This window comes from Pinus tabuliformis, chromosome 4_2 (genome assembly GCF_031772625.1).
Source record: "Pinus tabuliformis cultivar Carrire ecotype Pingquan chromosome 4_2, CPIR1, whole genome shotgun sequence".
NCBI classification, from domain to species: Eukaryota; Viridiplantae; Streptophyta; class Pinopsida; order Pinales; family Pinaceae; genus Pinus; species Pinus tabuliformis.
The window spans coordinates 1,113,342,496-1,113,414,584 of record NC_142304.1 but is presented as its reverse complement, the minus strand read 5'-3'; the positions used below and the strand labels follow the sequence as shown (position 1 = coordinate 1,113,414,584).

The 72,089-nt window shown below is 38.3% G+C and overlaps 3 pseudogenes across 1 annotated transcript; all 3 read right to left on the bottom strand.

Moving 5' to 3' along the window:
* Positions 1 to 33,682: 33,682 nt before the first annotated feature.
* LOC149173573 (putative histone chaperone ASF1A pseudogene) lies at positions 33,683 to 34,732 on the bottom strand (annotated as a pseudogene). The gene is made up of 2 exons (XR_016259298.1): positions 34,595 to 34,732; positions 33,683 to 34,495 (listed from the first exon to the last, which is right to left on the bottom strand). The product of XR_016259298.1 is annotated as a putative histone chaperone ASF1A pseudogene (transcript).
* A 700-nt stretch (positions 34,733 to 35,432) lies between these two features.
* Positions 35,433 to 36,162, bottom strand: LOC149173572 (putative histone chaperone ASF1A pseudogene; annotated as a pseudogene).
* Positions 36,163 to 36,442: 280 nt separating this feature from the next.
* LOC149173571 (histone chaperone ASF1B-like) lies at positions 36,443 to 37,659 on the bottom strand (annotated as a pseudogene).
* Between the last annotated feature and the right edge of the window lie 34,430 nt (positions 37,660 to 72,089).

Here is a 72,089-nt window from a genome sequence, read left to right as displayed (position 1 = left end):
GTTTCCATTTTGTTACCAGGAAATATAGTGTCTATTCAGAGTTGCTAGTCCCACTACGACAGGTAGCTATCTTAGAAACAAACAGATTAAAGTCACTTGTTTTTCCTTCACGAGAGAGAGATGGGAAAGAAGGAGAGAGTACCAACCTCAGTCTTCCATTTGGCTCCTTGCTTGTTTCCCTTCCCCTTTGATAGAATCTCACCACTGCTTCCTTACTTGTCCAGCTTCAAGAGCACCTATAGATTCACAGTAGCATAATACCATCAAATCATAGAGATCTTTCACTGTAAAAAATGTAGGATTAGATATATATTGACCATACAAATGCATATAACAAACACAGTATTCAGAGATACACAAGAATATGGAGGAAAACTCAAATAGATTTATTTGTAAAACTCATAGAAGAGAGGATTAGAACCACTTGGTCTGACCCAGCACCATCCTCCCAGCTTGAAATCCCTCTTCACCTCACATAAAGCAAGATCACCCAGCAATGTCTTCAAAGAGAAACCACCAACACCTCTTTGAAAATTACTCAATTCCAACCTTTGGATCTCTTGGATGAAGGATCCATTTATAGATATTTGCAGGGGGGTGAGTCAGCTTCTGGGATTTTGATTAGTGTCATCTCTCTGATAGTTCCTAGTTCCACATGGAGATTTTAGATCTCTTACTCATCCCTGGGTGAACTCAGAGAGGCAAATGTCAAATGAGCAGTTTCTAGAAGATTCTTTGGGTTTCCACCTAGCAAACTGCTTGTGCCATTTGTTTGCTCTCACTCATCGCACCCTATAGAAGGGCTTTCTTGTATGCATCACACTTTTTTCATTTGGCAGGTGAGATGCATCGCACCTTTAGCACTGGGCAGTCTGTATGGTCTTCCTTTGACTAGTTCTGAGTAGCTTTTCATGGAGAACTTCTGGGATATGATGTAATCAGCTGACCTTGCTCCTTTAGGGTATGAAGCAAAAAATTTAGGGACTTATAAGCCCTTGGTTTATGGACATATGTGATTGGGTTGCAGTGCCCAAATATGTCTATAAAAAGTAGGAAATTAAGACACGGAGTTGGAAATAAATTTGGGACGATTTGCTGCCAAGAATGCATTAATGACTCAGAAATGGGGGGAACGGTCAAATTCAAATTCACCAGATGCTATAAAACTAACAAGGTGAGCCACAAGAAAACACTTTTTTGTTTGGGATTTGAGCTGTTAAAAAGAGCCCACAGTGTTGAGTGCCGAGTGGTGTTAGAGCCTCCAAAGTCACGAAAAACTACAGACAGCTCAAACAAGATGACAACTACCAGGAGAGGTGTGGGTTTTGTCAAAAGTAACATTGAAGAAGCCGACCAGAGCCCTTTGCTACAGGTGGGACTGGAAATTCCAAAATCACGCTAGACGCCAAGTCTGAAGATAGATCCATATGTAGCGGGACCAGTCCGCATGTCCCTGTGGAATCCGAGGTTTGGTAAACTATCCAGGGAAGACAAGGGAAAAAATATTAATCTTGAGACAGATGACGAGGAGGAGGATCTCCAAGCATTCGTAGAAGAAATCGAGGTGGATGAAGAAATCGAGGAAGACATTTAGCCAGTATGCTCTACAGCAAAACTACCTAAGTATGTCCCGATGTGGAAAGGGAGAGTGAAAGTGCCCAAAGACTTGGATGCCGTTAAGAGTGCACTCCAAACCCCATTTCTCTCAGATGGAATTATGTTTGAAGGATTGGTTCTAGGCCACATTCCCATGATGAAATTTGAAGATTGGGACCTCGTGGACAGTGAAATGTTCCCACAATTGGAAACCATCCAATTCATGAAACAGAGCAAGGAGGGGTTAGTTACAGTGCTAAAACCACAGAAATGGTTGTGTGGTGTGGAGGAGGTTGAGCTACTCCACCTACTATGGATTCCACACAATCATTGAGCACCAGTCATGATATTCATCATCAAGAAACTGCTTTTCCTAGTGCATGATGGATACTTGTGCCTATAGGAGTCAATTCCCATCATGACGAAGCTTATTCATAGGATTTTGCGGCTTCCCTGTAAGGGAAAGGACCTCGCGAAAATAGCCGAAAAAAGCGGAGACTTGGCACTCACAGAGGCCACAAAGAAAAAATACAAGTTGGAGAAGAAGCAAAGGGGTTGTCATTACTAGCATTCAAGAAAAAGGGGCGTGCGTATCCACCCAGCTACTGGCAAGAAACGTGATGAGAAAATGTCATAGTAACGAGGTACCAGCAACGGTCATCCCACTAGCCGAGTAATGCGCTGCGGGGGTACAGTTCAACTGCGCGTAGTTCCTCTACAAGGAGTTCTTGATGAACTGCAAGGAGGCCCAGGAGTAGGGTAAGACCTTCCACTATGCATGATTTCTCTTATCCATCCTGTTGGTCACAAGGGAATTGCCGGAGGATAGTCAGTTTCCTCCTCTTGATCAAGACTTGCCACAGGCAGCGAAGTACACATTGCTATGGGCAACAAGGGACGGCACACGGATCCACGAGATCAAGGTCTTCTGGATTCTCATGGAGGTGAGCGTACGGATGTGGATCAAAAAATGACCACACCTATCCCTCATAGTATACAACAATTTGTGGAGTTTTTTTTACTTTAAGGAAAATATTCACCATGTGTATATCAGGGCGCAGAAGGATTCGGAGTAGAAATGGACCAAACTCCTCTTCATCATGACCGATGGCGTTGTGTTCGCGGTGCACGACTCATGGCCACCCGATTGGCATACCCCAGATCTGGCAGTGTGCGATGAGGCAGCGATATAAAGGAGGAAGGATGTCGCCAAGGTACTTGCACAATAGAAGTGGAACGAGCAATTCACTGAGGAGGTAAGGGCTTCCTGCAAGGCAGCGAAGGCTGTTGCGGAGTAGACCAAGGTTGTAGACAAAGTAGCAACAACACCAACAAATGGGGCAACCACGATCCTAGAGGGAAGAGACCCGAATCTGACCATAGGATAGGGGATAGATGACACGGCAGAAGGCACGAACCCGAGCATGACCTCAATACAATTGAAACGGTCGTGCAGTATAGAACGAATAGGGCCATGGAAGAAGACGAAGGCATCTAAACTGGATGGGGAGCATATAACACTGATAGAGGGTGATCTATATGACATTAGTGACATAGTTCACAAGGTCACTAGGGAATCGCTCCAGGAAGTAATGGTGAAGTAGCAGCTTCTGTTGGGGGCCCTCCGGGCACAACTCCAGGGACTTTAGGTGCGGTAGTCACCTACAATGCCATGGGAACATCAGCAACAAAGCAGTTATTGCAGACCAAAATGACTAACACCATTGCACTGCCAGAAGGAGCACTGACAGTAGACAACATGGAGGATAGAGCTGCGGTAGGAAATATCAAGGGACTCAGCCTAAACTTGGATGCCCTTCCATAGGATATTTTATACTAGCTACAAGATGGAGCAATGACATAACTCCACACTATGGTGGGACGCGCAGTCCAAATGATAAGTGAACAACAAATCAACATCGAACAGCTTAGCATACAATACGATGAAGCAGTAGCGCAGAACCAACAGTTGGATGAGATCATAGAAGAAGCATGTCATCGGGTCTGAGAACTGGAATTGCAACATATTTACCAATAGGAATGCAGATCCACAAATTGGCCAGTGGATACTGTGAGGAAAAGGAGAAAGCCACGAGGATCCAACTGGACCTCAACCTAAAAATTGCTAAACTATGATTAAAGGCGCAGCCCTCCATGCCCCCGGATGTTCGAGAATAGCATGTCGTCACTATCCGAAAAGGTTTGGGAGAAACTGAACAAGTAGTGCACTGTACCACTTTTTTGAAAGAATATTTTGGGGTCCTCAAAACCTTACAGGAGGATCCCACCATACAGTGGTTGGAAATAGAGGTGCAGTAGATTCGAATGTAATATGATAGTCTGTGTGGGATGGCGTAGATAGTATTCCTAACTTAGTGGCTCATGAGGCTACAACATGCAAAGGCATTGAAGGAGCAAGTGGGCACAACACACCAAAAAGAGGTAGTACTTAAAGCATGCTTCTAGCCTTGGATTGATGAGGCCTTGCTCATCACAACCAACATCAAAGGAAAACTCGCACAAATGAAAGAGATGCATGACTTGAGACAGGGATTTGACCCTAGCAATGAGCATTTAGCCGAGCGAACAGAGTGGATCCAGCGAATGGTAGAGTAGTGCGCTACGTATCTTTGTGTAACACAGGCACAGTTGGATGGACTTGGTGCAAATATCATTGCACCAGTAGAGTGACTCAAGACGAGTCATGATGATTGTGTTGGGGGCCTATTGGGCAGCAGATCCCCCCATAGCGGGTTTTTGGGGGTGGAAGCCCAGATTTTGTTCAAGTGTAATGTAAATACCCCGCAAAATGTGGGCAAGTCTAGGTTTGTTAGCCCTAAGATAATGTAATTTAATGTAGAGTGTGTCAGCCTACCCATGCGCCATGGACCATGGGATTGTTTAAATAGAGCGAGGCTCTAAGTGTAAAGGAAGTCTAAGTTTTTGGATGATGGATTAGCTCTGAGTCTATAAGTCCGAGTCTTGGGTTGTAATAGTAGGAAGAGGCTCTGCAGCTGAGTGTGCAGAGGCCTCATGGAGTTTGCAGTTGTGTGCGTGGACCCCTGCAGCTAAGTGCATAGGGTGGAGTTGGGATTGTATTTGGACAGAAAATTAATAAAAGATAAGTTCATTATAAAATATTTTGTGTCTATGCTTCTGTTATATTGATGCATCTCTTTATAGTTTTATGATTGCACACACTTGTTATGAATGTTGAATGATGAATGAGAATATTGGGCCCTAACAATTAAGTTAAGATCTATAATAATAGCATAGTAAGGATAAAGGATTTAGACAACACCTCTTCACGCTCTTTACAGAGATGCGCGGAAGCAGTTGCACAAGGGGCAAAGGACAGATGGCTACGCAGAGAAGTGCAAGCACGTAGGTTGGGTTCGCGAACTTCCTAGACTTCATCAAGACATCCCTAGGGTTCAGAAATCTAGTTCTAACACCCTCCCATACTACCTCCAGTGAGACCTCAGTCCATGCACTACGGAATGTTGCTGAAAGGGCCGATAGTTTCGGGATTTGTTTGGCTAAATGAATTTTGAACCTGGGTTAGGCCTCAACAAGCCAACAATCTTCTTTATTGATATTTTTTTCATCTTACAAACTCAAAACTTCTTTGTGCACTCAACTACAGGGGTCCGCTTACTCAGTTGCAGACTCTACTCTAAGCCTCTGCGCACACGACTATAGAGCCTTCCTTCTACTCTAAGACTTCTATGCTCTACTTTCTACTGACCCATTACATTCATCTCCATCTTCTTCAGTATATCCTCAAAAAGACGACTTGACATACATAGCAAAGGGTAAACCCCTTTATGATTCTTTAACTATCTACGTGCTCCATGACCAGAATTTGCAGAGACTTTACATCTTTATACAACAAAACTTGGGCTTTTGACCCAAAATTGACCCTAGGGGTCCCCATCCCAACAAATAAGCATCACACCAGGGATATTAGTAACAAAGTGGCCTCCTGACAACAAAATGGACCTTGTCTTCCGGAACCAGGTAAATCCTCTCGGCTTTCAAATCTTTCTAGAAACCCTAGCAAGGAATTCCTTATTAGTCTGGGAAAATATAACAGTTAAACTAATACAAATGAAACACAACATCATGCAAAATGTCAGATACTCTACTCATATGCATAATTTGATATTTTGGGGTAGAACATTACAAGATAATCGGCCCTTGAAGGATTATCATATCCTATCAAGATCCTCCATAATCATCAACCTAAGAGGTGTTGCAGCCTCAAGTAAAATAAATAATGCAGGATGAGGATATGGAAGTAGTACTCCGAAAAGCATAGAATCAAAACAGAATAACCTAAATGGAGGACTCTCCTTCAAGAACATCCTACAAAGAAAAAATGCAGATTCAGAACCAACAAAACAAGTAGGTACTTCCCCTAGCCCATACATAGTGGAGCAACTAAACTCCACTCCAGAACTAAATATAGACAACCCAGAAACAGATGAGAATTGTGCTACATTTGAATCACAAGCCATTATTTTTCATTTCAACTGTTTCTAGCCAAAACGAGTAGAGCTATTCCATTTGATTTTGACCAATTGGACATTACATTTTGAAATACACCTCTGCTCCAAAGGGTTCTTGTTAGGTCCTATTGTGCTATACAACAACCCTCCCCATTTCAAATTTTCTTATATAAAACATAAATAAGAAATGGGTCCCCTTTAGAATATAAATAGAATCAATAAAATGTTTGAAAATAATTTTTTATAAGAGTTCATATAAAATTTTTATTTTAGGGTAGGTTAGATCGCAATCACAATTTGAAAAACTTTTGCATCCATGAAAGCCCTTTTAAGAAAATCCGATCCAATTTGAGTCATAATAAAAAATTATCATAAAAAAAGCTTTATTAAAGGAAATAATTATAAAAATCGAATTGTCACATCATGCACAACCTTTATCTCAAACGGTGGACTTAAAGCGTTCCATTGAGATCCACTAATGCGATAACTCTATCAGAAATCACATATCGCTACTCTTTAAGAAACCGTCCTAGGTGTTCCATGGAAAACCTTCGATGCGATAAAGCCGATCACAATTGCGCATTGCTAAAATCATAAGACACATCCCAAAATCTCCTTTGAAATCTTCTGATGTGATTTCATTATCGTATATCACGCTTTCAATAAAGGTAAAATATGAAGTATTATGAACATGTGCGGTTTAAAGTTATAAGTTAATTATAAGGAAAATTTAAATGATATAACAATTTTAAAGCATGTCACCTTGTCATGCCATCTCACCATTGATCACAATCACAACCATGTAGAGGAACCATTTAAGCATGGCACTTGTAACTCTCAATCTCCAATACATGATTATCGCTAATCGCCAATCGAGAAGTCACGATACCCATTCTAAAAAGGATCGTTAATTAATTTGTGATGCGACATACCATCACAGCATCAAAGTTTCACGTTGAAACTTATGGGGAAATCATTAAAAAGCAATTTTGGTTGAATCCTTCAAGGATTTCATCCATGGTGGCTTAATATATCATAGATTTGTAGCATCTATTACGCTTAATAGTTGTTAGTCTTGTGCATTGTGTATTAGCTTTTAACAAGTTTTTCCACTATTACATCCTTCTGTTTCATTTTTTAGAGGAAATCTGAAATCGTCACTCCAACAAAAATGTCTAAGAGATCTTGGAATGTAAAGGTCCCTGTCATAGCGAAAGATGAACCAACAAAGTTGGTACTGATAGTTGATACTACATGTTCAAGCCTTGGCAAGACTTCATGGGAGGTGTTGAGCCTAAAAAATTACTCTTTCCCTAGCAACTCTTCTCATTCCTTTTCTTAGTTATTCCATGAGAAAGATGCATTCTCATCACAATGATTGGTATATATTGTCTTAAGGAGGAAATTTAGTGATTTACATGTTATTCTTTTATGTTTTGTTGTTTGAATAATTTTTTGTATATTAGCTACATAACGCTGCCTATTCTACAGCTAATCTGTTGTTCCACAACTACCTTCATGCTGTAACAGGTTCCAGGTGTTAGAAGGAGAAATTAGCTACATGGGCAACTTGGAAATCATCATGACATGGACCCTATCCTATTCACTTAGCCCTGGTCGACAAAGAAGAAGGCATAAGACTACAGTCAATGGATAAGTCAAACACAGAGACCAAAGGTAACAGGAATCTATTTCGTGGTTAATTAACATGTTTCACAGTGATGGGAATCATTATTTGGAACAACTAGCTGTACCTACGGACTCCAACAACCACCTGTACAACCAAATCCAACAGCCACCATGTCTTGGACTTATGTTGCCAGCAGCCGAGGAAGAAATTCCACATAGCTGTCTTCTACGTGTTTGGCTGTAGCATGTTTTTCTCCACAAACAGTTGTATGGTTTTTCTTATAAATATCTATGTAAAGGACTGAAGAAGTTAGTGGTAATAATGATAGTGTTATGGTGAAATCGAAGTTCTAGACTCTGTAATTTCTAGGCATTTTGTGTCCCTGTTTTAATATGAAGACTGCATGTTTTATGAAAATCTGAAGGAGTTTGCTTGGAGTTGATTGAGCAAGCATAGCCTAATCAGTTGCAAAGGACCCCTGCACTGAAGAAGGTTTCATTTCATTTTATTTTTCCTCTTCTTGTTAACTATAAATTCATCATTTTCTTTCACAGTGTTTATAATCATTTTCTTACTAACAATGTTTATAATGCAATTTCCATCATTTTCTTATTAATAGTGTTCATAATTTAGAGTAGCTTCCATTTTCTTGATCTCTTTTTAGTTTTTATCAGTAGTTAGAAGGTGAAACTTAGTAATGTAATCTAGTTTACTTCATTCACTATTTTACTAGTCTTTAAATTCTCAATTATACTGATAAGTGCCATTTACTGTCTTTGCCATTTTATTTTTAGTTTACTGACTCATGGTGTTAATGAACGTTTATGAAAAGCCCTTCAGGTTGATAATTCATCCTTAACTAAGTGGTTGAACATTTCATTTATGCAATGAGTTTTTGCTGCATCTTTGTATTTGTTTTCTCTTAGATTAATGAAGTACAAAATGCCTCCAACGTCATCCCAATGAGACTTTCTCCCAAAATTGAGAGGCAAAGTAACTAAGTATTTCATTTAGTTTTATTTCTGTAATTAGTTAGACATTAGTTGCAAATTTCACTTTTAGTTTTAATTCATGATTTGGAAATAATGGTAAAACAGGAATAGAAACTTTGTTTTCATTTCCTGCTTAAGCTTTGCTTCCAAGTCTTTCTTAGCTCTGTTTTCATTTTTTTCTTAAGCTCTATTTTCATTTTTAGATTTTGAGCAGTCTTTATGAAAGTTAGACTTAAGTTTTTGATAATTACATTGTAAATCATTAGGAACTAAAAGACCAAGAACCCCCAAAACAACATAAAACACAAAAACAACGAAGTAAGAAGGGTTATCTAGCACAAACAGTGCACTACACTTCATCAATTTGTGATACCTGAATTGATAATTTATGTAGATCAATTTAGGACACTAAATTGACCAAACAGGAGGGCATATATAATCTACTTGAAGCCGAAAAGCCAACCATAATTGAAGAAGGAATAAGAACAAATGATTCAAGTGATAAATTAGAAAATACTTTCAGGGATTTAGCGAGCTCCTTCCTTCACAAAATAGAATCCCATGCGAAAGTGTTGCCATACAATGACCTGGTAAGATGGGTAATAGAAAGTATCAACATAACCGACAGAGCATTCTTTACACCCGATGGAAGGATGTTCTGGACATTCAGGGTAGAATATTTCAAGAAGATGTATCATTTACTAGACCCCAAAAAACATTACAACAAGGCATTTTTAGAAGCCTTCGCTAAGGAGAATGATGTAGAGTCGGACACTATCAAGCAATGGAGACATTTCCCCAACAAGAATAAGCATGAATCCTTTGGTATGTACTCTGTCGACTCTTTAGCATCTCCCCTATTGCTATGTTGGTGCTATGATGTGTAGACTCTTTGGAGCCTCTGATTCAGCTATATTATCCATAGAAATGGTGCCTTTAATGGAAGCAACAATTAACTCTTTTATCATGGATTGGGAAACCATTTTATCAGATAAAATGGCCAACCAAATACTTGATTATAGAATAAATAGGTATGTAACTACCCAGATAATATCCCCATTCTATATGCGTTCCTACATTATGGATACCATCTATTTCAATTATGACTTCCCCATTCTAGGTTGGAAATGGATTCCTCAAGACCCAACTCCTATTCACATTTATCATAAGTGTTTGTGGAAGGCCCATTATAAAGATCATATATATATATATATATATATATATATATATATATATATAATTTTCCATGGTTTTTTTTTACCCTTCCATCAAACCATATTCAACAAACTTGCTCCTCAGTTATCCGATGAGGCCAGCATTGACCTAACATCAATCGACAGTTGGTTCAATGATGAAAAGTTCACCTATTTCAAACTTTTTGGCAGCACCACAGATCCACATGTTCTCCCATTGTACATTCCTAATAAGTTATTGGATAGAGAACTAGCTAACCAGATAACGGAGATAGGAATGTCTAAGAATCTCAAAGAGTCCAAGAAAAAAATGCGGCCTACATTTCCCCTTCACTATGGTACTTACTCACTACAAGATTTCAAACATGCCAAGAAATAAACATAGAAGATAAAAATTTTGAAGTTAGAAATAATCCCTAAGAGACAGTATGACCCAAACGAAGTGGCTTACAAATTTACCTCTAAGTTGAAACTTGCCAAATTTGAACATGAGAAAGATGACTATGATGAATTTTTTTCTTCAGCTAAGTCATTTGCACAGGTAAAACATCTAGTAAGGATCAAATTGGGAGCAAGGGAGATGGATAATTTTATGTAGTTTAGGACACAGAGGTTACAAACCATACCTCTGGATTTATTGAACACTACCTCTATGGTGCAGAAAGAAGGTCACAGTGAAGAAAACACTATTGAGAAGATTATTGAACAGGAGTAGACAAATGAAAAGACCAGTGAGCTCATAGATACCTATTTGCATATTGATGCTAACTTAATCAAGGAATGGGAGAAATTCGATCAGTAGATCAAGAACTAGAATGACTCCCAAAACATCACTATACCAAAATCACCTGCAACACAGGAGCCTATTGTTACTAGTACTATAATTGAAGGGGTAGTCAGCACAATGAACAATCAGCATGACATTGAAATAATTCCAGAGAATCCTTCCAAAGAGATTTTATTGAAGGTGGAGGAAATACCACCCCTGGATGTATTTTATAGTCCAAAGCATAGAGCTGTGGTCAAAAGGCAAAGGAAAAGAGGAAAATTGACCACAGACCATTCTCAACTCCTCAAGATGAACTAATGAATGTGGTATGTAAAGACTCAGAAGTTAATCCTTTTGAGGATTTAACTAAGTTATATCAATATGCAGGTGCCTATACAACTGCTACAATGGAAAAGGCTTTCGAAGTTAGCCAACTGATCAAAGAAAAGGATCTAAGGATCACCCAACTTGAGGAGAAAACGACAGTGGAACAAAAAAAGATCAATCAGCTTGAGCAACAACTAGCGGAGAAAAAAATAGCAGAATGAGCAATTGAAAGAACAGTTAAATCTGGAGAAACAAAAGATCGATCAACAGGCTCTCCACAAACAAACAAAAAAGTTGTCTCAAGAACTCAGCAAGCTTCAAGTGACACTTCAGCAGGAAAAGAAGGCCAAATAAGAACAAATTTCACAGCTACAATTACAAGCAGAGAAATTTAAAGGTTATCTGAGCATTGATGAATTCAAGAATGAAGCCCTGGAGGTGACTAAAGCCTTATCTTTACAACTAAATATCCTTTGCCATAAAATATCATTGGTTGACCCCTTGTGCATCATCACTACATCACTCATTGAATAGGAAGTTGACACGAGGTTAGAATTTGGAAACACAGATATAAGGTCACAAGATTTCTCTCTTGGAAAAGTACACAAGAAGGAATGGTTGCTAATCTACCAAAAATCCAAGAATCGCATAAAGAAGTCTTCTTTTTAGAGTGGCAATCACATTTAATAAAGGTTGAAAGAGTTACTTACAGAGTCAAGGCTACAATGAACAGTGTGATCAAGTTCGTAATGACAGCTTATATGGAGCTAACTTGATCTCCGATTGCTCCCTAGGAAAGCTCCCGAAGGCAAAAGTGCTAGAAAATCAATGGAGAAAGGATTTGGCCAACAGAGAAGAACAAATCGGAAAATTAAAAAACTTGACTTGGGATGCATTTTGGTTCTTCCTAGTCAAGTCACATAACCAACAGATGGCCACCAAATGCCTTGCCGACGCTATCAATCGCATGGTTCCCCAGCTCTCAAATGCCACATACACCGGTCAACTACATTCTAGGCTGAGTCATCCTCTGTAAATTCATGAAATACTCTCAATTTTTCAGTTGCAAGTGCAAGAGAAGGAGTAGATACAATGAATCAGTTAAAAGGCTATAGCACTGTTATTTTCATAAATCAAATCCCAGATTTTCATGTTTGTAGTTTTAACAGCTCAAAGGAATTTTTATTGACAGTTAGTTTTTATTTTTATTATTTAAACCCTTTCATATCTTTTAAGAAAGGGTCCTCAATTTGCATAAAATTTTACTTGAGAAGTTGCACTTTTGTACTTAAAAATATATTTTATCATTAGTGAATCAAGGTTCTACATTTTTTTGAAGAAACGTTTTTCAAGACCTTCACTTTTGTGTCTCCTGGAAGTTTTCTCAAATAAGAAAGTGGAATTGGAGTGATATTAACATTGGAAAGACGCAAATGCATGTGGTATTTCCATCACTGTTCTTTGTCTTATATCCTTATGTGATGAAGAATTCTTTTTAAAAGTTTCTATTGTTGATATATGTATGCTCTTCAAGCAATTCTTTATCATGTCATTTCTGAAGATTTAGAATTGTTATACTTTAAAGATATATGTTAGCGATATACATTATTATGAATGCGATATGTTTTTATAATTACTTTGTCTAACTTCTTAAACAAAGTAATCATTATATATGAATGCATCTTTCTATTGATAAGTAAGCCATCTATATGATTATTTATCTATTAGGAATAATCAGAAATCGAATTGTTAATACATTACGCGGGTTAGATAAGTATATTTGTATATTTTTGTTATAGGTTAAAGAAATTATCATATTTATTATACATTATAAAATAATCATCCATCAAACCATTCATTATATGGGAATCTTTTCCCATAATATCTAGCCGGAGCCACCATACCAAATGGAAAAGGAGATGTACTAAGGTCCGGATTGGGTGGTTATCCCCAATTTTGGCGTTATGATTTTATAGGCATCAACATTTTTGGCACTAGAAGGGGGGCATGAACTCTAAATGGCGAGCGAATCCAAATCCATAGGTCATTCTAAGAGTAAAACTCCCTCACCATCCCCTCCAAATTCTCCTTCGCATTCTAAATCACCTATTTTTAATTGAGAAGTTGAAAAGGAAAATACAACAGCCACTGCTGAAACCTTAAACACACCTGACAATTCTTCTCTTGAACTGCCTGAAGTACATTCCTTGATTCATAAACTCCAAGGTTTTTTGATATCTTGAGAATGGTCTAAGTTATCCCAAGGCAGTGTGACTTCACAATATATTCCATCCCAGCCTCTTACTAGAGCACAGATTGAAAAGCTTGGTATTCCACCAACTGAATTTCCTCTGCCAATTTGAAAAAGAGCTAGGAAGACACCTATAGATTTTGATAGTGAGACTCTTTCCTCATCATCATCCATTCCATATAAACCATTGCAAAGTCATCCATCTATTTCACAACTCCAAATCATAATCCAAAAGGATATAGGTACTCCAACATCCCATTCCCAATCACTTTCAACTGCCTCCTCACCTTCTTCTATTGTTAGCACAATAATGGTGCAACCTCAACCAAGGCCATGGACCAATCCAAGAGCTCTGGAAATTCCTGCACCCTTAAGTCAATTACTAGCTCATTCTGAAAAATGGTTACCAAAGTTTAATCCATACATTGGAATTCTAGCAGAAGAACATATAAATAATTTTATGTCATCAATAAACTTGAATGGGGTAACAAAAGAAGACACTGTTGTTAGGCTATTTCCATACACTCTACAAGGGGCAGTTGGATCATGGTATTTTTCATTACCACCAGGATCCATCAATAGCTAGGATGCTTTTCAAGAGCAATTTTTAACCAAGTTTAGAGATGATAGGTCCACAACGACTTTGATTAATGATCTCTCCAATCTGAAATCTGAATCAAAGGAACCAATTAAAGGCATCAACTCTCAATTTATTAAACTGTTGAATAAAATTCCTGCAAAAGCCAAGCCTTCAAACATAGCCATCTCTACCTTGCCTTCAAACATAGCCATCTTCGTTGATAGGGCTACCAAACCCACATTAGCAGATGATATGAAGGAAGTGATCGCTGTTTGAAAACGTATCATTTCTTTGGAAAAGAAAAATGCTCTTGAGGAAAGAAAATCCAAAAAGTTTACTTTCAAAGATGATTAAAAAAGAAAGTGGTTAAAGACCCATATGACATGGAAGATTTACAAAAGGTTCTAAAAACTATGTCCAATGAAATGGTGGAAATAAAAAAGCAGGTAGCTGAAACTTCTACTAAAAACGATTTTCAAACATTAGAAGGAATTAGTAAACTAACCCTAAACCACTTAATGATATATCTAATGTAGAATCAAATCTATAGGATGATGAAGATGAACACACAATTTTATCATCAGAGGAAATGGAAGAAGGTGAAATAGTTGAATGTCATGGAATGTGGGACTTTATCTTGCCCAAATCTGATAATTAATGTGAACAAAAATCTCTCCTATTAAATACCAGAAGTAAAAATGGAGCAGATCCTATTCAAACAAATCCAAAGAAGAAAAAATTGAGCCCTGTTACTAAAGACAAAGCTCCCATGAAGAAAACTCCAGTTGTACCTACCCAAAATCAACCATCATCCTCTAATCCTCCATCATCATCTAAAACGTTAGTAGTTTTTGATTCTATGGATTATAACATCGTGGAAGAAATGAAGAAGACTCGAGAAAATATTTCTTTACAGGAACTTAGCAAGCTCAAACATCAACATAAGTCGTTACTAAAAGAATTGAATGCAGTACCCTTTTATCCTCTTCCAGCGAGTGTATTATCCAAGGCAGCTAAAGGATCAGGTAAGCCACCATTGGATAAAGTAGATGCTACTGATACTTTTTTGATCGGAGATAGGTCTAATTCCCACACTCCTCCTTTTCTCTTGACTTATGAGATCTATAATAGAAACCTACATAACTGCCTAATAGATTCAGGGGCTTCATCAAACATAATGACAACCTCAGTTTGCTCCAAATTAAACATTGAGCCCCAGAAATCTGCAGTTCATATTGTTCAATTAGATTGGAATAAAGTGCAAGTTCTAGGAGAGATTAATTCAATTACTATTAGGTTATCAGTTGATCCCAAATTAGTTCAAAAAATTGATATATTGATTGCTTACATTCCTGAGTTTTATGGTTTAATTCTAAGCAAGGATTGGTTGAAACTCCATGGTTACATTTCCACTGATTGGTCTCACATGTGGCTTCCCTATAAATGGAAACCAAATAAAATCAAAATAGATCGGGAAAAACGCATGACCCATACATTAACGGATTTTGAACAAGAAAACCAACCTGCAACTTTCAATAACAACATTCTTGGAAATTATTCAGCTAAGTCATTCTTTGGAAATTTTAATGCTCAATAATCGTGTTTTCTTGTTAATAGTATCACATCAAAAATTGAAAATTTCTCTCATACTGATACCTCAATATTTGTTAGTATTGCTGATGAACTTGTAAATAAATCTGTAGATAAACCTTTATTTTGGTCTTTATATTTTGATGGATCAAAATCCAATGACAGTGTAGGAGCAGTGTGTATTTTAGTTAGTCCAGAACGGGAAAAAACTATGCTATCATGTAGATTAGAATTTGATTGTACCAATAACACTATGGAATATGAGGCATTGATTCAAGGGCTCTATAAAGAAATAGGCCTAAACATTCAATATTTGAAAGTATTTGGTGATTCCGAAATTGTCATCAAACAAGGAACACTATCCATTTTCTCTCAGGACATCTCAAACATTATCAATCCCTTGTTCAAGATCTCATAACTCATTTTCTGGCATTCAAAATTTCTTCTATTCCTAGATCTCAGAATGCAACAGCTAATTTATTGGCTAATGTTACTTCTAAGCTCCTTCCATCCAAGGATTATTGTCCAGATAGGTTTTCAATTGATTTAATTTTTTGGCCATCCATCCCAGACAATGTCACCAATTGGTGGGCATTTAATCATGATGAAGACATCTTAAATTTCTTGACTTCTAAAAAATATTATGATGATCAGATTATTGATGAAAGCGATCATGATCTTCAGCTAAAACAAAGACTAAATGAGAATTCTATTCCTAAATCTGTGGTCAAGCTGGAAGATCTCTTTGATATCAAGATAGATTAAAAAAGGTCACTAATGAAAAACTTCAAAGTTCTACTTTAAGGTTTGAATTAGTAAATCTTGGTACTCAGGCCAAACCACAAAATGTCAATCTAGGACTTGAACTCACATCAAAAGAAAGATTTGCTTTCATCAGATTATTAAAGAAATACAAAAATGTTTTTTCTTGGAATTATGGACACCTGAGAACTTATGATACTTCTATCATTCAACACACAATTCGAATTATTTCTAATGAGAAACCTATACAACAAAAGTTAAGGAAAATTCACCCAAATCTGGAAAGTCAAATCAAAGCAGAGTTGAATAAACTTCTAAAAGCTAAAATAATTTTCCTAATCATACATTCTAAATGGGTTTCAAACTTGGTACATGTAAGGAAAAAGAATGGTGATATTAGGATTTGCATAGTCTTCAGAAATCTCAATAAGGCATGTCAAAAAGATAATTTCCCATTACCAACAATGGAACATATACTTCAATCAGTAGCTAGATCAGAGTTAATGTCCTTTCTTGATGGTTTTTTAGGATAAAATCAAATACTGGTGCATCCATATGATAGACTAAAAACTACATTCAGAACTAGATGGGGAACACATGCTTATGAAAAAATTCCTTTTGGTTTGATAAATGATGGAGCTACTTTCCAATGAGCCATGGATATAGCCTTTAAAGGTTTGATCAATAGGTCAGTTGTTGTTTACTTAGATGACATAACTATCTTTTCCAAGAAAAGAGCCAATAATTTACATGATTCAAAATAGATCTTTGAATGATATAAAAGCTATGGGATTTCTCTAAATCCCAAAAAATCATTCTTTGCTCTTAATGAAGGAAAAATCTTTTGGGTTTATTGTATCCAAAGATGGCATATATATTGATCCTGACAAGATAAAAGGGATTTCTGATATTCCTTTTCCACATAACAAGAAATAAATGAAATCAATTTTGGGACAGAGAAATTTTGTAAAAAGATTTGTTCCTGATTTTTCTCATATAATCTTACCTTTAAAAACTATGATTAAGAAAAAATCAGTTTTCAAATGGAGACATAACAAAAAAGAAGCCTTTGACTGAATCAAATAGGCAATCATTAATGCTCTTGCATTGAATACTCCCAATTTTCTAATCATTTTATTTTGTATACTTTGGCCACTGAAACATCTTGTCTTGTTGCTTTAACACAAATCAATGATCAACAAGTAGAAGCACTTATATCCTTCTTTAGTTCCAATTTGTAGGGTGCTGAACTTAACTATTCGGAAGTGGAAAAACAAGTTGTTGCTGTGTTTAAATCTATCAAACACTTTAGACCATTTCTCCTAAAAGCACACACAAAAGTAATTGTTCCATTCTCCACAGTGAGGCAATTGCTAGTTCAAAGGGAAGTAGGAGAGAAAAGAGCTAACTGGGTAACAGCCTTACAAGAGTATGATATTGATATTAAACCATCGAAAATTGTTAGAGGCCAAGGTTTTTGTAGGTTATTAGCAGGAGCTTCTAATATTCCAGAACATGAATATTGAGATAATACTTTTCAAGTAAACGAGATAAGTATCATAAATTCTAAATCTCAGTATGCCGATCTGATCTTTTACTTGAAAAATCTATATGCTTCCCCTGATTTCAGTTACAAAAACAAATGTGCCTTAAGATTAAAAGCGAAAAAATTCGAAATCATTGATGATGTGTTATTTAGAATAAATTATGATTCAATTTTATTAAGATGCCTTGAAAAAACTGAAGCACAAAAGTTTTTGCAGGAATTACATGATGGTCCAGTAGGTGGACATTTTAGAGGAGATACTACAACTCACAAGATAATACATGTTGGATATTATTGGCCCATTTTTTTTAAAGATGCACATGATTATGTCAGGAAATGCAAGATATGTCAAACTGCTAGTGGGAGACAAAGGAAACTAGACTTTCCTTTACAACCAGTAAACATTGAGAAACCATTTGAACAATGAGGGCTTTATATCATAAGAGAGATTGTTCCACATTCTTCCAAGCTACATAGATACATACTTACAACCACGGACTACTTCACAAAGTGGGTAGAATCAATTCCATTAAAGGTAGCCAATTTTGATGCAATCATTGAATTCATTGATCAATTCATCATTACTAGGTTTGGTGTACATAATGCTCTTATTTTAGATAATGCATCTTATTTTTTTGGGAGTAGTGTAGTTGAATTTTCTCTTAAGAGAGGTTTTAAATTAAAATATTCTGCAAATTACTATCCTCAAGGTAATGGGTTGGTAGAGTCAACTAATAAGAATCTCATTAAGATTATTAAAATAACCGTTGATCAAAATCAAAATAATTGGCATAAATATTTGATATTTGCATTATGTTTAGATCGCATAACTCCAAAGGCCTCAACATGTACTTCTGCTTTTAACTTAGTGGGTGGGAAAGAAGCTGTAATACCTTCAAACTTAGCACTCCCATCTCTAGCCCTAATAGAATTTATTGAAGAAAATCCTTCTTCCTCTATTCAATTAAGATTGGATCAAATCCTGAAATTAGATGAAGAAAGAGAAAAAGCCAAAATCACTCATGCTAAACATCAACAAGTCATTAAATCTTCTTTTGATGCAAGTTCTACCAGCTCAAAAACATTACAAATTGGTGATCTCATGTTGCAATGGAACAAAGCACATGAAGAAAAAGGTAAACATACCAAATTTCAAAAGATGTGGCTTAGACCATTTCAAATCATTGAAAAGATAGGCTCATCAATGTTAATACTACAAGATTTATCAGGATAGAGAGATTCTCTTCCTGTGAATGGGCTTATCTTAAATAAATTCTTTTCTTAAGGAGGTAACCCCTTCTTACCTGTAAATATTCTTTATGCAAGTTTGTTTATTTTAGAAAATAATGTTGTAAATAGTCTTTCCTTGGCCTTCTACTATTGAAAAGCTCTTTGAGAAAATATTGTGAATACTTTCTTTCAATAGGTGGAAACTTTTAAGGAAATGATTACAGTTTTGGAAAGTTGAATAAAACATGAAACTCTGAGAACGTATTTAAAGTTTGTAAAATCTTTCAAAACCTTGAAAATACTGTAAATCATTCTAAGTTTTATAAAGTCGAGAAAGGTTATTCATAAAAGTAAAGACTTTTCCAAGCTTAGCATCCATAAATCTAAAAATGTCATCCATAAACTCCTAAAGAAAAATTCATTCACCCCATCCACTAAGTTTATGATTTTTTTTTCAGAGTGTAATTCTAAAATATGTCTAATAGAAACGATAAGAGGTCTCATCATGAGCCTGCTTACCATGATCACAGGGAACTAATTAAACTAACATTACTAATACTGCATATCAAAAAAGGGTAATGGCTTACAATCATAAGACAAGGGATCTCATTATGAGCCAGCTTGTTTAGTTAAATTACAACTAGTGAATGGCATTGTTATAAGTTGGCTCCCAAACTAGGACAATGGATTTTTATCTTAAAAAGTTAAAAGAATATAAAATCGAATAATATATATGTAAACATATCTTTATGGATTTATATTTCAAAATTTATACTCTTAGATGGATGAGACAATGAATGACCGAGTCAAAAGGTAACCCTGTCGAGACTATAGATGTTTGCTGGCAGCAGAGGCACTACCTATGACAAAAGAGTAAATTTAAAATCTAAGTTAGAGGATACCCCTACTTTATCTTTATTAACCAATCAAAGCATGAAGAAACCAAAAATGTTTTTTTTTAAGGGATTGTAAAAGAAATTGCAAAACATTGTTATTTTATCCAGGGTTAATTTTTATTTAGCTATTCTTAGATGGTTTTCTTTATCCTTAATTGTTTCCAAACCAAGAACGTTTTACATAGTGCATTATTTTTCAAAGATAACTGCTTCTCCCAATGAATCTCCAACTGTTGTGCTATACAACAACCCTCCCCATTTCAAATTTTTTCATATAAAACTTTAATAATAAATGGGTCCCCTTTAGAATATAAATAAAATCAATAAAACATTTGAAAATAATTTTCTATAATAGGTCATACAAAAAATTTCTTTTAGGGTAGGTTAGATTGCAATCACAATTTGAAAAAATTTTACACCCATGAAATTCCTTTTAAGAAAATCCGATCTGATTTGAGTCATACTAAAACCTTATCATAAAAAGAGCTTTATTAAAGGAAATAATTATAAAAATTGAATTGTCACATCGAGCTTAGCCTTTATCTCAAACGGTCGACTTAAAGTGTTCCATTGACATCCACTGATGCGATAACTCTATCGAAAATCGCATATCACTACTGTTTAAGAAACCATCCCAAGTGTTCCATGGAAAACCTCTGAGCGATAAGCTAATCGCAATCGCGCATCGCTAAAATTATAAGACACATCCCAAAAGCTCCTTTCAAATCTTTCGATGCAATTTCATTATCGTATATCATGCTTTCGATAAAGGTAAAATATGAAGTATTATGAACATGTGCGGTTTAAAGTTATAAGTCAATTATAAAGAAAATTTAAACGATATATCAATTTTAAAGCATGCCACCTCCCCATGCTAGCTCACCACTAATCGCAATCGCAACCATGCAGAGGAACCATTTAAGCATGGCACTTGTAACTCCCGATCTGTGATATGTGATTATCGCTAATCACCAATCGGGAAGTCACGATACCCATTCTAAAAAGGACCGTTATTAATTTGCGATGCGACATACCATCACGACATTAAGGTTTCATGTTGAAAGTTATGGGGAAATCATTAAAAAGCAGTTATGGTTGAATCCTTTAAAGATTTCATCCGTGGTGGCTTATTCTATCATAGATCCGTAGCATCTATTACACTTAATTGTTGTTAGTCTTGTGCATCGTGTATTAGCTTCTAACAAGTTTTTCCGCTATTACATCTTTCTGTTTCATTTTGTAGAGAGAATCTGAAATCATCAGTCCAGCAAAAATGTTTAAGAGATCTCAGAAAGTAAAGGTCCCCATCATAGCAAAAGATGAACTAACAAAGTTGGTATTGGTAGCTGATACTACATGTTCAAGCCATGGCAAGACTTCATGGGAGGGCATATATAATCTACTCGAAGCCAAGGAACCAACCATAATTGAAGAAGAAATACGAACAACTGATTTAAGTGATAAATTAGAAAATACTCTTATGGATTTAGCTAGCTCCTTCCTTCACAAAATAGTAGCCCGTGCGAAAGTGTTGCCATACAATGACCTGGTGAGATGGGTAATAGAAAGTATCAACATAACCGACAGAGCATTCTTTATAGCAGATGGAAGGATTTTCAAGAAATTCAGGGCAGAAGATGTCAAGAAGATGTATCATTTGCTAGACCCCAAGAAACATTACAACAAGGCATTTTTAGAAGCATTCGCTAAGGAGAACGATGTACAGTTGGACCCTATCAAGAAACGAAGACATTTCCCAAACAATCATAAGCATGAATCCTCTGGTATTTACTCTGTGGACTCTTTAGCATCTCCCTATTGCTATGCTGGTGCTATAATATGTAGACTCTTTGGAGCCTCTGATTCATCTAGATTATCCATAGAAATGGTGCCTTTAATGGAATGAGCAATTAGCTCTTTTATCATGGATTGGGCAACCATTTTATCAGATAAAATGGCCAAGCAAATCCTTGATTATAGAATAAATGGGTATGTAACTACACAGATAATACCCCCATTCTATATGAGCGCCTACATTATGGATACCATCTATTTCAATTTTGACTTCCACATTCTAGGTTGGAAATGGACTCATCAAGACCCAACTCCTATTAACATTTATCATAAGTATTTGTGGAAGGCCCATTATAAATATCATATAGATAGATTTTTCCATGGTTTTGTTTTACCCGTCGATCAAGCCATATTCAACAAACCTACTCCTCAGTTATTTGATCAGGCCAGCATTGACCTAACATCAATCAACAGTTGGTTCGGTGAACAAAAGTTCACTTATGTCATACTTTCTGGCAGCACCATAGATCCACATGTTCTCCCATTTTACATTCCTGATAAGTTATTGGCCAGAGAACTAGCTCACCAGATAACGGAGACAGGAATGTCCAGGAACCTCAAAGAGTCTAAGAAACAAATGTGGCCTATATTTCCCCTTTGTTGTGGTACTTATTCACTGCATGATTTCAAACATGTCAAAAAATAAGCATAGAAGATAAAAATTCTAATGTTAGTAGTCATCCCTGAGAGACAGTATGACCCAAACGAAGTGGCTTACAACTTTACCTCTCAGGTGAAACTTGCCAAATTTGAACATGAGAAAGATTACTATGATGACTTGTTCACTTTAGCTAAGTAATTTTCACAGGTAAAACATATTGCAAGGATCAAATTGGGAGCAGGGGATATGGATAAGTTTATGCAGTTCAGGACACAAAGGTTACAAACCATACCTCTAGATTTATTGAACACTACCCCTATGTTGCAGGAACAAGGCCACAGAGAAGAACACACTACTAAGAAGATTCCCTAATAGGAGTAGACCAATGAAAAGACCAGTGAGCTCCTAGATGCCAATGTGCATATTGATTCCAACTTAATCAAGGAATGGGAGCAATTCGATCAATAGATCAAGAACCAGAATGACTCCCAAAACATCACTATAGCAAAATCCCTACAACATAGGAGCTTATTGTTACTAGTACTACAATTGAAGGGGCAGTTGGCATAGTGAACAATCAGCATGATATTGAAATAATTCTAGAGAATCCTTCCGAAGAGATCGTATCGAAGGTGGAGGAAATACCACCCATGGATGTATTTTACAGTCCAAAGCATAGAGTTGTGGTCAAAAGATAGAGGAATAAGAGGAAAATTGACCAGGGACCATTCTCAACTCCTCAAGTTGAACTGATGAATGTGGTATGGAAAGACTCATAAGTTAATCCTTCTAAGGATTTAACGAAGTTATCTCAATATGCAGGTGCCTATACAGCTGCCACAATGGACAAGGCCTCCGAAGTTAGCCAACTGATCAAAGAAAAGGATCTAAGGATCACCCAACTTGAAGAGAAAATGACAGTGGAACAAAAAAAGATCAATCAGCTTGAGCAATAGCTAGCAGAGAAAAAATAGTAGAATGAGCAACTGAAATTTTAATTAAATATGTAGAAACAAAAGATCGATTAGCAGGCTCTTCAGAAACAACAAAACTTGTCTCAAGAACTCAACAAGCTTCAAGTGACACTTCAGCAGAAAAAGAAGGCCAAAGAAGAACAAATTGCACAGTTGCAATTACAAGCAGAGATATTCAAATGTTATCTGAGCATTGATGAATTCAGGAAAGAAGCCTTGGAGGTGACTAAAGCCTTATCTCAGCAACAAAATATCATTTGCCATAAAATATCATTGGTTAACCGTTTGTGCATCATCACTGCATCACTCATTAAACAGGTAGTTGACACCAGGTTAGAATTTGAAAATGCAGATGATAAGGTCACAATATTTCTATCTTGGCAAAGTACACAAGAAGGCATGGCTGATAATCTACCAAAAATCCAAGAATCGCACAAATAAGTCTTGTTTTCAGAGTGGCAATCATAGTTAATAAAGTCCGAAAGAGCTACTTCTAGGGCAAGGGCTATAATGAACAGTGTGATCAAGTTCCTAAATGACAACTTATATGGAGCTAACTTGATCTCCAATTGCTCCTTAGGAAAGCTCCCGAAGGCAAAAGTGCTAGAAAATCAATGGAGAAAGGATCTAGCTAGTAGAGAAGAAAAAATTGGCAAGTTACAAAACTTGACTTGGGATGCATTTTGGTTCTTCCTAGTCAAGTTTCACAACCAGCAGATGGCCGCCAAATTCCTTGCCGATGTTGTCAATCGCATGGTTCCCAAGCTCTCAAATGCCACATACACCGGTGAACTACATTCTAGGCTAAGTCATCCTCTAGAAATTCATGAAATTCTCTCAATTTGTTAGCCACAAGTGCAAGAGAAGGAGTAGATACAACGAATAAGTTCAAAGGCTATCGCACTATTATTTTCATAAATCAAATCCTAGATTTTCATGTTTGCAGTTTTAACAACTCAAAGCGATTTTTATTGACAATTAGTTTTTATTTTTATTATTTAAACCCTTTCATATATTTTAAGAAAGGGTCCTCAATTTGTATAAAATTTGACTTGAGAAGTTGCACTTTTGTACTTATGAATATATTTTATCTGTAATGGATCAAGGTTCTACATTTTTGTGAAGAAAAATTTTTCAAGGCCTGCACTTTTGTATCTCCTAGAAGTTTCTCAAATAAGAAAGTGGAACCAGAGTGTTATTTACATTGGAAAGACTCAAATGCATGTAGTATTTCTTTCATTGTTCTTTTGTCTTATTTCCTTATGTGATGAAGCATTCATTTTAAAAGTTGCTATTGTTTATATATGTATGCTCTTCAAGCAATTATTTATCATGTCATTTCTAAAGATTTAGAATTGTCATACTTTAAAGATATATGTTAGTGATATACATTGTGATGAATGCAATATGTTTTTATAATTACCTTGTTTAACTTCTTAAAAAAAGTAATCATTATATATGAACGCATATTTCTATTGAAAAGTAAGCCATCTATATGATTATTTATCTGTTAAGAATAATCAGAAATTGCATTGTTAATACATTACCCAGGTTAGATAAGTATATTTGCATATTTTTGAGTTATAGGTTAAAGAACTTATCATCTTTATTTTACATTATACTAGCATTTGCACCTTATGTTGCAAAGGAAACGCCGTAAGGCATAGAGTGGTAAGGCATAGAGTGGGGAAGAATAGCGACATGTGAATGGGCATTGTTGAAAGCAAGGGTGGATGATAATGTGTATTCTGAAAATGGATATTTTGTTATAGTCAACCTAATGCATTCATTAATTAGATGACAACAAAAAAGTTTCGAGCATCAACTTCTGTGCATCATTCAGTTGTTATATTTGAAAGAAGGCTTCTCGTACAAGAGCCCACCACCATGTTATGGGTTGGTCACTCCATACGGACTTCTATTAGCATCAACTTCTGTGCATCATCCAATTGTTACATTTGAAAGAAGACTTCTAGGCTTTGTAATGAAGCATCCATCACTTATATTTTAGGATTAAAAGCTTGATATATAGTTCATATATCAGTTATGTTATTGTCCCATAACACCATAAGACTGAAAGATTCATATCTGGTTGGAATTTCGATGATAATGACGGCCTCACATTCTGCTAGACTCCACATTTTCTGAAAGGCCGGGAACATATTTTTCATTTTAGATGCAATTGTTGATTGTCAAATATGTCTTATACATTATTTTTATTGGACTTCATGCCTGTAGAGATATTTACTCTTGGCTACTTCCCCAGCCATGATAGAGAAAAGGAGCCCAAACACTTGTGAAGATTCTTCCTCTGCATAGGTGGTGTGTCAAAATGGGTTCTCTTTTTGGCAGACATTTGAGTAACGGTCTTCTGCCAATATAAGATTCTGGTATGCAAGTATAATTTCAACATAGAATTGCCTACATGAACTTAGACCTGAACATTGCCTGAGAATAGAGACTTCAAAGCTAGTTCTTCAAGCGCATGTAATATAGATTCATTTAGAAAAAGGATGCGTGAAGACAATTGTAATGTTGAAGACAGACTTTGATCACCATATTGAGGAACTAACATTGTGTCGGAGCCCTACTGGCTTGAGAGTTTTGACAAGATTTGTGTTCGACTAATATAGTCAACGAAGGTGAGTATTGAATAGGTTATGATTGGACCACAAAACCATGATGAGTCTCAATGATTCCTCAGCAAGGCATCAACCAAAACAAAGCAGGAATTACACAAGCCTTTCGGGATGCTCTCTAAAGAAGCATGAAACTTCTCATTGTTTTCAGCAACATTTCTATTGAAGGTCAAGTTGGCTCATGTAAAGCAAGGGAAGTTTTGCATCTTCCACAACTTCACATTGTCAAAGACAGTCGTATTCTCTTGTCCAATGTAAGAAGAGAGAACACTTACAATGCAATATATTCATAAAAACATACTAAGAAATGATAGTTATCAAGATAGAATCTAAATTCAAATGTGGATACCGTACAATACAGAAAACAATTGGCCCACAAAACTACAGTTCAGAAAATTTAGGAGTATACATATTATTAAAGCAAAAACATGCATTTCTTCAAATTTATTGAAAAAAATAGGCATGTGGATAGTTCAGACTAATTTTATCAAAAATTTTAATGATTGGATAACATAAACCCCTACAAAAATGCTCAAAGGTCCGTTGAGCCTTCTGATGCAATCCCTTCAAGAAATGTATTTCCTTATGATACACTATAAACTGTACGAAACCCAACGAAAACTAGAGTAGTAGGTCTTCTCTAAAGAACATTAGATTTAGTATTGAGATTATTACAAGTTTGATTTAAAAAAGTTGATAGCCATCACACTATTTTCTTGTGCTTGGTGGGCGTATGTAAAGTTGCCATCACACTATTTTCTTGTGCTTGGCGGGCGTATGTATTTGTTTGCGTGTGTTGTGATTCTACTTTTGATAATGCAAATGATGTAACCTATTCTAGGTGTTCTGGAAGTAAGAAGGATATGCGCAGACATTAGGTACACCCTTTCAAGTTGAAAAATAAAAAATAAATAAGCACATATCAAACAGAGAATATATGACTAAATACCTAGTGGAAGCTACTTATTTAGTATGTTGGCTCGGTTGGCATGCTTCATTTGAATGTAACTTTGTTTATGAAGGTCTAAGCAGGTCTTTAAGGTGCAGGCAACAGTGTCCCAACTACAAATGTAGTCTCCTCGAGACTTCACACATGAACAAAATAGACAAACCTCTCTAGGCATCAGCAGCATCATAGTCTTCTGAAATCTCCCATGGCTAGCTCCTAAAACGTCGTTAAACCATGCACTGAATCATTGTAAGCGCTCACTGTATCTTAAAAAATTATTATTACTTGTAAAATTTGTCATTGAAAACAGAATTTTTGTGCGACAGGATAAACAAATTAGTGCAGCACGGACAATCAAGTGAGGATCCGCAGGTTGTTAAAAGGCGAGCCCGTTCGAAAATGCACCTCCCCTTTGAACTTTCTCATTAAATAATTTTAGGTCGAGGGGACCCATGTGAAGGCTTCATAGCAGCACAGATTAAGAGCATATGGATGCTGGTTATATGGATCTTTCAATTTTTGTAACATGTCAAAGGTTGTACTTGAATGGAGTGGTGTTCATTTTTTATGAAATGAAATAAAGTGCGAGGTTGAACGGCAGGGAAAATGGACACCATTTTTTCCAATAGAATTAATTTAGATTTATTTTAAATATAAATCTAACATGAGTTTAGAGGGATTTAACTTATTTAACAAATATTATTTTAATGTTTTGTGTGATTATTTTTTTTATTTTTGTTTTTGTAAAGTTTTATTTTTTATTTTATTTTGGTGGATATGAGCAAAATTTCAACTTTGATGATGGAGGGACACCCTTACACATCATACTCGATCGGTTTAATGAGACAAGTAAGAAACTTGCAAACTAATGACACTAAGTAAGTTAAAAGACAGGAGAATGGAAAAAAGGGATGCATGGAAGGTGTTGAGTATGAAATGATATAGCCACTCTATTTTAATTTATTTAGGCTTATTATTCTTAATGAGGTTGGACAAGTCCCTATATGGTTACACTTCACTAGAAGGAGGATATAACCACAAAAATGAAATAATGCAACAAGTATAACTTCCAAGCATCATGATTCATTTCCAACTTCAACCCACAATCTTTACATCCCAATATACTAAATGAAAAATATTCTTATGAATAAATGACTAATGTACCTCATGCGTGTTGAGTCTCCATCATTGGATGAGTACACTTATTTCAAAAAATGACCTGAGCATATGAGAAAGATGCATCACAAGAGTTGTGTATGTGGATAATGTCAATTATTATTTCTATAATGTGAATCATGGAGGGATGATGATTATTATCTCATGATGCCCATGGCTTCTTTCAGCCTGCCCTTCACCAGGTACCACCGCGGGGACTCCCAAACGAATGGTAGAATGAAGATGCAATACACGGCCGAGGGAATCGAACCCGCGACGTACAGATATCTCCAGTTGCCGGAAAAGTAGGACAGAGCCGGTAGCACTGCTATGCCGAGAGAAAAGAAGTAGAAAGTCGACATGCCAACCGGTGCTCTCTTGGACGGTCCGACGGCTTCCGTCGCCAAGACGAACGATGACAACCACAGGCCACCATTGCTAATTCCCGTCAATAGACGGAGAATTAAATAAACCCAGAAATTCGTTGCCGTCAAGAAAACAAAAATGGCATTGCAGATGCAGACCAACTTCAGGATACCCTCACGCCCCAGCGAAGAATCAGATAGATGCCCAGATATCCCTGCACCTGTATCAAAAAATAAATCAGAAACTGAAAGAAAATCTTAATGGCGATCAGCCGTCAGATATAAAAGCGCACAGGGGCTGAAAATATCAATTACTGAGCAAACACCCGACAAAGAACGCAGACTGCAAAAACCCAACTTTGTATTTCTGGCCGCAGACGAGATCCCATCCGCAGACCGTCGAAGCCCCGGGGCCTCCGTCCCAGTCCCATGAGGCCCGGTCCATGGAGCATATAGATCCCGGCGGGCTGCAGGATTCGAACCTTGGCTTCACGGAAAGGAAATCCTCTGGGGTTTTCCCTCCATTGCAATGCAATGGGGTTCATAGTCAGCGAAAATCATGACCATCGTAGGAAAGGCCTCCAGTGTCCGTGCGAGGCTCGACAGCAAGAAATGCTTAATCTGCCACCGCCCGAACAATAACTCAGAAGACACAGAGGCCATTGGGTTGGGAGACAAAAGGACAGTGTGAGAATCAACGACCAAACTTCCTTCAATCGTCTAACACCACAAATCTACGGTCAACAATAAGACACGGCATCGGCTGGGGCAATTCATTTCAAAGGGAAACGCCTTACGGCGTAACGAATTGAATTTTGTATCCCAAACTCGGTCAACAATAAGACACGGCATCGGCTGGGGCAATTCATTTCAAAGGGAAACGCCTTACGGCGTAATGAATTGAATTTTGTATCCCAAACTGTTTTCGAAATTATATCCATATGGATTAGCTGTTAATAGTTTTTGTGAAGATCTATGATAAACACTTCACTGTTTTTGTGGAGATCTATGATAAAGATCTATGATAAACACTTCATTGTTTTTGTGGAGATCTATGATAAACACTTGCACTAGTGGATCACTTTGAAGAATACCTGCAACTAGGGCAAAGCCATGTCCAAATGACTTGGTCAACTAGCCAAATAATGCTAGAACATAAATTATAAACTAATGAATATATTCTCTATTCTCAGGAATCCTCTGCTTTTTATATTCGGATCATATAGATAATGAGATCAACATATATGAATCAGAATAAGTGATTAATAAACCAACACAAATCCACAATACAACGAAAGTCACCTTCCTGATCTTAAAATGACCTTGCATTCTGCCACCAACCAGCATTTTCTATTAATTAATTTAACAAGAGTTCTCTCTTGTTTATTTAAACTACATGACTCCATTAGGCCTACACAAAATTTAATTTGAATATTACTAAATGCAGGCCTGCTAATGGTGATGGAGTAGTTGATGGCCACCATTTCCAAATCTTATATTAAGTCGTAGAGATGGAAATCGTGCTATAAATATATATATATATATATATATATATATATATATATATATATATATATATATATATATATATAGTTAGTCACATTAGAAATTATAATTCAATGGTGATGGCTTGGGCATTGATTTTGAGAATATCATCATTCAAATTCAAAATTCAAGTAAGCAACCTGCCTACTCTTTCCGAATCAAAAAGGGAAGTTATTGGTTTTTTCTCATTTCAAGGATAATCTGTGTGTTATGAACTCACAAAGATTTTATTATAGATAATAGAATTTTTCGTCCAATTTCTGTGTTGCAGGGTTTTTTTCTTTTCTTTTCTTAGTGTTGTTCCCTGCAATTGGAAGTTATATTGAGTGGTAGAGTCATCGTAACTGCTATGTATTAATCATGGATAGGGGTGATTATGAATAATATGTACATGTGCATGGGAAATGATAAGCTCTTTCTCTATTAATGATGAAGGGAAAGCGTGAACTTTCACAAGAAGTCCTCAATTTTTGGAATATTTGATGGCGTCTAAGCTGGCGGTAGAGGATAACTTTGACTTTCTCCATCCATGCACTGAAATTCTATCTTCGCACAGATTTTCCTAAAGCTAGAATCTCATCAGAAAGCCTTTTCAACCTTAAATTTCCGATAAAACTTTAATGCTTTTAAACTGTTTAGGTGTGCGTATTATATGACTTGGAATTCTGAAACTAAGTCTAAATTGAGAGATTTTGAACCGGAACTCCTTGATGTGTCAGTCTTAATTATTCAAAATCATTGAAATTGGTACATCCAGGAATTTTACGAAGTAAAGATGGAATTGTACCACTAAGTAAGATAAAACAAGATGGATTTCTGCGACGAATTAATAGATCAAAACATCATAATGAGAGTCCATGAACTCATGGGTATCTTAACGTAGATAAAACTGAGTGAATGAGGAAACTTGCAGGCATAAAGTAGAAACCTGAGCTTAGAGAAGCCAAAAAGCACAGTAGATTTTGGAATGGAAATAAGCTTTCCTTTTTTGGGTATTCTAAGATATCTGTTTTTGTATTTGAAAAATCAGGTGACGTGGAAAATTTATCTCGACACCAGACTTGTGACTGAATTCTGATAATGTTGGTCTGCGATGAACAATTGAAAGGCTACAATCCTTAATGTGAATAACCTATGCAAAATTGTCTTTAACTGCTTCAATATAAATGAGTTCCATGGCCTTACAAGAAGGAAAAGTGTCTAATACCAACTTGACAACTTCCGATAAAAACAGCATACATGATACAGTACAGAAAATCATACAAAATATTAAGAGTTCAAAAAGAGAATTTGTTGGTGGAAGTACTCTGGTAGAGGATCTCGATGCTGAAGGTGCACTCAAATATCATAGAAGGAAAAGCAACCGAAAAAATCCCAAGTACTTTCAGAAAATAAAACTTGTTGCTAGAAAGAGCAAATCTACATCTTCAAGATCATTCAAAATATACCAAGGATTTACCGATGAAAACCATCCTGCAGCTCTGAATTCCTTCCATGAGTTTACACTGCCTGTAGATGAAGATGATTTTTCATTGATTAGTTCTCCCGCTAATACTTGCAAAGCAGAAAGCTTCGAACTTGTTTTAGATGACAATGGGGCTTATACTATAGACCCTTACATTGGGCCTTTTGATCATAAAACTTTAAGGGAGGAAAATCTGCAAAACAACATCGATATACAAAGAAATGTTGAAGAGTTTGGGGGTTGCCAAACAATTTCAAGAAATGGATGTAGACTTCCTTGGTCCTGGTCTGGAAGGCGAAATGGTAGAGGTAAAAAATTGAAGGGCATCAGAGGGAAGAGGTTTTCATGTGGTGTGCTGGTTGCCAATAGGAGAAAATCACTCTCTGATTCTACTAGTACTCTGCACTATCAAGAACCTATTCAATTTGAATATGTTACAGATTTTTCTTCCTCGGATTGCTCCTATTCAAAGGATGAAACCCCATTGGTCAGATCCCCCCCCACACGAATGTTTTAACCTTGGACTCGCCTCTGGACGATTATGGTGATTCTCCCCATGTAAACAACAGACATTTCAGTGAGCTAGATCTCCATCCTCTCATCAAAACTCATCACAGGACCAGAAAGTCAGGGATTAGTGAATATGAGACAGAGGAGGAATCCTTACAGATGAGGACTAACGAAAACATGTTAGTGAATAGAAGCTTGAGTCAAAAGTACAGTCCCAAGTCTTTCGAGGAACTGGTTGGGCAGAGCATTATTGCTCAAGCTCTTTCCAGTGCAATTAACAAAGATAAGATTGCACCCTTTTATCTTTTTCATGGGCCCAGAGGTACAGGGAAGACATCTGTTGCAAGAATATTTGGTTTTTCTTTGAATTGCATGGCTGATTGCAATGCAAAGCCCTGTGGAAATTGCAACGGGGGAAAGAATAAGAAAGCTTTCGCCAACAGAGAACGAGAATGCCGAGGAGCCATGAAATGAGTAACCACAAAGTAGAGCGATCAAGTGAAGAACTGGTGTGAACTGGTGTGAATATTCGGTTGACTGTGTACCATGGCTTTTCTGTCACCTTCTTCACCGCCGAATGGATGGACGGCTCTCCTCACCACACCCTGCCATCTTCGCCAAGGGACATGATCCGCTTCATAGAGCTCCCCGATGTTCAGATCGAAGGGGATCGAGGTGCCTCAGATTGTTGTCCTCTCTCATCCATCCACAGACGCTTGGCCTCTCTTCGTTGACGCTTGGTTTCTAAAAAGGCCGATGATCTAATGGTTGGAGTTTATTCCATCGTCTAACAATCGATCTAAGGGCCCATAACGAGACACCGCGGCAAGAAGGGGAGTTCCTCTCAGAGGGAACGCCTTACGGCGTAAAAATATGTTTTATAATTAATTAAATATTAAATTATTATTATTATTTCTATTTTCTCAATATTTTACTATATATTTTTTAATTCAATTTTATTGTTTTTAATTCATTTTTTTTCCTTCTTATTTCCATGTTTCACATTTACAACTTATTCCTCAACCATCATTGCAGAATAAGATTTCAATTCTTTTCACAAATAAAATAATACAAAATATCAAATTTTAATATTATAAAATTAAAAATTTTACTGTATATTTTTTAATTCAATTTTATTATTTTTAATTCATTTTTTTTTCATCTTACTTCTGTGTTTCACATTTACTTCTTACTCAACCATCATTGCAGAATAAGATTCCAATTCTTTTCACAAATAAAATAATACAAAATATCAAATTTTAATATTATAAAATAAAAATTTTACAATTAACTCAAGATTGCTTTAGCTAACTAAGTTCAAAATTTATAAATACATCTACAATATGACCCCTCTGTAAACCATTACAAATGTTATGTTTCAGTGATGAAAAGCCAAAACTTCTAAACCCAATTTATAAGTGTCTATAAGATCTATATGACCTCTGTGAACAGTTATAAATCTTATGCTACAATTATGAAAATTCATATACATCCGCCCAATACAGCTAAAGCTTTTTTAATTATCTCTGAACCTCAAATATAGGAATAGATATGATGATTTTCATGTAAATTAGGTTTTTATGCATGATTTGACTTCATATATAATCTTGCATTTAGAAGTTTGCTTTGAACCGTTCTGATGTTCATCATACTCATTACTCAGAAAGAAATTAAAGACAATTAGAGTTCAAAGCAGGAACACAACAATACTTTACATGAGTAGAGTGATTTCATTTCAAATAAATTGGTTATGACCAGCAAGGAACATATAGGACATTCAAAAACAGAGTATATATGGGAGATTCAAAACCGTGTCTTCTCATGACAAGCATTCCATAACTGACACCACCAATGATCAGAACAAGCAACAGACACTTGAATGTAACTTTGCCCTGCCTGCATTCCCCTCTGCCTGCCCCTCCCCCTATTCTAAAAATCCACACCAACCCTCTGTGCAGAAATGGAGTAGTCCAGACTCCAAACCCATGCCTTTCTTAAAGCAACCCTTCCATTTCTTGCCCTGGCCAGATCACATGGGCATTATCAAGTCGGGTGCATATGCAGAAACTGCATACGCAGGTATATAATCAAACTTAAGCCAGATATGATGTATCTCCATACCCAACCCACCAAAAGCCCATGCATATTATACAGTCTTCCCCAACTGGGACATTTTTAAAATTACAAAAACACCCTTTTGGGATTAAAAACTGAAAACTACCCCAATAACTCCAGCAAATCAACTACATCACCACAATCATCATCATCCTCATCCTCATCCCCATAATCATCACTAGAATTGGAATCACATTGAATAGTAGAACAGGTTTGAAAAGAAATGGGAAACCTGCTAACCCTAGGCATGGATGCCAAAACAAATCTCTGAACCTTGTCAATGGCCACAATTGAGGGAGGCTCCTCAATAATCTCCTGTTGCACGTACTGGTTGCTCACATAATAACCCACACGTGTAAACTCCCGCCCTCTGTAAGAGCAGCTCAGAACAATGGCCGCCACACCCAATAAGTCCTCGGATCGAATCAACTCAACCTCTGGAGGATCCACCTGGAAAAGAATTAAAATTCAAGAAAATCTCAAAACCCCAGAACTACAAATAAATAAACTCAAACCCCATCAGAAACTGCATTGATTATTGATCAATACCTGCAGGACAAATCGACAATTCCCGACTTTCACAGGTCCGACGTGCACAGTCTGAAGGACCTGATCATAGCTTTCGTCCTCTGCGCATCCCACATATATGAGGTTCCATTCCAGATCTATAACAGCAGAAGCCAATGGGATTAAATTTTACACAAAAATCCCTAAAAAATGGCTATAGACATACCAGCAATTTGAAGCAAAACTGACCATAATTGAGGGGAAGAAGGATCTCCTAATTTAGAAGTTTGCTTTGAACCGTTCTGATGTTCATCATACTCATTACTCAGAAAGAAATTAAAGACAATTAGAGTTCAAAGCAGGAACACAGCAATATTTTACATGAGTAGAGTGATTTCATTTCAGATAAATTGGTTATGACCAGCAAGGAACATATAGGACATTCAAAAACAGAGTATATATGGGAGATTCAAAACCGTGTCTTCTCATGACAAGCATTCCATAATTGACACCACCAATGATCAGAACAAGCAACAGACACTTGAATGTAACTTTTCCCTGCCTGCATTCCCCTCCGCCTGCCCTTCCCCCTGTTCTAAAAATCCACACCAACTCTCTGTGCAGAAATGGAGTAGTCCAGACTCCAAACCCATGCCTTTCTTAAAGCAACCCTTCCATTTCTTGCCCTGGGCAGATCACATGGGCATTATCAAGTGGGGTGCATATGCAGAAACTGCATACGCAGGTATATAATCAAACTTAAGCCAGATATGATGTATCTCCATACCCAACCCACCAAAAGCCCATGCATATCATACAGTCTTCCCCAACTGGGACATTTTTAAAATTACAAAAACACACTTTTGGGATTAAAAACTGAAAACTACCCCAATAACTCCAGCAAATCAACTACATCACCACAATCATCATCATCCTCATCCTCATCCCCATAATCATCACTAGAATTGGAATCACATTGAATAGTAGAATAGGTTTGAAAAGAAATGGGAAACCTGCTGACCCTAGGCATGGATGCCAAAACAAATCTTTGAACCTTGTCAATGGCCACAATTGAAGGAGGCTCCTCAATAAGCTCCTGCTGCACGTACTGGTTGCTCACATAATAACCCACACGTGTCAACTCCCGCCCTCTGTAAGAGCAGCTCAGAACAATGGCCGCCACACCCAATAAGTCCTCGGATTGAATCAACTCAACCTCTGGAGGATCCGCCTGGAAAAGAATTAAAATTGAAGAAAATCTCAAAACCCCAGAACTACAAATAAATAAACTCAAACCCCATCAGAAACTGCATTGATTATTGATCAATACCTCCAGGACAAATCGATAATTCCCGACTTTCACAGGTCCAACGTGCACAGTCTGAAGGACCTGATCATAGCTTTCGTCCTCTGCGCATCCCACATATATGAGGTTCCATTCCAGATCTATAACAGCAGAAGCCAATGGGATTAAATTTTACACAAAAATCCCTAAAAAATGGCTATAGACATACCAGCAATTTGAAGCAAAACTGACCATAATTGAGGGGAAGAAGGATCTCCTAATTTAGAAGTTTGCTTTGAACCGATCTGATGTTCATCATACTCATTACTCAGAAAGAAATTAAAGACAATTAGAGTTCAAAGCAGGAACACAACAATATTTTACATGAGTAGAGTGATTTCATTTCAGATAAATTGGTTATGACCAGCAAGGAACATATAGGACATTCAAAAACAGAGTATATATGGGAGATTCAAAACCGTGTCTTCTCATGACAAGCATTCCATAACTGACACCACCAATGATCAGAACAAGCAACAGACACTTGAATGTAACTTTGCCCTGCCTGCATTCCCCTCCGCTTGCCCTTCCCCCTATTCTAAAAATCCACACCAACCCTCTGTGCAGAAATGGAGTAGTCCAGACTCCAAACCCATGCCTTTCTTAAAGCAACCCTTCCATTTCTTGCCCTGGGCAGATCACATGGGCATTATCAAGTCGGGTGCATATGCAGAAACTGCATACGCAGGTATATAATCAAACTTAAGCCAGATATGATGTATCTCCATACCCAACCCACCAAAAGCCCATGCATATTATACAGTCTTCCCCAACTGGGACATTTTTAAAATTACAAAAACACCCTTTTGGGATTAAAAACTGAAAACTACCCCAATAACTCCAGCAAATCAACTACATCACCACAATCATCATCATCCTCATCCTCATCCCCATAATCATCACTAGAATTGGAATCACATTGAATAGTAGAACAGGTTTGAAAAGAAATGGGAAACCTGCTAACCCTAGGCATGGATGCCAAAACAAATCTCTGAACCTTGTCAATGGCCACAATTGAAGGAGGCTCCTCAATAAGCTCCTGCTGCACGTACTGGTTGCTCACATAATAACCCACACGTGTAAACTCCCGCCCTCTGTAAGAGCAGCTCAGAACAATGGCCGCCACACCCAATAAGTCCTCGGATCGAATCAACTCAACCTCTGGAGGATCCGCCTGGAAAAGAATTAAAATTGAAGAAAATCTCAAAACCCCAGAACTACAAATAAATAAACTCAAACCCCATCAGAAACTGCATTGATTATTGATCAATACCTGCAGGACAAATCGATAATTCCCGACTTTCACAGGTCCGACGTGCACAGTCTGAAGGACCTAATCATAGCTTTCGTCCTCTGCGCATCCCACATATATGAGGTTCCATTCCAGATCTATAACAGCAGAAGCCAATGGGATTAAATTTTACACAAAAATCCCTAAAAAATGGCTATAGACATACCAGCAATTTGAAGCAAAACTGACCATAATTGAGGGGAAGAAGGCTCTCGTAGGAGATCTCGAGCTGAAATGGATTGGGAAACATGGCAGGATTGTCCAGCACGGTCACATTAGTTATGCTCACGCAGCTCGCCATCTTTCTCTCTGAGCTGCAACTGCTTGCTTCTCTGGTTTGGCAGGGATCTTGCTAATAATATCTCCACTTTGGCAGAGGCCTTGCTAATTCATCCATCCACAGACGCTTGGCCTCTCTTCGCTGACGCTTGGTTTCTAAAAAGGCCGATGATCTAATGGTTGGAGTTTATTCCATCGTCTAACAATCGATCTAAGGGTCCATAACGAGACACCGCGGCACGGAGGGGAGTTCCTCTCAGAGGGAATGCCTTACGGCGTAAAAATAATCATCCATCAAACCATTCATTATATGGGAAACTGGTCCCATAATATCCAGTCGGAGCCACCATACCAAAAGGAAAAGGAGTTGTACTAAGGTCCGGACCGAGTGGTTATCCCCAATGTTGGTGCTAGGATTTTAGAGGCATCAACAGGTCCATATACTACTAGTGTAACCCAGTATTGTTATTAGTGAAACCCTCTTATTATATTATTGTGCCCATGTAGTTCCCATATTGTTCTTATTGTGCCCCATAGAAGCCCACTATTGTTATTGTTGTGCCTTACATTATTATTGTTATGTCAGCTCTGATTATATTATGACCCCTTAGACTCCTATATATAGGAAGAAGGTCTTTTCATTTGTATCAATTGAATAATTGTTCATTTTTGTAATGTAAAGGAGGTTTCTTCCTCGACGAGGCTGATGTTGAAGTCGTTGATCTATCTTTTCTATCTTTATGTGAGCTGGTTTCATAACATTTGGTATTAGAGGTTTGGATTCTAGGGTTTCACTACTCCAAACAGGTCATCATGGAATTTTTGCTATAAATTTTTCGCTACGAAGTTTCAGAAGAAAAAAAACCCATTTGAGTTGAAATCGTTTTGAACCTCAGGCCCAAATTTTAGATCTTGTATCGTGATATTTTCGGAGATATGATATGAAAAAATTAGGCTTTTTGCAAGCTCCAGAATTCCATCTCAACTAGGTCATCATTGTATTTTTGCTATAAATTTTGGTCTATGAAGGTTCAGACTCTAAAATTAAAACTCATTTGATCCGAAATATTGCTGAGGCTCAGGTCCAAATTGTAGATCTTGTTTCGCTTTATTTTTTGAGATATAGTCCAATACAATTTGGGTTTCTATAGGCTCCCGAATTACATCCCAAATAGGTGACCTAGGGAAAATCATCATAACTTTCTCTGTAAGCACCATATTAAAATTTTATTAGAATTTACAAAGAAAGGATGGTTTGTACTTTTTTGTGTATTGTTTTTATGTCCAAAGGTCGAAATAGTGACATGTGGCAGGTTGTACAAGTTTGCTCCATTGAACTAGTCTATAATCAGGTCATCATAGGTGATTTGGCATAACTCTTTCTTGAAGAATCCAATATTGATCAGAATAGTGGGGTTAGAAAGAGGACTCGAAGAGATACCATAGGACGAAATTTTAGAACTTGGAGATATGAAATTACAGAGGTACAGTTGTTTCAAGATCAAACTCCTAAAGTCAAGAAAAGGTGATATGAGGAAGTTTGATGGCAAGGATCCAGTAAATTGGATACTATAGATGGAGCAATATTTTGATCTACATGATGTAAGACTATTACAAAATGTATGCATTGCATATTTATATTTAGAATCGAATCAATTGCTATGGAATAAAGGGGTTTTTTCTCATAAACCACTTGTCACTTGGTCAATTTTCACGAAGGAAATGATAGCACATTATGAGGATACAAAGAGAAACACCTTCTTTATCCGATTGATAAATCTCAAACAAAAGGGTTTAGTGGCAGAGCACATTGAGGACTTCAAAAAATTAAATATAAAGGTAAATGATATTCCATAGAAGCAAAGGATTGATTTATTCATAGGGAATTTAAAGGATAACATTCAACATGAGGTTTGTCCTTGGGAACCCGATTCATTGGAGAAGGCATTCAGGTTGGCAAGAAAAATTGAAAGAGGAATTATGGAAACAAGAAATAATACCACTCACAACTATAAATATGGAATCGTTTTTGCTCCTAGGTTTCCACAACCAACAAAGTTTACACCACAACTGATCCAAGTGGATCTTCATATACAGTGGCATGGAAAAAACTCAAAATTCAAAGTGGTAGAAAGGAAAGTATCTTGACATCAGATCGAAGTGCTCGTCACCCTGATTCCAACAGTGTGAATGGCACTCTAATCCGAGTCAGGATGATGAAGTTATGGCCAAAAGAAGATTGCCTTGTCCCTTTGTAAAAGGAGGCATTTTCTCTAAAAATGGCTTTAAGCCTTTAAAAAGAAAATTGCAATTGGAGAAGTCAAGAGGCAGGCTTAAGAAAGCTGCAACGGAACACCCAATCAGCGATATTTGACTAAATCACAATCGGAGGCAAGTGATGGCCGATATCGGCGATTTTAGGTAAGATATCAGTGATATTGGGGAGGAGGAAGGTAGGCACGTGATATCAAAATCGGGTAGAGCCAACTTACGATTGTGATATTGACGATCAGAACGATCGACCGATCATCAATCGGTATAACAAAAGACAACAACCCCAGGCTATTGTATGAGTGATATGCCGATGTGATTGGTCGACGTCGATATTGGCGATCGACGATTGACAGTCGACAATCCCTCGCTAATAGTACTATTGAACTAGTGATATGCCAATTGCGATATGTGGGCTAGACCCGATGGGTCTATAAGTTCGATTTGATATTTTGAAGTTTTGTTTGTAAGGTTTTGGTCGGATTTTTAGTGTTTTACGGGTTTTTTGTATTATCACTTCAGGAAAAAAAAAGGCTATTCTCAGTGATTAGTTGTTAGGCCCCTATACTACCAGTGTAACCCCTTATTGTTATTAGTACAACCCACTTATTATATTGATGTACCCATGTAGTGCCCATATTGTTACTATTGTGCCCCATAGAAGCCCACTATTGTTATTATTGTGCCCTTACATTATTATTGTTATGTCGACTCTAATTATGTTATGACCCCTTAGACTCCTATATATAGAAAGGAGGTCTTTTCATTTGTATCATCCAAGAATTGTTCATTTATGTAATGTAATGGAGGTTTCCCCATCAAAGAGCATGAATTCTAAGGCATTGATCTATCTATTCTATCTTTTCTTGAGCTGGTTTCATAACATTTGGTATCAGAGCTTTGGATTGTAGGGTTTCGCTGCTCCAAACAGGTCATCGTGGCATTTTCACTATAACTTTTTTTCTGCGACGTCTCAGAAGTTTAAAAAAAACACATTTGAGAAGAAATCAGGTGGAACCTCGGGTCCAAATTTTAGAGCTTTTTGCACTATTTTTGCGGAGATATGATCTAAGGAAGTTGGTCTTTTTGCAGACTCCTGAATTACATTCCAAACAGGTGACCTGGGGAAAAGTGTCATAACTTTCTCTCTGGGGATCGGATTGAAATTTAGTAATAAGGGGCAGAAAGAGGACAGACTGTAGTTTCTTGTATATTTTTTTCAGAGCCAAAGGTTAAAACAGGGACACGTGGCACTTCATACAAGTTCACTCTTCTGGAAAGGTCTATAATCAGGTCATCTTGGGAGATTGTGCATAATGCTTTCTTGGAGAATCCAATTTGGATCAGACTGGTGGTAGTGGAAAGAGGACATAGAGTTCTACTACAAATTCCAATTTCAGAACTTAAATATTTGAAAGTACAGAGTTACAGTTGTTTCAATATCAAGCTCCTAAAATCAAGAAAATGCAAGATGAGCAAGTTTGATGGCAAGGATTCGGTAAATTGGATACTTCAGATGGAGCAATATTTTGATCTACATGGTGTACCACTGTTACAAAAAGTATGTATTGCATATTCATATTTATAACCAGATCAATTTTTATGGTATGAAGGGATTTTTTCTCGTAAACAACTTGTTACGTGGTCAATTTTCATGGAGGAAATGATAGCACATTATGAGGATACAAAGAGCAACACCTTCTTTAGAGTAACAGCACAACAATTGGAAAGAGTAAAAGGGCTTTGTGACATAGTGGAAAGAAAAATTATGGAAACCAGGAACCATACCCCTCACAACTATAAAGATGGAAGTGTTGTTTCTCCTAGCCTTCCACAACCTACAAGGGTTACACCACAACAATTGGAAGAAAAAAGAGAAAAAGGGCTTTGTTACAATTGTGATAGCAAATGCACTAAAGGTCATAAGTGTGCTGAGAAGAAATTATTTTACATAGAATATGAAGAGGAGGAAGAAAAGGATCAAGAAACATCAAAAGAATAAGATATACGCCAGGACCCCACCCCAGAGAAAGAAGAAATGAATCAGACCATATCTTGTAAAGCACTGGCAAGAATTACCACTCCTCAAACTATCAAGATAGAAGGACATATCAAGAAGAAAAATGTTCAAGAAGTGAAAGATCACATCGAGCATAAAGAAATGAATCTGACCATATCTTGTAAAGGATTGGAAGAAATTACCACTCCTCAAACTCTAGAGATAGAAGGACATATCAAGAAGAAAAAGGTTCAAGCAGTGAAATATCACATCGAGCATCAACAAAAAGTTCTCCAAATTTTAAAGGACAACGCCACTTCGGTGCAAAATCAAACAAAACAATATGTAGATCAACATCGTAGTGAAAAGTGTTTTGATGTAGGTGATTGGGTATTTTTACTGCTACATCTCAAGCAAGCTATTTATGAGAAGGAAATGTTGGCAATACTACATGCACTTAAAAAATGGCGACCTTACCGAATGGGAAGACTCTTCAAGGATGAGGATGTGGAAGCATTGTTTTGTGCCATTTCAATTATCCAACTAGATTGGATAAACGAAGCAAGGGATGAATGGAAGAAGGACAAAGAAGTATGGCCACTTATTCAAAAGTTGCAAAAGATCCAAATTCAAACAATATTGCCAGAAATTGAAGAGGAAGGAAAAATCATATTGGAACCTAGAGCAGTCACTGAAACAAGAACTCGACAGCTATGAAATCGATCAATTTCAGAGTATCTCATCAAGTGGAAGAACTTACCCGCTGAAGATTCCACATGGGAGGAAAATAATTTTATACAGAAGCATCAAGAACAACTCAAGCATTGAGGACAACGCTTTTTGAAGGAGAGGGGCATGTTAGGCCCCTATACTACTAGTGTAACCCCTTATTGTTATTATTACAACCCACTTATTATATTGATGTACCCATGTAGTGCCCATATTGTTACTATTGTGCCCCATAGAAGCCCACTATTGTTATTATTGTGCCCTTACATTATTATTGTCATGTCGGCTCTAATTATGTTATGACCCCTTAAACTCTTATATATTGAAAGGAGGTCTTTTCATTTGTATCATCCAAGAATTGTTCATTTATGTAATGTAAAGGAGGTTGTCCCCTCGAAGAGCATGAATTCTAAGGGGTTGATCTATCATGTCTATCTTTTCTTGAGCTGGTTTCATAACATTAGTTGTGCCCGTCGATCCTTCTTCTCCACCGGCTTCTATTCTGAACGAAACAAACCCCAATTTAAGCAGCCTTTGTCACAAGAGAGAAATTATAAAGGCCCAATGATTGGGAAAATTATGGGGGAGAGGATTTTTGGCACACAATTCGAGGCAGCAGCTTGTAGGAGCGGCGAATGATCATTTTGTCTGAATTGGGCAAATTTTATATGGTTTCTTCCCTTCTCGATGCCATGAACACAGTGGTGCTATCCATTTCTTCATTTGAGTTCTCCTCTTCTCAGCCACTTTTCATAATGGAGGTATAATACTCCTTTTATGTAATTGATGATTGTATTCTCTTCTTTTCATGCCATTTAGTGAATGAAGGCCTCCCCATTGATCGAGCAAGGCCCGGAGAAATAGTTCAAGTTGGAAGAAGTCTGTTTTCAAGTTTTGGTGTCTTCCTTTTGTGCCTTTATGTGTTTTTTCTTCTTTCTAGTATGCATTTTAAATTTCTATGTTAAGATGCAATTTTCACATGTGATTCTTTTCATACATCTATAAGAAAAAGATCCCTGGATCAAGTTCTATAAGAGCAGGTCTTTTTAGATGTGAATTTCATGTTTGTATGCTAACAAGAAACAGGCTCTTAAGAGGTAAAGGGGAACTACAGCCTTTCGATCCTGAAGCGGGGCGTGCACATCAAAGGAGAAACATGGCAGAAGATGAAGCTCATCTTGAAGAGGAGTGTGATTTCCGCAAGACCTTCTATTTAATGGCAGAAAATGTTGGTCAATTCATTTTAAGGTTGTAGAGAGCAGAAGGGAGAAAACCAGAAGAATAGGGTTTAGTGCATGGAAATTATGGAGAATAACCCCCTCCCTATCCTTCCACGAGTGAAAGTTCTTCTTCCTCTCACCACCATAATCATAGAAATTCAAGGGATGCATCTAAAAAACCTTTCTTTAAATTAGATGCTAAATTTGATCTTCCCATGTTTAATGGTGAAAGTAACACAGAAAAGCTTAATAATTGGATTAGGGAGATTGAGGTCTACTGCAGGATTCAGCAGATCGTGGAGGATGAGGCAAAGATTTAGTTGGCCTCTCTATGGCCGAGCAGCACTGCTCTTGTTTGGTGGGAGAGAAAATTGCAAAGCAATAAGAATCTGGGTAACCTCTTTTCCTCATGGCCTGATTTTATTTCTGCATTAAAGGAACAATATTATCCCTTGGGATACAAGCAAAAAACCTTAATGAATTGGCAGTATTTAAGGCAAGGTAAAGGTCAGGATGTTCAGAGTTTTACAGAGGAGTTTAGAAAGAAAGCACCAAATTTGGGTATTGCATTTGATACACCTGAAATAGTAACTAACTACATTGGCTCATTACATAGTTACACTAGGCATTCATTATTATTGTTTGAACCAACCACTATTGACTCACCAACATAAAGGAAATTCAGATTGAGAACAGGGGCAAAAGTGAAAGAGATGATCATTCCAGAAAGCCACCGTTCAAACCTCCCAATGGAAAATCCAAAGCAAAATGGAAAGGAAAGGAGAAGAAAATGGAAGCAGCCAAAGAAGGAGAAAGGCCATATTACAATCACTGCAAAAAGGAAGGTCACGATGATGATCACTGTTGGAAACAACACCCAGAAAAGAGAGAAAGGAGTATGGAGGAAAAGGCAAGTAGAAAATAGTGGCGACTGCGTAGCAAGACCTTGGATTGGATTTTGGAGATGAAGCATTAATCACAACCACGAAAACAAAAGTTACTCTTACACCTCATGTTAATTCTGAATCGCATGAAGGCACTAGTTCTTTGAATGAGTCCCTTCCTAATATCGTAACAGAATTGAATGGTTTCATATTAGATTTGTTGTAAATCATACTAAAGTTGAAACTGTGTTTGATACTGGATCCCAGGCAAACTGAATTGCAGAATCCTTGGTAAAGAAACTTGGCTTAGAAACAAAACCACATCCGAAACCTTACCCACTTGGATGGATACATGATAAAGTGAAATTAGATGTAACCAAGCAGTGTAAAGTCAAATTTGTAATCGCTTCTAAGCTAGTGGATGAAGTAGAACTGGATGTGATCCAATTGGATATATGTGGCATGGTGTTAGGGAGCCCATATCTATATGATAGAAAGGCAGTCTTCTTTCGTCACGAAAACAAATACCAAATCACAAAAGATGGGCTAGAATATATATTAAGGGCTCATCAAACTAAAATCAATGCCAGCCTTGTAAGTGTTGGACAAATGAAAAGGCTGGTGAATTCTAGTAAGGGTTGCATGTTGATGGTTGTAAGGGGAAAGATGCAGAAGTAGTTGATGCTTTCCAAGGTTGTGATTAGGAACATAAACAAGAATTATGTGAATTAATTTCTAATTATAATGAGATTTTTTAGGAACTGAAAGGATTACCTCTGTAGAGGGAAATCCAAGACGAGATCCATTTGTAGGATGACACTCCTTTACCAAATATTGGCATGTATAGAATGTCGACCATTGAGATGGGGGAAATGAAGAAGTATGTGTAGGAATTTCTGGACCAAGGGGTCATTAGCCCAAGCACTTCTCCGTGTGGCTCACCATTTTTCTTAGTGCCAAAGAAAGACAACACATGGAGGATGTGTGTGGATTACCGTGCACTAAACAAAATCATGATGAAAAATCGCGACCCCCTTCCTTGCATTGAGGACTTATTGGATTAGTTAAAGGATTTTGTTTATTTCACCAAGTTGGATTTGCACAGTGGTTATCACCAGGTTTGAATTGCAGAGAAGGACGCGTGGAAAACCACCTTCAAGACCAAATAGGGGTTGTTCGAATGGATGGTGATGCCATTCGGACTTTACAACACTCCAGCCACTTTTATGAGGGTCATGAATTATCTCTTTAGGCCTTTCATTGATGAATTTGTTCTTGTATATTTATATGATATACTTGTCTTTAGTAAAAGTTGGGTTGAACACCTGTGTCACGTAAAGAAAGTGTTTGATGTACTGAAAAGAGAAAAACTCTACGTAAAGTTGTCAAAGTGTGAGTTCAGAAAAACCTCTTTGGGTTACCTAGGTCATATTGTTGGTCATGGTCAGTTAAAAATGATCCCTCTAAAGTTGAAGCAATTATAAATTGGCCTAAACCTACTAGTGTAACCAAGGTCTGTAACATTTTAAGTGAAGTCAAGTATTGGAGAAGATTTATTGCTAATTTCTCTATTATTGCAGCACCTTTGAACACATTGACAAGTGTGAAACAGGTCTTCCAATGGGGAGGAAGACAACAGAAGTCCTTCGAAACATTGAAGGAAGATATCAGCACTTCGCCAGTCTTAGCCTTACCAGATCTCCAATAGCCATTTGATATTGAAAACGATGCCAGCGGTTATGCCATGGGCTCTGTACTGATGGAGCAAAAGAAGCTGATTTGTTACCATTTTGAGCAGTTTTCTCAAGCTGTGATAAACTATCCCACTTATGACAAGGAGCTTTATGCCTTTGTGCAGAGTGTGAAAAGGTGGAAACACTACCTGATCGGAAAGGATGCCATCATCCATACAAATCATCAGCCCTTGCAGTACCTTCAATCACAAACAAAGTTGCAACAATCTCTTCATTTCAGGTGGATGGGTTTTCTTCAAAAGTTTCATTTGGTAATAAAGTATAAGAAGGGCACTAGCAATAAAGTGGCTGATATGCTATCTTGCCCTCCTATTTCTACTTCTGTTATTTTGCATAATTCTTCATTGTCTTTTGAGAGTTATGCTGAACAATATGCTAACGATGATGACTTTAAGGAGATTTATGCAAAACTAACCTAGGGTTCATAGGTGGACAACTATCACTTGTAGGGGAAACTGTTGTATCACCTTGGTAAATTGTGTATTCCCATAGAGGAAAGAGTACATGTAATTCGAGAGGCCCACACCTCTCTTATGTCTAGACACTTTGATTTTGAAAAGACTTTATGTCATGCACAAAGATTTTGTTTTTGGCCTCATATGAAGAACATTGTGACTTGTTATGTAAAGGGTTGTGTGATGTGTTATATTTCAAAGCCATCTAATAGAAAACTTGGGCTCTACACACCACTCCCTATTCCAAGTCATCCATGGGAAAGTGTGTCAATGGAATTTGTAGGAGGTTTGCATTTGTCTAAAAATAGTCACAACTGTTTGTATGTCGTTGTTGACCGTTTTAGTAAGATGTGTATTCTAATGCCTTGTAAAAATCGGATCACTGTAGAGCAAGCTACTTATCTTTTCCTTTAGCATGTTTGGGTCCATTTTCGATTGCCCACATCAATTGTGTCAGGTCGAGACTCTCACTTTCTCGGAAATTTTTGGACCAACTCGTGGAAGATGATGGACACCAAGTTGAAAACAAGCACGACATTTCATCCATAGACTGAAGGACAGACAGAGGTTGTCAACCACACCGTGGTACACTTGTTACAAGGTTATTGTGGGAAACATCCTAAGTTTTGGTATGAGTATCTCCCATATGTGCAACATTCCCACAACCGAGTAGTGCACTCATCTACGCAGCATTTACCATTTGAGACATGTTTTGGTTACCTGCCAAAGGACTCTTTTGATATGGTCTTTGGAATGGAAGACGACTACAATGGACATAATGATAGGGATAAAGCTGAGTAGTTCATTCAGTGAATCCAGTTGATTCACCAAGCAGTACAAGAGAAGTTGGAGAAAAATCAAGATCATTACAAGGCTTGACATGACAAACACCAAGTCGACCATCAATTCCAAGTGGGCGATAAAGTGTGGTTCCACATGAGCAAGGACAAGATGAAGGGAGAAGGGAAGAAGTTGCAACCAATCTGGTATGGTCCATTCACCTTTTTGGAGAAGATTGGAAACAATGCCTTTTGTCTTGATTTTCCGATATATATGCAAATGTACTCCATAGTGAATGTGGAGAACTTAAAGCTATATGAACCACCATTGATCATGGACACCGATGAGGTGGGCATAGTTCCTATAGTTGATGATTTTGCACCAGAGTATCTCGATGAGTTACCTGAAGACATCATCCTTGACAGAATAACGAGGACTTCATGGAAAGGAGATGTGGAATCTCTTCGAGTTGGTTTCAATGGGATGCACCCCAGCAAGGAAAAATGGCTGGAGAAGGAAAGGTTGCGGGAACAATTCCCTCACTTGCCAATTGACTAATAAAGCTTTTGGTGGTCTGAAAGCTCCTCAATGGGGAGGATTGATCCAGGTGGATCTTGAGATATAGTGGCATGGAAAAAGCTCAAAATTCAAAGTGGTAGAAAGGAAAGTATCTTGACATCATATTGAAGTACAGGTTACCATGATCCCAACGTTGTAAACGGAAATCCAATCCGAGTCCAGATGATGAAGTTATGGCAGAAAGAATATTGCCTTGTCCCTTTGGAAGAGGAGGCATTTTCTCTAGAAATGGCTGTAAGCCTTTAAAAGGAAAATCATAATTGGAGAAGTTAAGAGGCAGGCTTAAGGTAGGTGCAGTGGAAGCCCCGATCAGTGATTTCCAACTAAATCGCAATTGGAGGCAAGCGATGGTCGATATCGGCGATTTCAGGCAAGCGATTGGTGATATCGGGGTGGAGGAAGGCAAGCACGCGATATCAGAACTGGGCAGAGCTGACTTGCAATTGCGATATCAACGATCAGTAGAACCAAAGACCAGAACCTCAAGTCGTTGTATGAGTGATATGCCGATGCGATTGATCGACACTGATATCGGCGATTGACAATTAGTGGTCGGAAATTCCCCACTAACAGGACTATTGAACCAACGATATGCCGATTGTGATATGGGGGTCGGACCCGATGGGTCTATAAGCCCGATTTGATATATTTGAAGTCTGGTTTTTAAGGTTTTGGTCAGATTTTTAGTGTTTTACGGGTTGGGCCTGTCGATCCTTCTACTCCACTGGCTTCTATTCTAAACAAAACAACCCCTGATTTAAGCGACCTTTATCACAAAAGAGACATTATAAAATCCCTATGATTGGAAAAAGTATGGGGGAGAGGATTTTTGGCACACAGTTTGAGGTAGCAGCTTGTAGGAGGGGTGATTGATCATTTTGTCTGAATTCGGCAAATTTTATATGGTTTCTTCCCTTCTCGATGCCACGAATGCAGTGGTGCTATCCGTTTCTTCATCTGAGTTATCCTCTTCACAACCATTTTTTAGAATAGAGGTATAATACTCCTTTTATGTAACTGATTATTGCATTTTATTCTTTTCATGCCATTTAATGAATGAAGGCCTCCCCATTGATCGTGCAGGGCCCAGAGACGTAGTCCAAGTTGGACGAACTCTGTTATCAAGTCTTGGTGTCTTGTTTTCATGCCTTTATGTTTTTTTCTTCTTTCTGGTGTGCACATTAAATTTCTATGTTAAGCTACAATTTTCACATGTGATTCTTTTCATACAACTGTAATAAAAAGATCCCTGGATCAAAAACAATTGGAAGAAAAAAGAGAGAAAGGGGTTTGTTACATTTATGATAGCAAATACACTAAAGGTCATATGTTTGCTAAGAAGAAATTATTTTACATAGATTATGAAGAGGAGAAAGAAAATGATCAAGAAACATCAAAAGAAGAGGATATACATGAAGAACCAACCCCAGAGAAAGAATAAATGAATCCGATGATATCTTGTAAAGCATTGGCAAGAATTACCACTCCTCAAACTCTCAATATAGAAGGACATATCAAGAAGAAAAAGGTTCAATAAGTGAAAGATCACGTCGAGCATCAAGAAATGAATCTGATGATATCTTGTAATGCATTGATAGGAATTACCACACCTAAAACTCTCAAGATAGAAGGAAATATCAACAAGGAAAAGGTTCAACTTTTATCACTCAGATTTTCCTAGAAGTTTTAAGAAGAGAAAGGGGTCCGAGGTAACCACAAACCAACTTTTGGGTAATAAATCTAGTCAATCTGTACCTAGAGAGGGCTCTATCTTTAAGGTTTAGCTTTGTTTTAGAAGATATTAGGATAGTTATGAAAGCTTTGGGGTTTTGATTGGGTTTGGTGGTGAAATTCAATAGCAGAGGGTTAAAACTAAATATTTCAGGCCATTGGGCTAATGGAGTCAAGAGAAATGGCTCAACTGGATTTGGTTTCTCAGCAGACGATGGCTTCAAAGGGAAAGATAGCTAAAACAGGGAGCAAATGATAACTTGATAGGATGGGATGGACTTAAAAGGGATGAAAGGAAATGAAGAATCCTTCTGTTATCACCCAGGTTGTTCCCTATGACTCCCAAGGGAATACGGCCGGGGTAACCACTAACCAAGCTTTGGATTATAGGTCCTAGCCTACCTGTAATCAGAGAGGGCTCTCTCTTTAAGTTTTAGCTCTGTTTTGTGAAGATTTTAGGCTAGTTATAAGTTTCAGTTTTTTGTTTGAAGTTTTGGTTGTGAACTGTTGTTGTGAGAAGGGCATGAAAGGTTTGGAAGATGTTAGTCCATTGGGCATTTGGAGTCAGAAATCTGAGACAGTCCTGGTACCTGTGATGGAGAAAGTTTTACTGCAAGGCTAGATGACTATTCTTAATATAATTTCTGATTAGTGAGTGAAACAGTGGGAGATGGAATTACAGACAGTGTGGTAACAATTTGAGCAGCAATTTCTACTTAGTAGCATACATGAATTACTAAATAGGAACTGCGAAAGATTCAGGGTTTATTGGAGCAGTTAAGAATTCCAATTAAACAGCTGAGCCTGTAGAAAACATTTATAGTAAAGAAAGATTGAAATCAGGGTGTCTCCATGGACAAATCCTGAGCTATTCTTTTTCTTTCTTCCTAAATTTAGAACAACATATGAGAGATATGAGTTAAACAGATAATAAAATATTAACAGAGATAGAGAAAACTTATTATATTAATCCATAACACTAGAATCCTGTAGCATTCAATGGTTCCAAGACAGCATGCATCAGTAAGACCAAATTTTTGTAAACTCCAAGCTTTCTTTGTATTATTCCTCCAAAGATTACAGCCGAGTTCTCTTTTTTTTAACAAGAAACAACAACCCTGAATCAACTGCGTGGGGGAGATTTTATACAAAAATATCAAGTAAAATATCTAGAACGAAAGTTATTGAGCAATAATTGTCTCTACCAACTTTGTACAGTGAAGTTATTACAAAAATAAAAGCCTGTAATAAAGGCATATAACAGCTGTTTGTTGTTTGTCAGTTGATGATGACTTTTGGTCCCAAGGGCCGGCTGCGTTAATTCCTGGATGGCTTCTGCTGATGACGACTGCTGTAGATGACATGTTGAGGCCCTGATGCCTTTGGGATGCCAACCTGCAATCTTTGACTTGTGGCTGCTGATTTGTGACTTCTTTATTCATTCTCTGCTTGCTGTAACACGTATTTAATTAATTTATTTTATCAAATCACAGCAAAATCCTTATCATATCTGTCCACCATTGATCAGTGGGCAACTGATGCCTTTGCATTTTATGGAGTGTCTCATCTGCATCTGTATATTTGTAGTAATTAGGGGGGGCTGCAAACATATGATTGATTTCATGTTCTATATAAAACAGATTTTCTAGTTTATCATACAGCTCTTGTCCTGTGGGCGGCCCAGTTCCTTTCGAAGTGCTAGATGAGGGAGTCAACTGATCAGTGATGTAGTTGTTGACTCTTTTTTCATATTTCTCATGAGAAGATAGCCTTCCTTCACTGTTTAGTAACATGGGGAGTCCCCTGTCATATAATGTCGTGATCTTGGCACCAAAAGCATTTACTTCTGCTTGAATATCCTGACACTTTCTTTCTAGAGCATGAACATACTTTCTGACGGTGTGTACCCTTTTGATCATCAAAATTGTATCAGTTCTATCTCTGATACCCAAGTTTGCTAACTGTATGCCAGTTCTGTTGTTCAACACATTGATCATTCTAGTAGCTATATCTGGCATACTTCCTAGAGCAGCTCTGGCTTTTTGATTTTCTGCATAAGCCTTGCCCAGCAAATCCATTTGCTCATGGATGGTCTCTATATATTGCCATTGGTCTGTGATTGATTGACCAATCTTTACCCATATGATTCTCTTGAGCTCTGTTATTGCTTTGCCCGTAGCCATCTCTTTCTCTAGCTCTTTGATTTTTCTTTCCAAGGTCCTTACTTCCCTTGTCTTTTCTGCCACCTGTTGCTTATATTTATCATGTTTCTCATTAAGTGTGGCTAATTTCTCCTTGGCTTCATTCAGCTCTGCCATCTGGGCTTCTAGGACTTTAATTTCATTCATCAACTTCTGCATATCAAGGCTTGGAGCCTGCTCTGATGTTGGCGCTGGTGTTGATGTTCATGGAGGTGTCTCAACTATCGGCTCTGTAGGAGGAGTGACAATTTGAGGGGGTTCCTCAAGGTTGATTACTTGTGGAAGGGGCTGAGATTTTTGGCCTCCTTCTTTCTGCTGTAGGGTTGCCTGCAATGCAGCCTCTGTCTCTACTAATTTTTCTTCAGTCTGCACCAACTGTTTGTGCAGTGTTACCAGCAATGTTGTTGTATCCTGGTCCTTCCTCTGCTGAGCAACCTCTTCTGTTTGGGGGTGAAAGGTTGCTGGGATCTTCACCATCTTTCTCAAAGCTGCAATATCTGCATCTCTTTCCTTTAGCAGTGCCTGCACAGCTTTGGGATCCTTTGGGTCATGCCCGAGCTCTATAATTATTTCCTCCAGAGACCTGATCCTGTTGTATTTAGGCTGGGAGGATGCATTTTCTAACTCCAATTGTGCAGTGGTATTATTCAAAGAATTCTGCAATCTATAATTTATCAATGTATTATCTGCTAAGGTATCATACATGTTGGGGGGAAAAGTATCTAATGCAGAATGCCTCTATCCCACTCTAAGGGTGATAGTACCTCAGCAACAACAGAATGCAAAGCTATTCAAGGATTATTCTTTATGAGATGAGAGAGGGAAGAAAAGGATGATCTACTAACTGTTATCTTGCGCTAATAGTCGATCCAGTCTTCGCTCCTTGCCGCTTGCTCCTAGCTCCTTGTCCTTCCACCGGCCCAGCTACACACAGATCCTGTAAAAGCACAAGAAAAGGAAACTACAAGAAGCATACATCCATAATCGATTATAGGATTAGCATAAATCAAATGTACAAGCATCTATTCATCATAAAGACACATGCACATAGAAGAATCTCAAATACTTTATTGATAATAGAAGTAAAGTTCTGAGAGAGTTACAACCACAAAGGGCCCAATCCAGCAACACCTCCCAGCTGAAAGAAATCTCCTCTTCACCTCCTTCAAGCAAACACCCAATAGCTCTATACACAAACCAACAACACTTCCTCACTTGCACAAAATTCCAGCCTCTTTAGACCTCATGAGAGAGCTCTATATATAGGTTTTTGGAGAAAGGATGAGTCATCTTGAGACTGGCCTGAAGCTGACTTGTGTCCTCTCCCACTTTAGTTAATCTTCAGTTCTTGAGTCCACTTGGAGAATCTTGCTTCCACTTGGAGATCAAGACCCTCTTACTCATCACTAGGCGAATTCCTTGACCCAAGTGTCAGTTTGGAAGCTTCCTGGGCAGTTGACACCTTGCAGAATGACTGTGCCACTTGGCCAATCTCGCCCAGCGCAGGTAGCCTTCATTAGTTTTGACCTTCAGCGCAGGTACAAGGAGGAGCAGTTGACATTCAGCGCAGATGCTCAGTGGAGCAGCTGACATGATCCAGAAATAGCCTGTTTTTGAGTGTTTTCAGGTGGAGAACTGATTTTCAGTTCTGTGGTTTGCAGACCTTGTTCCTCTAAGGGTAAGAACAACATGTTTAGGGACTTTGGATCCCTCAGATTATTGACATTTCATGCTCCATGCTGTTAGGCACAAAAATGTCTATAACAGTTGCCCCCTAAAGTATGAGGTCGTTTATCGGGTGAAATGCTTTATTAGGAAGATCTGAAGTTCATTCAATCGGCTGAGAGGTGCCCTGCAATAAAATACAATACAATACATTATTTTTCATTCTGCTTTCATGATCTAGCTGAGGCGGGCATTCCCATGCTCAGCTTTATAAATTCATTTTGGTACATATAACAGACGACCGTCTGATGATAGACTGATAATTCTCTGCTGAAATTATCATCCTTTGAGTAGGATGATCATCTGCTGCAATGATGTACATATCAAATGTCTTTATATCCTGAATATATATCGCAGCCCGGATGGATGAAACTAGATCCGGGGTCTTCAATCTCGTTTTATCTTCACTCTAAGTACAAGTCGATCCATGTGAGAATTGCGTTGAAGTCGAACATGGAAAGACATCGCTTGATTACCGGTCAATACTGTAAACCGTTAACAAGCGCGAGAGGAGTCACCAATAATGACAATGACCCTCAAGGTACTGCAGTACAATTCACGTGGTGTGAATAAAGGACTTGGCGTCGAACACCACGCAAAATCTTCTGGTCGAAGGTCATTGATGTATACCTGTCGCCGGAAGTGAGAAACTTGCCATTGAGGCATGCAAGCTTCAAAGTACTGGGGGGGGTGTTCCTAGATCAAATTCTTGGATAATGAGCTGAAGTCAACAAGAAGCGATCCGTCAAAGGAGGGCCTTAATGAATCCCACATCAGTGACATGGAACAGAGCTAATGACTTTAGTGGAGGTGAAAACAAACTGTGAGATACGATTCAGGGTGGCGATCATGGGTGGATGAAGGATAATGTATGGCAGTGGATGGGACACGGTTGACTCTTTCTGAACACATCTCTTGAACATATAACGACACTAATGTGATGGATCGGTAGCATTACCCCAAATATGGATGGTTTGGCGAGGACCATGGTGATGAGACCGGTGAATGAAACAACCCAACCCGATGTGGTACGGAGGACAAAGTGTCATGTTCAACAGCGACTTGCTACCATCAAAGCTTTGAGATTCTCCCAATTTTTCCCCAGTCATTTCTGACCAGTACCTCTTTATTTTTGTTAAGCTTGAGGAGGATAACATATGCTTGTTCTATAACCTGCCCTTCGGGCAAGCCCATCGCTATGTTTTAACGAGCCTAGCGATAGGGAAACTCGTTCTCGTCTAAAGACAAGTTTGTCGCTATTTAATCATTTTAACGAGTCTAGCGACAAAGACAACTCGGTCCTTTTCATTTTTAGAGAGTCTAAAAAAGGTATAGAAAGTTAACTCCAAAATTCCTTTTCCGTCATCTAATCCCTTAAGTCCGAAAAAGTATAAAACAATACAAAAGGGATGAATTTTCGATAACTTTAATGGGCCGAATAAAACAAGCGCTCGACCTTTTTGTGCAATAATCCCTCAGGTCCAAAAAGATTAAAATCTAGAGGAGGGATAGCTCTTCCGGTCCTTTTAACGAGCTGGAAGGCCAAAACTCGGCAAACTTTTCATATTTTACGAGTCAGATGAAAAGAGCTCAAGGAAGACACGTCTTTTGAGGAACGAGTGATAAATAGGGATAGCAGCAGATTCCAGGTACAGGTTGGAATTTTCCAATCACAGCAGTGTCACAAGGATGGCTAAGTGAAATCACTCTTCGCAGCTGTTCCTCAAAATGGGTAAACAATCATATGGAGGTGAACGATCGGCCAAATGGAATGGAGGTGGCCGGTGCAAACACGACCAAGGCTTTTATGGCTAATTAAATTTACGATCACAATGGTTATTTACTAGTACTGGGTTCATTTTTTTTTTAAAAGAGCTTGAATACACCAAAACACTGCTCAAAAGCTTATGTTTATTTTTTAACGAGCATGAACTATGACGCTAAAACTGCTCGGATCTTGCGTTTATTTTTTAACGAGCATGAACTTTATGCTAAAACTGCTCGATATACCAGTCATAGGATAAGAAATGTCTTCCTGCAAGATTCCAATTTTTATAGAGCTTGCACCTCACATAAGCTATGCTCTAAATTTGGCAATTTTTGACCTTTGCCCCTCATCCTTTCTTTATGCAAGTTTGGAAATGGCTAATCCTACGAGTTTAAAGGGTTAGACCTACAGGTTTAAAGGGAGGACCTAAAAATTTAAAAAATAAATAGTCGTCCCTTGCTTGCATTCCAAAAGGTTGCATGCCCCCAGGTATAAAGTACGATTTCAAGGTTACCCCTCAATTTGCAAGTAGAACAATTGTTCTACCAGGAAAGGCCTACCTCTTTCTGGTTACCCAAAGAATGGTTTTATTTGCTGCCGCAAATGAAACTCTTTCTTCGGCGATGTCTATCATTAGGTTACTCAAATATGGTTACTAGTTGTTGCAGCAAAGGAATCCCCTTCTTTGGAGGCTGCCCCTACTTATCCTCTAAAACATTAGTTTTAATGGGTGAGGCTTGCCTTTTACCCAAAGATGGTTTCCATTTGCTGCCGCAATAGAATCTCTTTCCTTGGTAGCCTACTTGTTTAGACAGAGTTGAATGACCTTTGTCAGACAAATAACCTTATCAAAAGAATCCTATTCTAGAACAACCCCTCTTCCATCCACGGACGGGGTACGGACTAGTCATATTCTTTCGCAGAAATTCTACTTTATACCCAAGTTTTCCTCTACCCTAAGCAGACCAGGATGCATGCCCCCTGGGTCCCAGTTCTATCTTTCCGAATCACTCGCATTCATCGGGAAGGAGGACTGGAGGTGGAGACATTTCTTGGGTGAATAGACCATTGAGGATTGGTATTTGACTATTTGCGATGCGTGATCCCGGAAATGAAAGTTGGTCTACGAGCTTGACCACCCTTCCTTCGTGTGGAAAACACATTACTCTAAAGAGTGAGGAGACTATAGCTCCCATGCAATATATATAGTCACGTCCAAGGAGTAGGTTATAATCCAAGGGTCCTTGAATGACCATCACGTTCAAATTAACGGTCTTCCCTTTCAATGTAACAGGCACATTGGGGAGGATCCCTAATGGTCGTCTGGTTCCTTTATCAAAGCCCGAGAGATTTCTTATCTCAGGCAAAAGCGCCGGGGAACCCAGTGCTTTCCAAGCAACAGAGGAAAGGATACTCACAGATGCCCCTTCATCAATGATAGTTCCAACCATCACCATTCTATAAATTTGGACTATGATTCTGAATGGTATACTGGCTGGTAACCGGGGTCTGCCCAGTTGGTTCCAATCAAAGGACACAACCAGGTTGCTTGGTGGTGGGACCGAATATACGGCCGGATACAATCCTAACGATGTTCCTTCCTGCGATAAAGGAATGGCCGCATTGCCCTGATGCTCATCAGAATCTGTGTTGACGAAAAGAATCTGGATGGTGTCATCCTTATTCTCTTCCGTGAGGGTGTCATTTGAAGATGAATCTTCAGTGACGGTGTCATTTGAGGATGAAACCTCTGAAGGAAGAACCGGGTCAACTGCCGTATCGACCTTTAGACTTTCGTCTGGTCTAGATTCAGTAGGTTCATTTTCAATGACTCACGCTTCAGCTGACCACTTGAGCAGGACAGCTGCATTTTCAACCAACGAAGGACTTGGCACGAGTTTTTTGTATCCAGGAGGAAGTACTACCGGAGAAACCGGACGATCTTCCAAAACTCTCTTCGCTTCGTCTAAGAAGGGACAACGGTGGATGGCGTGACCGCCTTCACACAGTCTGCAGGGGGATCTTGCTCCCCCTCTTTGTCTTGAACCTTCACTTTCGCTGGTTGACGGTAAGCAATCAACATGGCTATCAGAGGTTGATGCTCCCGAATTGTGCAGACGAGGGGACCAGTCCCTTAGTATCCGGGGAATACAAGGACAATCTCTATGGAAGTGGTCTCCTCTACATATGACACATGGCGATTTAGGCCCGGTCTGTGCTGTGTGTGGGTTTTTGTTAGATGTCTTTTGCTTGCCCCCAGTCGCCTTAGGCTCCTTCTTCTTCTTCTCTTTCTTCTTCTTTTCCTTCTTCTCCGTGGGAGCTTGGCTTTTTCCAGCCCTACCTTTTGAAGATGAAGGATTGGAGGAAGGGTTAGAAGAAGTAGAAGGATGGTAGGATGCTCTAGACTCATCTAACTGTTGACTCGACTGCTCAGGAACCATGGTGTTCTGAACTACACTAGTTGAGAATAGCCAAACAGGCAGGCCAATTGTCAGTCCTGGAAGCGACAATGTGGCCATGTGGGGCGCACCAACTTCTCCCCAAGAGGAGAATGGACTAGGACTTCCATCATGTGGAGTTCCTTGGTTGGGGTGTTCCATGTTCTCAACTTTAAGATCAACGCGGGAATAGGAGGTGATTATGTTCCGTTTAAAATAAATTTTATAACGACGCTTAGACACAACTTTCTTTTTCACTTTTTAAGAGTCGAGAAAAAGCTAAAGATGACTCTAGTCTCCTTTGATGTTTTAACGAGCCCGAAGTGACAAATGCTCGGATGGACTTTTTCAGTTATAGAGTTTGAAAAAGGCCAAAAGAAACTGCTCTGGAGTTCTAGGCAGAGGGTGTGCCAAACCTTTCGCAAAACCACAGAATACGTTTTACGGTACGAGTGGTCGATCTTCGTGAATGCTGTGTTCACTGCATTGCGATCAGTAGGGCGGCCGACATGGTTTCCTATGGATAAAGGCTTTGATCCTATAGGGGTCTCCCAATATATACGCGATGGTACGTGGGAGCACAAGTCCGTATTGATACTTATCGCTTCACCGTGGAGGAATCACCCAACCACTCAACGCTAAGATATCACGTTTAACGACGCCAGAACACGTCTCTAGCTTAGACCTCTAGATGTTTGCGTTATGTTTCAATGCGTTGTTATGTAAATTCAATTTATTTTAAGGTTGATCTTGTTTAGCAGTTTGCCTTTATGGATCACCACGAGATGTATAGAAACACTCCTGAATGCAATCTAAGATGATAAGCAAGCTTTTCAATCTTTCAACTTTGAAAACCTTAACTACTGAGGGAGAAGGAAGATAACACCTTTTCACACAGATCATAGAGCACACACTAATGCACTTTCCTAAATGCACATGCACAATGCACATGCACAATGCAAGTATTTCTTTTCTCTTTCTTAATGTTGATGAAATACAAACAGAAAGCTGTTGTATAACTTTGAATTCAATTTCAAGCGAAAGCAAACAAGTTTGTCCAAAATCGAAAGACACCTTACGATCTACTTGTTTCGACACTAGAAATATATAAATTCAAACCATATAACGAAAGCGACAAACACAATCAGCTATGAACAACAAATAAACTATCTCTTAAGACCAGAACGACACTTAATCACAGGTCTAGATCTAAGAGGTCAATGCAAGACTGGTTCACTTTCGTTATGGGAAACTGTAAATGACACAAGAAATACAAAAGAACAAATACAGTTTCTTTATACAACTGAGGCGGAATAATGACAAAGGAAGATGGTTTCAGATAGGCCTACTGACTGGCAGCAAACAGCAAAAACAAGAGTGAAAACAAATCAAGGCACAGCAGGAAACCCCAAGAACTCAAGCCAAGACTGGTCTAGCGCAGGTGTAACACTGCCTGTTTGACCTTCAGCGCAGGTAGCCCCTTCGGGAACTGCGCTGAAATGCAGACTGCCATTGTACAGTCTGCAATGAAGAACGAGACTTTCGTCCATCTTGGTTTCCGGGTCACAGATTGCTCAAAAATTCACAGTTTTTTCTCAAATCAGAAGCTATCAGTCAAGGACACACTAAGGGATGTAAAGGAGGATGAAAAGCTATCACTAAGAGCTTATTAGAGTCCTTGTGGATCAGCTCTTCAAATCATAAACTTGCTCAGAAACTGAGCCAGAGTAGCTGCCCTCTACTTTGTGTTTGATAGATTCAAACACAGTTCGATTCAGTATTCTCCTTGTTTATGAAATGAATAGCAAGAAACACAACAAACCAACAAGATACGATCCCCAGCGGAGTCGCCAATTTGTTGGGGGGAAAAGTATCTAATGCAGAATGCCTCTATCCCACTATAAGGGTGATAGTACCTCAGCAACAACAGAATGCAAAGCTATTCAAGGATTCTTCTTTATGAGATGAGAGAGGGAAGAAAAGGATGATCTACTAACCGTTATCTTGCGCTAATAGTCGATCCAGTCTTCGCTCCTTGCCGCTTGCTCCTAGCTCCTTGTCCTTCCATCGGCCTAGCTACACACAGATCCTGTAAAAGCACAAGAAAAGGAAACTACAAGAAGCATACATCCATAATCGATTATAGGATTAGCATAAATAAAATGTACAAGCATCTATTCATCATAAAGACACATGCACATAGAAGAATCTCAAATACTTTATTGATAATAGAAGTAAAGTTCTGAGAGAGTTACAACCACAAAGGGCCCAATCCAGCAACACCTCCCAGCTGAAAGAAATCTCCTCTTCACCTCCTTCAAGCAAACACCCAATAGCTCTATACACAAACCAACAGCACTTCCTCACTTGCACAAAATTCCAGCCTCTTTAGACCTCATGAGAGAGCTCTATATATAGGTTTTTGGAGAAAGGATGAGTCATCTTGAGACTGGCCTGAAGCTGACTTGTGTCCTCTCCCACTTTAGTTAATCTTCAGTTCTTGAGTCCACTTGGAGAATCTTGCTTCCACTTGGAGATCAAGACCCTCTTACTCATCACTAGGCGAATTCCTTGACCCAAGTGTCAGTTTGGAAGCTTCCTGAGCAGTTGACACCTTGCAGAATGACTGTGCCACTTGGCCAATCTCGCCCAGCGCAGGTAGCCTTCATTAGTTTTGACCTTCAGGGTAGGTACAAGGAGGAGCAGTTGACATTCAGCGCAGATGCTCAGTGGAGCAGCTGACATGATCCAGAAATAGCCTTTTTTTGAGTGTTTTCAGGTGGAGAACTGATTTTCAGTGCTGTGGTTTGCAGACCTTGTTCCTCTAAGGGTAAGAACAACATGTTTAGGGACTTTGGATCCCTCAGATTATTGAAATTTCATGCTCCATGCTGTTAGGCACAAAAATGTCTATAACAATACACCATCTCACCCGTCTGTTTATGCAATTCAATTTGATCCATTGGGTGGATTTCCTTGGACAAGATTTCCAAGTTTGTTCTTATATAATCAGCTACAGACTGTGGCTGCAGCGCTGTGGGCTTGAAATGGCTCATTATCATTTTGCCCTCTTGCACATCATATGAAGACATCAACCTCTGCTGGTTTGTAGGAGCCATTTTCAACAAGTGATTATACAGCTGCAACCTGACTGGCTCATTTCTGGTCTTGATGTCTATGAATTGTTTCTTTATACTAGACTCACCCTTTCTTTGTTGCCCTGAGGAGCTGACCTCTCCTCCAAGTGTTCTTTGCTGCTCTTGTTGTAATGAGCTAGCTGATACCTCTCTGCTGGGGGGACCCATCTGTGTTTGACCAAAAGGCATCTCCTCCTCTGAGAAAGGATCGAGCCTTTGTCTCTTTTCCCCTTGCTGTGATGTTGCGGTGCTAAGGGGAGTCTGTTCCTCTCTATCTCTCTTCTTACCCCTCTCTTCATTTGTAGGGGTTTGGAACACCAAAGTCTCCACTGTAACATTTTGTATTGGGGCCTCCTTTTCTTGCATTTTCTCATCATTAGGACCAGGAACCTCTGCCATTTCTTCCTGCTGTTCAGGATGATTTTCAGGCTGTTGATCTTGGGCTGATTGCTGCTCTTCAGGGGCCTCTTGCTGTTCTGTTTCCTTGCCTTTATCCTTGGCTGAAGTTTCTGCTGTAATTGGGGCTTGGGCTGCCCTTTGTGGAGCTATAGATGATGAGGCAGTTGCTCCCACTTGAGTGCCTGGAAGAGAAAATACTTGGTTTAATGGCGATATTTGAGCTTGGTTGCAGTCGAATTCTGTTTAACAGCAGCTCCGAATGGTCTTGGTAAGGTGCGGCAGCAAAGGACGTGAAAACACATACAGGAGGCAGAGCAGAGAAAACATATAAAAATGCGCAAAAATGGCAAAATTCGGCCAAATATGGACTTTTGGGCATTGGCGCGAAAATTTGGATGACGTCAACATGACATCATCAGGTGGGGTCAGGGTCGGGTGACGTCAGCATGACATCATCGCTTGACGTGGCGGCCTGTGAGTGGCCCACGGGGACTGCATAGGTGGCGTGACAACTCGGAGCGATGTCGGGTGGGGATGCTGATGCGATGGTGAGGTGGCGTGACGTTGGCATGACGGGTCAGCGGAAAATCGGAAGTGGTAAGCGGTATGATATCGGACCGATATTCATACGGAAGCGGGATTGTCAGAGGCTGGCTCGATCCAGTAATATGGCGACGCGTGCCCCCATGTATATGTCAGCGGACGTCATTTTTCGGAAGCTAACGACAGTACATCAGGGCCGCTCGGAAATTGATGAGGGCCGTCGGATGGGAAAGCCCAAATCCGACGGCTGGTGGGAGAGCAAGTTGTCAGGGCGATACGGCAGCGGGCGGTGAATATTTTAATATATGTTTTAAAATGCGCGCTCGGGCGGAACTTTGGGTTTTGGCGGATTTGCGGGTTTTTCCAATGTTTTTTGTGGAAAGGCGCATGGCAACAAGACTTTGGATAAAGCGGAAAAATGGGTTTTTTAGTGTATTTTTCTAATAACGCGGGTTAGGGGTAATAGTGGGTTTTTACAAGGCCTTTTGCAAGTAAAGTAAGTGAATCTTTACAGAGGGCTGTGAAGGGAAAAATGGGTAGGGCTTAGGTTATTAGACTGACCAGAGGTCAATTTAATCCCTGTTTTTGGGCATATGGCTATAATTGCCAGGGGGAGGAAATATTTATACATTGTTTGGGGTTTATACACCATAGTGTTTATAATAGTAGGGGAAAAGGGGAACATAGGGGATTTAGATAATAAGAAGTTAGGAGCAAATATGAGTGGAGGAGGTGGATAAGGGGGGAAAAACCACTAAGTTTATATGAAATCAACTTAGTTCAAGAAGTAGATCAAAATGAAAAGAATTTTTACACAAGAAATGTGGCTTTTAAAGAAACCAGAACCAACAAAAGACTTTGACTTCTTCCATGAACATAGGTAGTATTGGTATGTTAGTAATGAGTATAAATGGGGGGTAATCAGGGAGTTAGACATGCTTCATTGTACTGTTGCAAAACTGCTGAATAAGAGACCTGCACTGGCACCATGTTTTTCCTTTGCTTGAGCCAGTGACAAAGGAATCATGCTTCTACAACCCCATCTACCTACCCATCTACTGCCTAGCATTTTTTGTTACTCCAAGGAGGGTGCACTTAGACTTGCAAACCCTTATGTGCCTTTTCTTTTCCTTTGGCTTTTTTCTTTTGATTTTTCTATCTAAGGCTAGCCTTATTGCTTCCAAGGCCCCAGATTAAACAGTTGGGAACCTCCATTCTCTACCTAACTACTTTATCTGCCAAGATTGAACTGTTTGGACAGATTTCTTTCTCTAATCTACAACAGAAAATTGAAACATGGCATGATCCAGATTAGGCTGTTGGACCATCCATCCAAATTCAGTTAACATTAAGCTATGTACACATATTGCATTCCCTTGGAAATATGGGATCTTTGCATCACCAAAGCAGAGCATATTTGGAACTTTCTTTGCCAATCATGAAATATGAAACCTATTGGTATAGGTATCTAACAGTGGCTCCACATGGGGATGGTTTTTCTTCTTTAAAGACCTAGAACAGCAGGTCAGAATGCCTTGGCCCTTGACTTCTTCTATCAAAATTTGAAAACTCTCTCTTTGTACTTCAAAACTGGAGGCTATCACCTCCGTGGAACTTCTAGAATATAAAGCCCTTTTCTGCTTATTTACAGCAACTTCTTAAACTGAACTATTTGTATGCTGAAAGAAAATATATACACCTGATTTTGTACAGAAGGGGAGATCCTGCTATGTACATGGAAAGTAGTCAAAATAGTGCTTCAACATCCGGCCATTCACAGGGCCTTCATCTAAGTCAGTTTGATCCAGATTTTTTAGGAAGTAAGTGTTGTTTCCTTGCACTTCTTGGATAACAAATGGTCCTCTCCAAAGAGAATCAAATTTTCCATGTTTTCCTTAATCTTCCCTTCTTGAATCCCACTTGATGACTTTGTTGCCCATGTTGAAATCTTCAGCCTTAGTCCTTCTATCAAAATCTTTCTTTAACTTTTCTTGTAGAACTTGAACTCTGTAATAAACTTGGTCTGTAGTTTGCTGCAAACATATTATTTGATTGATCCTTCCTTGCATGTCATTGGGCTCAGCTTGACTTTCTTGAAGTAGTTTCATAACAGGAACCCCTAGTGATGAAGGAAATTTGGCTTCTAATCCATAGACTAACTCATATGGGCTGACCCCAATGGATCTCTTGGTTGTTAGTCTATCTGCCCATAAGGCATTCACAAGCTTCTTATGTCAATTCTTCTTATTTTCTTCCAACACCTTCTTTATGATGTTTACAAGGCTTTTGTTTGATGATTCATATAGGCCATTTCCTTGAGGGTAGTATGCAATGGAATGGACCAAAGTAATATGAAATTTGTGGCAGAAGTTCACCATCTTCTTGGATCTGAAAGTAGCAGCATTGTCTGTTATTATCTTGTTGGGGCAACCGAATCTAGACAATATGTTATTCTCCAAAAGCTGAATGATAGTTGAATCATTGGCCTGTCTACATGGGATGGCCTCAATCCATTTGGTGAAGTAGTCTGTGGCTGTGAAGATCCATCTATGTTGGCCTGAAGATGAGGAATGAATTTCCCCAATGAAATCCAAGCCCCATTGTTGAAAAGGTCTCTCTGTTGCGATAGGCCTCAAAGGAAGTGGCAATAACTTTCTCTTTCCCTCAAACATTTGACACTTATGGCATGAAGTAGTGAAATGTTTAACATCAGTGAACAAAGTGGGCCAATAGTAACCAACCCTCAGTATCTTATCCACAGTGGACTTCCAATACAAGTGTCCACCACAATCACCTGCATGAAATTATTTCATGACATTGTTAGTCTCATTCTCAATTAAGTAGTTTAACAATATACCCTCATGGTTTTTCCAAAGAAAATTGCCATCCAGGACACAAAATTTTGAAGCTTTAATTTTTAGGAATTTGGATTTGGTTCTGGACAATCCTGGGGGAGCACACAGGTTTTGCAACACATAACATATATCAGAATACCAAGAGGATTGTTCAAAGGTTACATTGATCTTTGGAGTCGCCATGTCCGGTTCGTTTTCCAGTTGGTTAATGTTCAAGTCTTGAAAATTTGTTTCAGACATTAATTTAGCCAAACCTTGGCTCTTTATCAGTTTTGTAGGTCTGATCTCAATGTCAAATTCTAAGATGCTTGCAATCCATTTTCCTCTTCTACCCTCTAAATTTTCTTGAGTCAAAATATCCTTGACAATAGCATTTGGTACATAAGCAATGACATGAGAGTATAGGATGTAAATTCTGAAATCTTTGATGGCTTTGACTAAAGCATAAGCTTGTTTTTCCATGATCTGATATTTCAGAGGTGCATCTCTAAGGGCTCTACTAAATAAAGCAATAGGTTTCTCATTTCCTTGGTCGTCTTTCTGTAACAAGACCGCAACAATGGTATGCTTAGAGGCGAAAGAGAAAATGATAAACTCTTTGTCAAATTGAGGATTTGTTAAGACTGGAGTTTGGGTAAGGGCCAATTTGATACCTTCAAAAGCTTGATTTGATTCTACTGTCCATTTTACTTTTGAATCCTTTTTTAGCATGTTGTTTAGTAATCTGATCAATTCTGCTAAGTTTGGGATAAACCTCCTTAAAAAGTTGATCTTTCCCAAGAAGGCTTGCAATTCTTTGATGTTTCTTGGATGGGGCATTTGCAAGATGGCCTGTATTCTGTCTGGGTCAATTCTAATGCCATCCTTAGAAATGATGTGGCCTAACAGCTTACCTTCTTCCAAACCAAATAGAGACTTCTTAGGATTTAAGGAAATTCCATATTTCCTACACGTTATGAATATTTGCCTTAGATGTTTCAAATGTTCAGGATCAGATTTTGAAAATGGTGTAAGGTCATCTAAGTAAACCACAAGGAAATCATGAATCTCTTTGGCAAAAGCAATATCCATTTCTCTTTGAAAGGTAGCTCCTGCATTTTTCAACCCAAAAGGCATTTTGACATATTTGAAGGTTCCCCATGGGGTTGTGAATGTTGTTTTGTCCTGATAATCAGGGTGAACAAGGATCTGGTTGAAACGTGAGAATCCATCAAGTAAAGAAATTCTTGAGGCCCCCACTACTCTTTTCCAGATGTGATCCATCTTGGGTAAGGGGTAATTATCTTTTAGGGACACTTGATTCAAGTTCCTTAGATCAACACAAAGCCTTATTTCACCAGTTTTCTTTCTTGTAGGGACCAAATTTGAAATCCAATCAGAAAACCTAATTGGTGCTATGATGCCAGCTTTAAAAAAAAATTGTACCTCTTGCTCCATTGATGGGAGAAGCATAGGATTGATTCTCCTCAATTTTTGTTTAAAGGGTTTTTGATTTGGCTTGAGGGGAATAGTATGTTGAATGACAGAGGTGTCATATGATTTCAAATCCTCATAGCTCCATGCAAAGACATCTTGGAATTCTTTGAAAAGTTCAACATATTTGGGTTTTTGGTCGGGAGGTAAGGATGCAGACAATTTTATTATTTTGGGTTGTTCAGCAGTTCCACTGTTACATTCTTCTAAGGCAGCATTGAGGGGCTGCATTTTTGGCTTCCTAAGAATATCATTTGAGTCAAATGTCTTCCAGAGGAGTGAGGCTTGTTGGGAGAAAATTGTCTTTCAATTGTATAACTTCAGCTTCAGCATCAGCTATTTCCTCACAACTGATTTGTTTGATTTCTTGTATGTTTTCTTTGTTAAAAATTGTTGGATGTAGCATTTGGTTTGCTGTTTTGGGTGAAATATTTGTTTGGTGTTGTTCACCTAGTGTTTGTGAATCACTTGCAGCCTCTGTTTCAATGTTTAGTCCTGAAAATTCTTGCTGCAAAGTCAAGAAATTATTTATTTGTGTATCATCCTCAAACACTTGCCAATCCTTGACATTGTTTGGGACAGAAGGTCTGTGTTTTATCTCAGCTTTAAAGCAATGCTTGGGTTCAAAAGGTAGTTTACAAGTGCTTGCAAATGTGGCCAAACTATGAGCATGAAGATTATGGGTTCTAGAAATTTTGGTAATTTGAAATTCAGTAAAGGAATTTAGTATTTCAGCAGCAGCAGACCTATAAGATCTCAGTCTTTTGTCATTGGTGACAAAATTCCCCTTTACTTGTTGGATAATTAGGTCTGAGTCTCCTAGGATTGAAACTTGTGTGGCTTGTAAGGATTTTACTAGCTTGAGGCCTAGTAAAAGAGATTCATATTCTGCCATATTGTTGGTGCATCTGAAATTTAACCTATAGGCTCGGCCCTCTACATGACTGTTTTGTTTGTTATGTATCCAAACCCCTGCTCTAGCCCCTAATTTGTTGACTGGTCCATCAAATTCAAGAAACCAGAGGACTTCTCAGTTAAGGGAAGAATTGTCAACTATTATGGGACTAGGCATCAACAACTTTAGATCTTGGCTTACACTTGGTTTTTCTTCTTGAACAGTTTTGTTTGTTGATTGCTCAACCATTATTTCTAGCGCAGCAGTTTGTTCAGTTATATGCTGATCTTGTTTGAGTGTCTTGGTTTCATCATCATTTGTAGGACTTGTATTATCATTGAAGAGAATATAGGAGTCTATGTCAGAATGGACAGCATATATGGGAAAGTTTTGAGGTTTTTCTTCACTGCTGACCATGTATTTCATGAGTGTTTCTCTGTATAGTCTCTTTGGTTGCCCAAAGACAGAGATGGTGGCATAGGACATGTCTAATTGAAGGGAGCCTTGAAGTTTAGCACCCCATGATCTTGATAATAACATTCCATATTTTGGAGGGATATCAGCAACCACTACATCCATTAAAATTGTTTTATTTGGATATTGAACCAAGGAAACACATAAATCCTTTATCAAACGTAAACACTTAACTTGGCTGGAGTCAAATGAAAATAGGTCTTTGTATGGCCTTTTTATGTCTAAATTCAGTCTCTCCATCACAGATTTGGGCATGAGGTTATGGGATGCCCCAGAATCAAACATGGCATTATGTAATATCTTATCATGAACATGCAAGCTGACATAAAAAGGTAAGATCCCTGTAACTGCTGTCTTTCCATCAACCTCAGGGCCAAAAAGTAATTCTGGGGTATCATCCAACACATTAACATCATCTTTATTGTTTGTTAATTGAAGGGACTTTTTAATATTTTGTTTGTAAATGTCATGTTTGGCTAATTTAGCAAGGGGTATGGCTATTTTCAATTTACCAATTTTAGACTCAAAGTCAAAAGGTTTTTCAGTTTGAATTTTAGCATTCTGGTTGATCATATTTTCTTTGTCATTTGACCTTTTAGAGGGTTCCTCTTGGTTCTGTGTCTCATTTTGGGGTTTGTCCTTTTTACCCAACTTTTGAGGAGGGTTGTTTGAATTGGTATGTAAAGGAGGTGCAACAGATGGCTATTGATTTGAGGCATATGTTTCGGTGATGTCCTCCACTGTGACTTCATTAGTGATAGGATCAGACTTGTCTTTGGATTCTGAAATGGTATCTTTCTTAGATTGCTGGTCATCTTTTACTTTTTCAGGCTGTGACACATTTATGGTTCTACTTCTTAGTTTGTACTGTTTATGAACTTCAAAAACAATTGTATCATATCCTTGCTTAAAGTCAAAATACTCACCTGATTTCGTTTGAAATTGCTTTACTTCATCTTCTTCCTGATCTTCTTGAGTCAGGAAAACTTGCTGTTCATTGTTCAAACCCATCAAATTAATGTGGGTATCATCTATTTGCTCGTTAGAAGTAGATGTCTCAGCATAATTTTCTTGGAAAGGAGGTCTGACCTCATTTTCAGGGCTTGCCTTTCCAGCATGTTGATTTTGGTTTCTCCTAAAATTTGGATTTCTGACAGGATTGTTTTGTGGGCCTTCCCATGATGATTTTCTCTCAACTGACTCCACTCTCTCACCTAATCTTTGCATACCGTTGATTATTGCATCCAGTTTCTGATCCCAACCTGAAGGCTCTTCTTTAAAGGTAGTTTTTCTCTCAGTTCTTGTCCTATTTCTCTTCGCTATCAGGGTGGCTTCTACACTAACTGCTTATGTCCTGCATTTCAGCTAAAGTTCGGGGAGCCCTTTCTCTTAATTGGTATGCCATATCTGAATCAAATCCATCAGGGAAGGTATATAGGGCAAGATCTGGTGGGGGTCTAAGATTTTGGGGAATAGCATTGTAGACATTGTTAAACCGAGCACAGTAGTCCAAAACAGTTTCTTGTGGACCTCTTTTGATTGTATTGTATTCAGCTAAAATATGAAGTGGGTCCTTTTTCTTCTCCCATCTGTTGATAAATGTCTGATACACGGCTTCAGGGTCAACTATAGAGTTTGCGATAAGTGACCTAAACCATGTTCTTACATCTCCTATTAGGCTTTGTACAAAAATTTTCATTCTAACCCCATCATCATCTATTTCGTAGTTTTCAAAGTAGTCCTGCATTTTCTTAGTATGTTGAAGGGCTGGATAAGAGCCAGTACCATCAAAGTATGAGATCTTGCTTTGGTAGTCTTGAGGCATAGGAGTTGGATTAGTAGGTAACTGCAGTGGGGCATATCTATTAGCCATGTTTGGTGGGACAATAGGGATAATAGGGATGAATGGGACAAGTGGAGGAAATGGGATGAAAGGGGTGTGTGTAGTTGATGGAGTGGTTGAAAGTATACCTTTTGAGGTGGATGAAGAACTAGGAGATTGTGGGCCAGTTGTATGAGGATGTAGAGAAGCCTTAGCAAGGGTTGGAATGTCAGTTTGGAGACCTGCTTCCGAACTTGAGTCTGATAAAGTCCCTTCTGATTTGTGTCTCTTGAGGATTCTTGCAATCAAGTTTGGATTTTGAAACTTAGGTGCTGGATCAGGATCTGGGTTTGATCTTGTGTAACAAGTTTTCTTCTTAGGAGCCGGTTTCTATAATTTTCTTTGAGAGAATTTCTAAGGAGGTAGTGATATTTTGACAAGGACTGGTTAGTTATAGCACAACTATATGAAAATTAATACTGAATAAAGATTGACTGAGGCAGCTTTTATGTACTCCTGCAAATGCAAAGCAGAGGCAGTTTCTAAGGCTATCTGGCTGTCACTCAGGCTTTATCTACAACATTAAGAATTAGATAGGAGGTTGCAAAGTTCATCCAGGTCCCCAGTGGAGTTACCATTTATGTTATCACCCAGGTTGTTCCCTATGACTCCCAAGGGAATACGGCCCGGGTAACCACTAACCAAGCTTTGGATTATAGGTCCTAGCCTACCTGTAATCAGAGAGGGCTCTCTCTTTAAGTTTTAGCTCTGTTTTGTGAAGATTTTAGGCTATTTATAAGCTTCAGTTTTTTGTTTGAAGTTTTGGTTGTGAACTGTTGTTGTGAGAAGGGCATGAAAGGTTTGGAAGATGTTAGTCCATTGGGCATTTGGAGTCAGAAATCTGAGACAGTCCTGGTACCTGTGATGGAGAAAGTTTTACTGCAAGGCTAGATGACTATTCTTAATATAATTTCTGATTAGTGAGTGAAACAATGGGAGATGGAATTACAGACAGTGTGGTAACAATTTGAGCAGCAATTTCTACTTAGTAGCATACATGAATTACTAAATAGGAACTGTGAAAGATTCAGGGTTTATTGGAGCAGTTAAGAATTCCAATTAAACAGCTGAGCCTGTAGAAAACATTTATAGTAAAGAAAGATTGAAATTAGGGTGTCTCCATGGACAAATCCTGAGCTATTCTTTTTCTTTCTTCCTAAATTTAGAACAACATATGAGAGATATGAGTTAAACAGATAATAAAATATTAACAGAGATAGAGAAAACTTATTATATTAAGCCATAGCACTAGAATCTTGTAGCATTCAATGGTTCCAAGATAGCATGCATCAGTAAGACCAAATTTCTGTAAACTCCAAGCTTTCTTTGTATTATTCCTCCAGAGATTACAGTCGAGTTCTCTTTTTTTAACAAGAAACAACAACCCTGAATCAACTGCGTGGGGGAGATTTTATACAAAAATATCAAGTAAAATATCTAGAACGAAAGTTATTGAGCAATAACTGTCTCTACCAACTTTGTACAGTGAAGTTATTACAAAAATAAAAGCCTGTAATAAAGGCATATAACAGCTGTTTGCTGTTTGTCAGTTGATGATGACTTTTGGGCCCAAGGGCCGGCTGCGTTAATTCTTGGATGGCTTCTGCTGATGACGGCTGCTGTAGATGACACGTTGAGGCCCTGATGCCTTTGGGATGCCAACCTGCAATCATTGACTTGTGGCTGCTGATCTGTGACTTCTTTATTCATTCTCTGCTTGCTGTAACATGCATTTGATTAATTTATTTTATCAAATCACAGCAAAATCCTTATCATATTTGTCCACCATTGATCAGTGGGCAACTGATGCCTTTGCATTTTATGGAGTGTCTCATCTGCATCTGTATATTTGTAGTAATTAGGGGGGCTGCAAACAGATGATTGATTTCATGCTCTATATAAAACAAATTTTCTAGTTTATCATACAACTCTTGTCCTGTGGGCGGCCGAGTTTCTTCCAAAGTGCTAGATGAGGGAGTCAACTGATCAGTGATGTAGTTGTTGAATCTTTTTGCATATTTCTCATGAGAAGATAGCCTTCCTGCACTGTTTAGTAACATGGGGAGTCCCCTGTCATATAATGCTGTGATCTTGGCACCAAAAGCATTTACTTCTGCTTGAATATCCTGACACTTTCTTTCTAGAGCCTGAACATAGTTTCTGAGGGTGAGTACCCTTTTGATCATCAAAATTGTATCAGTTCTATCTCTGATACCCAAGTTTGCTAACTGTATGCCAGTTCTGTTGTTCAACACATTGATCATTCTAGTAGCTATATCTGGCATACTTCCTAGAGCAGCTCTGGCTTTTTGATTTTCTGCATAAGCCTTGCCCAGCAAATCCATTTGCTCATGGATGGTCTCTATATATTGCCATTGGTCTGTGATTGATTGACCAATCTTTACCCATATGATTCTCTTGAGCTCTGTT